The 59,452-nt window shown below is 41.5% G+C and overlaps 5 protein-coding genes and 1 non-coding gene across 8 annotated transcripts; 3 read left to right on the top strand and 3 right to left on the bottom strand.

The window, feature by feature from the left end:
- Positions 1 to 6,753: 6,753 nt before the first annotated feature.
- LOC133886748 (uncharacterized) lies at positions 6,754 to 15,785 on the bottom strand. Of its 2 annotated transcripts, none has more exons than XM_062326561.1 (13): positions 15,049 to 15,785; positions 13,388 to 13,808; positions 12,635 to 13,259; positions 12,072 to 12,112; positions 11,920 to 11,988; positions 11,104 to 11,204; positions 9,235 to 9,313; positions 8,641 to 8,739; positions 8,508 to 8,576; positions 8,328 to 8,377; positions 8,152 to 8,233; positions 7,538 to 7,632; positions 6,754 to 7,388 (listed from the first exon to the last, which is right to left on the bottom strand). In XM_062326561.1, the coding sequence occupies exons 1-13, from the start codon at positions 15,336 to 15,338 to the stop codon at positions 7,238 to 7,240; spliced, it is 2,172 nt and encodes a 723-aa protein (XP_062182545.1). In that variant the 5' UTR covers positions 15,339 to 15,785; the 3' UTR covers positions 6,754 to 7,237. The 2 variants fall into 2 exon arrangements, 1 of the variants encoding a protein (XP_062182545.1); XR_009903417.1 differs by having other exon boundaries at positions 7,360 to 7,388; positions 8,110 to 8,233.
- An 8,778-nt stretch (positions 15,786 to 24,563) lies between these two features.
- Positions 24,564 to 29,641, top strand: LOC133887113 (ribonucleases P/MRP protein subunit POP1). 2 transcript variants are annotated; one of them, XM_062327034.1, is made up of 10 exons: positions 24,564 to 25,023; positions 25,517 to 25,613; positions 25,742 to 25,858; positions 25,937 to 26,140; positions 26,630 to 26,748; positions 26,825 to 27,373; positions 27,799 to 27,907; positions 28,300 to 28,877; positions 29,057 to 29,242; positions 29,325 to 29,641. In XM_062327034.1, the coding sequence occupies exons 1-10, from the start codon at positions 24,596 to 24,598 to the stop codon at positions 29,521 to 29,523; spliced, it is 2,586 nt and encodes an 861-aa protein (XP_062183018.1). In that variant the 5' UTR covers positions 24,564 to 24,595; the 3' UTR covers positions 29,524 to 29,641. The 2 variants fall into 2 exon arrangements, with proteins under 2 accessions (XP_062183018.1, XP_062183017.1); XM_062327033.1 differs by having other exon boundaries at positions 25,730 to 25,858.
- A 472-nt stretch (positions 29,642 to 30,113) lies between these two features.
- LOC133887359 (uncharacterized) lies at positions 30,114 to 31,738 on the top strand. The gene has a single exon (XM_062327291.1). It carries the CDS (start codon positions 30,114 to 30,116, stop codon positions 31,551 to 31,553), a length of 1,440 nt encoding a protein of 479 aa, XP_062183275.1. The 3' UTR covers positions 31,554 to 31,738.
- A 193-nt stretch (positions 31,739 to 31,931) lies between these two features.
- On the bottom strand, positions 31,932 to 32,003 carry TRNAP-AGG (transfer RNA proline (anticodon AGG)). The gene has a single exon. It is a non-coding gene; the product is annotated as a tRNA-Pro (tRNA).
- An 11,119-nt stretch (positions 32,004 to 43,122) lies between these two features.
- Positions 43,123 to 44,264, top strand: LOC133887499 (uncharacterized). Its single transcript, XM_062327478.1, has 3 exons — positions 43,123 to 43,370; positions 43,591 to 43,769; positions 43,897 to 44,264. Exons 1-3 carry the CDS (start codon positions 43,203 to 43,205, stop codon positions 43,997 to 43,999), a joined length of 450 nt encoding a protein of 149 aa, XP_062183462.1. The 5' UTR covers positions 43,123 to 43,202; the 3' UTR covers positions 44,000 to 44,264.
- Positions 44,265 to 48,440: 4,176 nt separating this feature from the next.
- Positions 48,441 to 55,626, bottom strand: LOC133887004 (putative disease resistance protein RGA4). Its single transcript, XM_062326915.1, has 5 exons — positions 55,427 to 55,626; positions 55,211 to 55,353; positions 54,844 to 55,065; positions 49,760 to 52,896; positions 48,441 to 48,903 (listed from the first exon to the last, which is right to left on the bottom strand). The coding sequence occupies exon 4, from the start codon at positions 52,852 to 52,854 to the stop codon at positions 49,777 to 49,779; it is 3,078 nt and encodes a 1,025-aa protein (XP_062182899.1). The 5' UTR covers positions 52,855 to 52,896; positions 54,844 to 55,065; positions 55,211 to 55,353; positions 55,427 to 55,626; the 3' UTR covers positions 48,441 to 48,903; positions 49,760 to 49,776.
- Positions 55,627 to 59,452: the final 3,826 nt, after the last annotated feature.

Below are 59,452 nucleotides of genomic sequence, written 5' to 3'. Positions count from 1 at the left end.
AAAGTCCTAGTCGGATGGAATTAGTTATGGCTTAAATCTACTGTAGATCTTAATTGATTATTTCTGTTTTTATCTGACTAGTTTTAAGGTCTGTTTGTTTGAGCTTATGCTAATTTCTGCTTCTTAGAAGTCAGAAGTATGAACAAATAGGGTTACTGAAAAATAGTTTTTAGATAAATAAAAAACCTACTTCTGAGGAAATGAACTAAAAACTGAGAAACGATGCTTTTCTAACTTTTGGTGTACTGAGAAGTTAAAAATTTGTTATAAACACCGTCAGCTAAATTTAAAAACAGCTTTTCAACTAAAAGCCGAAAACAGAAAACCAAACAGACAATTAGTCTGACTGTCTTTTAACTTCGGTCGTATTGTTTAGCTTGTTTGGTCATGCCTTTGACCAGCCTAGCTGCTTATTTCAGATTATGCCTTGACATAACTCGATGTATCGAGAGGGCAGATAGAAAGTTACACTGGAAAAATAAGCAGGGAAGCACTACCCTGCCTCACCCAGGAAAGGGAAAAAAAAGAGAGAAACAATTTCAACACAGTAGATCATAGGGATGATAACAGGTTAGGTCAGAGCCGATGGAGTAAAACCACTCTCGACTCAAAACCCATCAATCTCAGTCTCAGTCTCAGCCCAACCTGAACCCAAAATGTGAAAACTGACATCCAAACCTATACCATCAGGTGTTTATTGGGTTTCAGGTACCGTTGGGTTTTGGATTTATCTCTCTTGCTGACCACTGCCTCCTCCCTTCCTCTACCTTCCAACCCACTAACTTCAACAGACAATCTAAGAACTTGGAGTGGGGACCATGGAGAAGCAGCTATCAGGCAGTCAATTAGATACCTCTGAAGTCCTCCTTGGATCTACAGTGGCATCTCCATATATCAACGCCATCTTGTCAACGATAGCAGCTAGCATCGGGAACTATCTCAACTGCGTGTTGCTAACTCGTTGGGCACTGAAGAAAGATGACGGTCAAGTGCAGCCAGTGGGGGAGGAACAGGTCACACTGCCCCGTCCTTATCCTCCCAGGTCGCCACACCGCCCTATCCCTGGTCTCCTAGGCCGCTGCGCCGCACAAGGCTCCGCGGACGGTGAGGCCAGATCTGCGGCGACGTGTGGGCATTCCGGTCGAGGTTTGGACTGAGGAACGGTCGGGCTCGGAGCATCCACTCTTCATTGGTGATTGGGGGCACGGTTACAAATATTGTTGGTAACCACTCGTTTATCGTGGTTACCGGACAATTCGGGCTGCACCGTTTTTACAAACCGAGCGGTTACCCACCAAACTTAAATTTAAAATTCAAAAATTTGACAACAGTCGGTTGCTACCGAATTCCACCGAATTACTGTGCGGTTATCGCGGTAACCGTGGTTACTGCCGAGGACCGGTAACCGTTTGCAAAACGGTAACTAAAAGTCTGATTAGGGGTGTGGCCGATTGGGCGACTAGGCTATTGGAACTTGAAAGTGGGCCAGCTATCTACTGTTTGAGCAACCCGATGAGTGACTACATGTAGAAGGAGATGGGCAGAGAGAAAAGGCATGGTGGAAAATGAGCCTTCTCTTCTGAAGACATGGCAATGTTGGGCTCATGCATGGGTGGAATCAAAGGACGCATGGGTGGCATCAAAGACACACTGAGCGAAATCACAAAGATGCTGAAGGGCATCACCGATTTCAAGGCGGAATCCACGTCATACCAGCCACAAATCGAAGAGTAGTTGGCGCGCTTACAGTCTGAGATTGCCGGTCTATAGCACACAGTGTTGACGACTACACCAACCGCTTTTCCATCATCACCAACATTCGTTCCACCGGCGATGACACCCACAAGCCCGGCGTTCCTAGCAGCATCCACACCTAACGGAGTTCACCCATCTTGCGTTCATTCCCAAGTGAATGCATTATCTGGAGATGGATTACTCGGCCAATTTGGGCACCGCGACAATATGGATCACCAGAGGGGTGCACATGGAGTGGTTACCACCTATGTGCGGAAATTCCCAACAATTCCATATTGCGTCCTGATGCCGTGTTTCGTACAGAGTCAAATGGGTTTTCTACTTCCACAAATTTGGGGTTTCCTCGGCCTAAGCTAGATTTTCTCTAATTTGGTTGCTCTCACCCTAAGATTTGGCAAACAAAATGCAAAACCTATTTTGAGGTTTGCGGTATCCATTCTAACCTTTGGGTTCGCATGGCCACAATGCATTTTGTGGGCAACGCTGCTTTCTGGGCTCAGTCTGCTGAGCACAAAATTCATAAAGCTACCTGGGCACAGCTATGCCAATGGGTGTGTGACAGGTTTGGACAAGACCAATATTAGTCTCTTATTAGGCAGTTGTTCAATTTGAGGTAGACCAGTACCATAGCTAATTATGCAGAGCAATTTGAGGCATTAGTTGAGCAATTGCTAGCGTACAGTGAATCCATTGATACCATGTATTTTATTACTCATTTCATAGATGGCTTGCGCGATGATATTCATTCTGTTGTACTTGTTCATTGTCCCAAAGATCTAGATACTGCTATCGCTCTTGCTGCTTTATAAGAGGAGGTAAATGGTGGCTCTTGTCGCCGTGACAATAGGCGGTTCAAGCAGCCAGGATCCTCCAAAACCTGGACTCACCCCACTGGAGCATTACCACTTCCAACACCACCAAGTAAGATCAAGCCACTAGAGGTATTTGATGACCACCAGTGTACTGAAGCTGCAAGAGTCAAGACAACAAAAGAGAAATTGGAGGGTATGCGTGCTTATTGTTGTGCACGAGGTCTCTGCTTCAAATGCCGTGAGAAATGGAGAAAGGATTATCGCTGTGCAGCTACTGTTCAACTTCATGTCTTAGAAGAACTGTTAGAAGTTCTGCAAATTGAGGAGGTATTTATGTGTTCTGGTGAAGACGATGTTGAAGAAACGCTACTGGCAATCTGTAAGCAATCTATTAATGGATCTAAACCTCCACACACTATGCAAGTACAAGGTTGGATACAACACAGGCAAGTGCTCATGCTCATAGATTCTGGTAGCTCACACAGTTTCATTGCAACTTCATGCAGCAGATTTAGCCGAAGTCACTGAATTACCCAAATCAATGAGAGTGAAAGTTGCTGAGGGGGGCATGGTTATGTGTACTCATGAAATCAAGCAATGTGAATGGTGGGTTCATGGGACAACTTTTCACACTGACATAAAAGTGTTTCCTCTAACCTATTATGATGTTATTCTTGAGATGGACTGGCTGGAAGAGCATAGTCCCATGAATGTCCATTGGAAATTGAAGACTATGCAATTTGTGTACAAGCAAGATCATGTTATGATCAGAGGAGTCCTGCCCAATTTGGAAGCCTGCTATACTATATCTAGTCAGTTGAAGGGGTTGTGTAAGACAAGAGCATTGTCACATTTGATACAATTGTGTGCTATCCTTGAAGATGACAAGGAGCAATCTATTCCCTCAGAAGTGGCTGCAGTGTTGGCTCAATTTTCTGTTGTCTTTGATCCTCCTCAAGGTCTACCACCTAGAAGGGAGTATGATCATCAAATTCCATTGGTTCCAGGGCCTCGACCAGTCAATTTGCGTCCATATAGGTACTCCCCAGCTCAGAAGGATGAAATTGAGAGGCAAGTAAAGGAGATGTTAACTAAGGGAATCATTCAGTTCAGCACCAGTCCCTTCTCTTCTCCCGTCTTACTTGTGAAGAAAAAGAATGGAACATGGCAATTTTGTATGGACTACAGACACTTAAATGCCATGACAGTGAAGAACAAGTTTCCCCTACCTATCATTGATGAATTACTGGATGAGCTTGCTGGTGCTAGTTGGTTTACAAAGCTTTATCTCAGCTCAGGGTATCATCAATTTAGGATGGCAGAAGGACATGGGCATCTCACATCATTCCAAACCCACCATGAGCACTATGAGTTCCTTATCATGCCTTTCGGGTTATCAGGAGCTCCTGGGACATTTCAAAGCAATATGAACACAATGTTGGCCCCTTTCTTGTGCAAGTTCGTGTTGGTCTTCATGGATGATATATTGATCTACATCTCTTCTTTAGAAGCCCACATCCACCACTTGCAGTAAGTTTTCATTATTTTGCAGACTCATCAGTTACAAGTAAAACAGTCCAAATGCTCCTTTGCTCAAAGAAGGTTGATTTACCTTGGTCATGTCATTAGTGAATTTGGAGTAGCCACTGATGAAGACAAAATAAAAGCAGTCAAAGAATGGGCAACTCCACAAAATGCCAAAGAACTCTGAAGCTTCTTGGGTTAGCAGGATACTACAGGAAGTTTGTAAGGCATTTTGGGCTAATCAGTAAACCATTAATTGACATGTTAAAGAAGAATTCTATCTTTGTGTGGACATCTAAGAAGGAGACAGTATAAACTGCTTTGGTAGATTCACCAGTGTTAGCCTTACAAATTTCAAGAAGCCTTTTGTTATTGAAACCGATGCCTGTGATAAGGGGATTGGAGCTATCCTACTTCAGGATGAGCACCCTGTTGACTACATGAGTAAAGCTTTGGGCCCCAGAACCAAAGGATTGTCAACATATGAGAAAGAATGTATGGCAATATTGTTGGCAATTGAACATTAGAGAGCCTATTTACAACAATCTGAATTTATCATTAGGACAGATCAAAGGAGCTTGACTCACTTAGATTATCAAAGGCTCACCACTCCTTAGCAACAGAAAGCATTGACCAAATCACTTGGGCTTCAATATAGGATTGTGTATAAGAAGGGACAGGACAATAGCACTACAGATTCTTTATCTAGATGTCCTCATCATGAACAATCTGAATTGTCAGTTGTATCTACATGTACACCAGCATAGTTGGTTGAGGTGGTGAAAGGATATGACAAGGATACTAAAGCACAGAAGCTGTTAACTAGTACTTACTGGGAACAATGAAGAAGGATTTGCTCTGAAAAATAGAGTTATATATTACAAGTGCAGAATTTGGATTGGAGACAATGTTGACATGCACCAAAAGTTAATTGATGCCCTGCATGGTCATTCAGGTTCCCTGTCACCTATAGGAAGATCAAACAGCTATTCATTTGGCCCCACATGAAGCAACAAATCAAGGAATATGTGTAGGGTTGTTCTACCTGCCGACAAGCCAAGCCTAACCAACCTAAGTATCCTAGTTTACTCCAACCTTTACCTGTCCCAACTCAAGTATGGCAAATTGTCTCTTTAGATTTCATTGAAGGATTACCTCGATCAGCTTCTTATAATTGCATATTAGTGGTAGTTGACAAACTGTCGAAATATGCTCATTTTCCGCAATTGAGCCACCCCTTCACTACATTTCAAGTGGCCTTGGTGTACATGAACAATGTTTTTAAGCTGCCGGTCTGCCACAGTCCATCATTTCAGATAGACATGATTTTCACCAGTCGGATCTGGTAGGAGCTGTTCAAGCTTACAGGCACTCAATTGCGCATAAGCTCCGCATATCATCCTTAGACCAACGTGCAAACAGAGAGAGTAAGGGCTTGTTTGTTTCAGGCTACTTGTAGCTTCTGCTTCTGTCAGAAGCCTAGAAGGCAGAAGCCCAAACAAACAGATTTGCTGAAAAGTGATTTCTGGAGAAGCCAGAAGCCCGCTTCTGAGGAAATGAACTAGAAACTGAGAAGCTAGCTGAGAGTAACTTTTCTGAGAAGTAGTATGCTGAGAAGCCAAAAAATTATTATAAAATTCAACAGCTAAAATCCAAAAGCAGCTTTTCAAAAAAACCAAAAGCACAATTTTTCAAAGAAACCAGAAGCAGAAGCCCAAACAAACAGGCCCTAAATCAATGTCTTAAGACATATCTTCGTTGCTTTGTGCACTCCTGTCCGAGTAAGTGGGTTCATTGGCTTCCTCTCGTGGAATTTTGGTATAACACTTGTTTTCATTCTGCGTTGAACAAGTCTCCATTTGAGATATTGTACAGGCATGCACCAAGGCATCTGGGCATCGATACTATGGACACATGCCAGGTACCAGACCTCCAAAGCCGGCTCAAAGATGTGAACTGATGATTCAGCTATTACAGCAACACTTGCACCGTGCACAGCAACGAATGAAGAGGTAGGCTGACAAGAAACGCTCAGAGCGTGAGTTCCTGGTGGGTGATTTAGTCTATGTGAAGCTCCAGCCCTGCGTCCAGTCTTCAGTAGCAAACAGAGCCAGCCAGAAATTGGCATTCCGATACTTTGGGCCATATGCAGTGCTTCAGCGCATTGGTGCTGTAGCCGGAGTCAAGCTCAGTTCATCATGTGTTCCATGTGTCCCAACTGAAGAAAGCTCTTGGAAGGACTGACAAATGTGTACCAGGACAACCGGAGTTGGATATTCATTTCAGTATCCTGAACAAATTCTGGATACTGGAGTGCACAGGCGAGGTACAGGCCTGGTTAATAAGGGGCTGATTAAGTGGTCCGGGCTGTCGAGCGAATTGGCTACTTGGGAGAACCTGGAAGATCTGCACCAGCGAGTTGGATACATGTAGAAGGAGATGGGCAGAGAGAAAAGGCATGGTGGAAAATGAGCCTTCTCTTCTGAACCTCTCTCTCTCTCTCGCGCTCTCAACTCTTCTGAACATGTATCCCTGCTACTGCTAATCCCATCTATATTCTAATTTGGATTCCTGTGTGATTATCTCGTGTGCTAACAGATTGGACCCTCTGGGGATTACATACTAGATTAATTCAGATCAATTATCACTGGTGGAATCAAAATTTGATGGTGTCTCTGAAATTTTAGCATGTAAATCAAACATATATGGACAACCACCAGTTCTTGTTCTACATATTTGCCTAAAGTTATCGAATTTTCACGTCCAGACTATTGATGCATGACCTAACACATTAGGAAAGACTAAAAAAATCAAGAAACTACACGAAGTATGACGAATTGGGTGTTAATCGAATTGGGTGTTAAACTGTTAATACAAAAACAATACCACAAACCACTGCCAGTCGCATCTCAGAAGTGTCTCGCCTTCTTTGTCTGAAGATCACTGAATTTTGAAGCTTCAGGCTTGAGATCCGGGAAGCCATGCACCACCTTTCTGGTACAACTCAACTCCGGCATAGCTCAACTTCTGGCTGAGAAAGATGCGCTGAGCCTTTTAGATTCAGGTCCTACACTGTGGATCAACCATCCTGGCTGCTCTTCTCTGGTTGCCGACAATGGCAGCTGCCTTTTTCCTAGGATTTGGAGCTAGCAATCTTCAACGCTAATCTTCACAGCACCTTTCAGTAGAGCATTCCCAGATGTGTTTCGCTGCATCTGAGCCTGCAGGGTGTATTGCTTTTGCAGCTCTCTAAGCCTGCCCATGATCTCTAAGAATGAAGGGCGTTGTCGTGGGTCGCTGCTCAAAGAAGGGACACTTGTTAGAGGGGCTGCATCTTTCCTAATTATCCGAATGAAACTACGATTTTCTTGAAAAAAAATCGGGGCATCCATGGTATTCAAACATAACTACAATAGTTGTTTAAAAAGAAAAAATAGTATGCATACCTGTCCCAACAATTCTCAATCAACGATGCCCATTGAGGATCTACGTCGCTCGGAATGTCCAACCTGTGATCCATGAAACCCACCGCTCCAACAACCTGCCGCATGGGGGTCACAGTATTAAACATTGTTTGTATGAGCAAGGCACAGGGCTGTCTGTAAAACTGTGATGATTTCAGTTCTTGGAAAAAGATAGGTTTTCCCGGTAGGCTAGTGTGTCCAAAGGACACCCTTGACATGAGGCAAAATTTTGAGAATGTGGAGAAAGTGAAAAATTAAAGAGGCCAACTATTAATAAAAACCTTTTTTCTTAGAAATCATAATCAAGCAAGTATACTCTGAAACAGCAAAACTGAGCACTGAAAAAAGCATCTTGGTGTTAATCTTGCCATCTGACTGAATAAACAATGGATATAAGAAGCAAACATTAAACTTTATTATCAATGTTTGTTCCTAAGTTGATTGTAGTTCCAAATAAAGTTTGCTACCTTTTTCTACCCATGGAAGCAAACAATGCACCAAATTCACAATCACATAGTTGTAACCAACAATATGATAGAAAATCGGATGCGTACCTAACCAAAAGATTAACAGACAGATACATAGCAAAAATGTACCTGCACTGTATTGAAATTATCCCAGGGTATCTTATAGGTAGCAAGTTCCCATAGAATAACCCCATAGCTATAGACATCAGACCTATATTTAACAAGAACAAAAAGATTAGAAACCGACAATCCTAAAATGGGACAGCAAGCACACCCGTGTTCAAGAGTGCCTTGTAATAAGTTACTTTTCGTCTGAAGGTTCATTACGTAACACCTCCGGCGCCATCCACTGTGGCTGGATACAAAAGCTAAAATATCAGCTATTTAGTGAATAAGTGGAAAAGACTATAACAGGTAAGTTTGTGACAATCTCATTCTACTGGTGAGTGCATACATGTTCATCAAGAAAAGTTTGTTGTACTTACAGTTCCTTTTCCAGTTTTCGTTGTCAGAAATGTTTCGAGTTTGAGACGTGAAAGACCAAAGTCTGCGACCTAATTGAACCAAATAAATGAGAAGAGAAAACACAGAAATTGGAAAAAAATAAATTCCAGATACCTTCACAGTCCAGTTCTTATCAACCAACAAATTTGATGATTTTAAATCACGATGAACAATAGGTGGGCTGGAATGGTGAAGATAATTCATGCCCCTTGCCTACAAAATCATAAACAATGTGTTTTAAAACAAGCATGACAATCAAAGATTGTATACAGCCAAGATATGTGCTCATATGTACAAAATACCAAGTGATTTGTGTATCCAGTGGTTCTGAGCCCCAACAGAAGCATGGATAAAAAATTGGTTGGACTTGGACCAACAATGTTTCACAGAAAAATCATTTTAATTGAATTACTAGCTTTTGAAAAAGGAGTACCACAATGCAAAGTATAACACAAGATACCATGTTACATGCTTTCATATCTCATACTTTCATACACAGAAGCTAACTGTTGTGGCTAGTTTACATGCAATTTGGCTTCTCAGCTACACAATTGTCAAAAAATATTTTTGTTTATTCAATATGCCCCTGGATACTTACTATTGAAGAATTCTTATCCAGTTCTCTGCTAATTTAATCTGTCCATGCCTAAAAGATTTAGTAGAATTTGCAATTTCCTAGAACTTGCAGATAAGATAAAATGAGCTCACAATGTCTATAGCCATGTGAACTCGCCGTCTTGGATCCAGCTTGCCGGTGTTCTTTTGAAGTAAGCGGAACAAACTCCCTCTGTGTAATGAAATACAGTAAAGTGTAATACAGAGTAAGGGAAAAAGAAAAGCTTTGAGCTGTTTTGTGTTTCCTGAAAGTGTAGGAAATTGGGAGAATACTCGGCTTGACTATTCTCTGAGAGCCTGTAGGCTTATATAGTACATACATGCATGTGTTTAAACTAGAGTTAGAATCTATCTCTAAGAGTTAATCTCTATCTTCAATAACAACATGAGTTAATCTCTAGAGTTAGGCTCTATCTCTGAGGAGGCCTGCTGCCGGATGGCAAACACGATCGGCCGGGTGGCTCCCGTGCGAATGCAGGACTCCTGCACGGTTAGTCGGATAGGATATTCCAACACTTCCAAACAATTATAAAAGATTGTCAAAACTAATACTACCTCCATTCTCTTTTAGATGTCGTTTTAGCCTTCGGCCCGCATAATAAGATAGCAATAAATTCTTTCATGCATGACATGTTTACCCCCTCTCAATTTCTCCAACATTCAATCAACGCCACATAAACCACCAATTCTTTCTCCAACATTCAATCAACGACACATAAACCACCAATTCACTATGCTCATTGAATTGAAACTCCACTTTCCAATAGCCTTTAATATAGGTACTCTAGTAAAACACCACCTTGAAAACCTAAAACGACATCTATTTAAGAACAAAATCAAGTTCCTAAAACAACATCTATTTGAGAACGGAGGTAGTATTATAGTAGCAAAGAATAGTTCAAGTTCATGGAAAAACTAGTTCAGTTAGTGCAAAAATAATACACTACACAATAAGTCGGCAACCATCCAGAAGTGGTGTAGGAATAACATGACACCGGTCAAAGTCTAGCAGTATCAATATAACACTGAAAAGGACTGTTGTAAATAACTTTTACTGAATAACAACGTCAATTATGCACCAATCTTCTCAAAAAACTACAAGCAACTGCCTGAAGCTCATATGCTCCTTCTAACATTCCTATTTATACTTCTCCGGTCATTGAGTGGCACTTGACCAACCAGGGTTACAGTCCTAAAGTTAGTGAATGTGGAAAGACCAACAAAATTACCAGTGGAATGAGCCAAGATGTTTTTTTTTCTTTTGTGTGTGTGCATGAATCCTCTCAATGAAGGATTTTCCCGAAGCACAGATACCAACATTACAAGCATTACATGGATTACATAAGCACAACTTAGATCCAAGGGCAGTGGGATAATGGCAATGCAAGTCAAGGATCTAAAATTAGGCCAAGGTATATGGCCCATTGGTTTGTGACTGAAGTTTGGATAGTGGATTTCTGCAGACTTATCCTTTCGACATACAAGGGACTAGAAGATGCAGCCATGTAAAGTTGAAGTGAAGGACAATGGAACCATCAGCTTCACAAAGCATTTCTGTCATCCTTAATCGGCTACATCTGCTGCCTCCACTTCAACCTCGTAGTTAAATAATCTATGGTTTGGAACTTCCAGTTCTTTTCTAAGAGAGGTCCATATGTGAATTTTTATGCATAACATTATTAAACAGAATATGTCCTTACAATCCCAGACCAGTTAAGAAAACCAGGTGATCACTGCTCAGATTCCTCACATCGTATTGGCCCACGTCATAAGCTTTATATCTAGATCATAATAGACAGGTTACTCCTTGTCTTAGACCAACAGAGGAGAAAGTAACAACCACAGAAAAAGATGCACATGGTTCCAAGTTCTAAGCAATCAACTGGGTGGAAAAAAAAATAGTAAATTCCCCGTTCTAACTTGGTGTTTCAATTCTTTCAGTTGTAGGAGATTAAAACACACCTTGGGAGAAATTCCGTGACAATACAAAGTCGTTCTGAAGATGCAACTGCACCCATGAAGAGTATTATATTGGGATGCCGTAGTTTCTTCATCAGTGATACCTGCACGTTTGAAGGATATGGATTTAGTCAACAACATGTTGCTAATTGCTACAGCCTATAACCTACAGAAAGGCAAACTGCAAAAGACAAAGTGAAGAATTGTCAACATTGCACCTTATATTTTCCTTTCCTTTTCATATTTTTGAAATCAACGTACAATAGCAAAAACATTATTTATGGTTTTTACGAGTATTAGCGCGTCCAACCAGTATTTACCCTTCAGAAGCTTACAAATCATAATGGAAGCAAAATGTTACACTTATGACACAAATCAGTATGAGCATCTGGAAAACTTTGGCATTCAAGATATGACATAAAGAAGGCAAATTCTAGCTATGCTGCTGAAACAAAGGAAATTAGTTTGCCTACAATATGCTTGCTGAAATGGATGAGGAGCTACTTTGTTTATTTGAATATCTCATGGTACGCACTATGTGAATGCAGAGCGGATTGGCAACCATGGTCCAATGATACTGCATGTGACCTTAAAAATTTGAAGTGTCTTGAGGAAAAATCATCAACAGTGTGTAACAATTATTTGTTAGTTAGTTTATGATAGTGTATCAAGAAATGCTTGCCATGACATATACCATAGCTTCAGTACTGAAGTATCTAACTCGATAATACAATATATACAGTAGAGTTCTCCCACAAAAAACTCAACTTCATATGAAGTTGAAAGTCAACAGGAATGTACTTAGACATAGATGTTTACCTCTTGTCTGAAGGTGTTTATCATTTCTTCTGAATATTCCTGCTTGGAGAATACTTTAACTGCCACATCCTACAGGGGCATAAAATAGACATTTAGAATCAGTTGCTAAGAATTAAAGTTCCATTCAGATTCACACAACAAAACGTACATACCGAGCCATACCACTGGGCGTGATACACTGTTCCACAAGAACCTGCCAAACATGACAATAGCACAAATGAACTATACTATTAGAAAATAGGACAATACCTGTCTGCACATAGCAGGTAAACAAAAGATGATTTTTTACTAATTTTGTCTGATTATCTGCATGATCATACAGACGCAAAATGCCATCACTGTCATAATATGCAAGACCTTGAAATGTAACATTATCATGATATGGGGTACAAATTCATGCCACCAAGATTTTTTGTAAATCATGAAACTAACTAAAAGTTCTCTGAAGATAAGAAGAAGCACAACCGGTTTGGATTCTGCCAAAGATAAGCACATGAGCTATTATTATTAAGAAGCATGTTGAGTGAATACTGCAGCAAAAGGACCAATTTCTTAAGTAGTGCTTAAATTTTTTTTTAGGGCAAGTAGTTCTTAAAATTAACAAGCCATACGTATGCATAAATCTGTTGAAGCACATGTCAACAAGAGGAGTGTGTGTTTCCACATTTGAAGACAAAAAGAGCATTTGCGAAGTGCCGAAGTTAGAAGCAAATACCTTGACCTACTTGTTCTCCAATTGCAAGGTCTTCCCACAGAATCTCATAATCTAGGCAATCCGCTTCATAATCTACTCTCTCAATAGAACTGCTATTAGTACTTACACTACTGCTCACACTACTTGTGCTGTTATTGTTGAACGACCACCAGGAACCTGAGACCTCATATTTACTTTCTTGGGCACACTCAATATCTTGGCAGTCTGGAATTATAATTGGTTCTGGAACCCCCTTATGTGTTTGGTCATTCTCTTGCGTATCATGAAACTGCGGAGAGATTATGTGACTCTTTCCAGGACCATAATGTTCAAGCCCTCTCCAAGACCATGATATCCCCTTCTTGGTCAATAATGCTTCCACCTTTGAACTAAGAATTTTTTGAAGTCCTTCTTTTCCTTCTCCTGAGTCATGACTACTTGTTTTGCTCGACTTCCCAGGGGAATCCTCTCTTGTAACAAAGCCACCATGCAGTACATCCCCACTTGGGGTGCTTGCTCCACTAGATGCCATTTCTTCCTTGGTATCATGTTCAGGGTACTGGACCTCACAGCCGCCGCCGTACCATTCACTGCTGTTCTCGCCTGTCTTGATCCGAGAGAGAACTCTACTTGTAACCTTGGTAGCCTGTGTTGTTATTCTAAAAATCAAGTGTACACTAGGGCATAAATTAAGAAGAAATACGGGCAGAGAAACTTTGTACTGCAACTGAATAGTATAGTCATTTCTGCTGTTTACTCAGAAGTATAACATACCAAAGTTGTTATCTTGGAGGTGATAGAAGTTTGCTGGGAGTCAAATGAACTTTTGTTCAGCAAACTACTTTTGGGCCGATTGTTGACTTGAAAAAGGGGCTTTGCTGAATTTGTATAGGGTTTCACTGAGGTTGAAGGGCCAATTATCTCCTCCAATGTCCGAATATCAACTGAAAGACAGATGAGGCCCACCAAGCTACCATCGTCATCATACAAAGGAGTGTTATTGGCGACAATCAAAAAGCGCTCTCCTGACTTGTTTTTAACTGGAAACTTCCCTCTCCAGCATTTCCCCATAAATATATTTCCAATGATACTGTTTGCTGCTGCAGCGTCATCAGGATGAACCAATAATTCAATGGCAACCTGACCAACTGCTTCTGATGCAGAATAGCCATACATATGCTCGGCATACCGGTTCCTAGGTTACAACAAAGATTGGGAGCGTTTAGTACAACAGGTTATAGCCATAGGGTCAAACGGTGAACGAGTAATGACTGTATGTAACATTGCAGATTACATTAATAATTTAACATGCTTAAGGAACAATATGAATGCATGGGATATACAGTAATTAAATACATCAAACTACACTATGTGTTTAGATCTAGATGTACTATGACAAGAGTGACCAAAATTTTTGCTACGTGTTCCTTTGTTAGTCCCATACCATACACTCTAGCTGTTGCCAGAAAACCTGTGCAATTTTGCATACAATCTTGTAAATAATTTTTTGAATATATATTGCATGTTTATATATCAGAATACAGGAAATTAGAGATTTTAATTAATATCCATAGCAAAGTCATAAAGCCACCTAATAAGCCTTCACCGTTATTACCCAGGTTGACCAATTAAGCAGCACAGAACTTTCACTTTTACTCTTCCAATTAATCTGAAACTTATAAGCTGTAATTAGCCGAATATAAAACAACCTACGCAATTAGCCAAATATAAGCTGTAAGCAATACATGAAATATCTTTGACAAGCTAAACAGCTAAATGTACTTGAACAACCAATAGCCAAAAAGAATTGTAGTGGTACACCAAATATGTTTTACAAGGCCACTACCCTAAATTTGTCACCTAGATATTAAGTTACCCTGACTTACTCTACTTCCGTACACATGGTGAACTGATGATAAGCAGCAGAGTCCAAATACTCCCATTAATTTTATTCCGAAGTCACAGGTAAATATAATAAAACACTGCAGCGTGATCACTGAAACCAGCTAAGAGACATAACATCCATTCCAATATTTAACCATTCCAAATGCCGCAACAGATTTCCTCCCACTACAACTCCAGTTCCCTCTACGTCATACAACTAGTTGATAAAACCAAAGGGAAAAATAGAAGAACAAAATAACAAAATTCATGCATGTTAAGACCGGCTAAGCAACAAGGGAGCATCCTAACATGTTTCAATCCCTACATTGGTGCCTCCACCATTTGTTCACGCAGTAAGCAAGATGCATTACCGGAGGGCACAGACCCCATGATCTAAATTATTTTCTAGCTTTCAATACAAGGACTGCTCCTTTTGTCTGAAATTGTTGCAATATTTTACACTTGAAACCTCTGCATAACTCTTGTCTAGCATTTCGTCAAACATTTGGTGCGCAGCCACAACCAAACCAAAGAAATGCAAGGAATCTCACCAGTACAGGAGCTTCCCCCCGGGGCCAATGACATGCACGGCCTGCCCCAGCGCGTGCAGGGCCCTGATGTGTTGCCTGTCGGACAGCCCGACGCGACCCACGCGCTGCATCCGCGATGACAACTGCGGGAGCGCGGCAAGAGCACGCTGCGCAGGCGACGGGCGGCGCGAGGAGGAGGAGGAGGGGGACTGCGCGCGGCGCTCCGGCGCGAGCTTGGATATCTCCCGCTTGAGCTCGGCCTGGCCCTCCTCCAGCTCCCTTATCTTACTCGCGAGCTCCTCCGCTGCCATCGCCCGCGGAGAGGTCACTGCCAGATCAAATGGCAGCAAAGCTCGCAAGGTGGCCAAAAATGGCGCCTTTGATTGGTTTCTCGGAGGCTTCTCCAATCCAGGAGCCTAAAAAAGGCACCTTTATCGATTTCTTGAAGATTCCTGTGATCCAGGAGCTCACAGGCGGCGCATTTTATCTGCCTCCGGACAATCTGGGCAGAAAATTTGGCTCAATTCTGTCTCCTGGAGGTTCCTGGGAGGGGTTTGAGAGCTACGCCTTGCTAAGAAATGGATCAAAGAATCAGAAATGGGAGAAGGCTCCACGAGTTCTTGGTCCCCTAATGTTTTTGGTTTCTGCCTTTCATTCTGGTGCCTTCTTGCTTAGAGATGCAGCAATGAGGAGGGAGGGAATTTGTCAATCGCAACCTCTCTTGGTTTTTGCTTTGGGTTTGGCGGTTTTGCCTTTGGGCTTTCTTTTCTCTTTATTCCCACAGCCACAACTTATTTATATTTTATTTTTATCTGAATTGGATTCTGATGCTGTGGATGATCTCTACAGAGACCGCCTCTGCCCCTGCCGACCCAACTGTTCGATAATGCAACTCTCCCTCATCATCTCGAGCTTAAATCTAGACAGTGATGGTGCTCGATGACATCTTGTCCTAACCGTTAGAAGTAGGAAAGAAGAAAAGATCTTGGCAAAGGCCAAAAGCTTCACTCATGGAGCATGGATTCTCTGAAGATGAGAGGACATAGGAGGCAATGCAAGTGGGGTGAGGAGAGGTGCTTGCCCTGCCTTGCCTCTGCCTGTCTCATCTCATGCCGTGCAATAGTGCAGTGGCAAGTTGCCTTCTCTTCGGTAACCCAGTCAAAACCGCTCATCTGGTTCGAGTTCACACATAGCATTGGTCTGTCTGTCTCTCATCGGCAGCTAGCTTCTCGATGGCGCGATCCCGACGAGATTTAGGGTTTGGAATGAGGTTTTTACTTTTTTATTTATAGTGGATGGCTTTTTTATTAGATTTTATAATAAATGTTTATTTTTTCAGTATATTAAAAAGCAAAAAAAGCTCATCTTAATAAACTTTCTGGCTAAGGTTTTGACTTTTTTTTAACTTATAGATGATGGTTTTTTATTGGTTTTTACAATATATATTTAGTTTGTCATTACATTAAAAAATAGAAAAACTCATCTTAATGAACTTTTCACTTTTTAGTTTATTTATAGTTCATGGATTTTTACTATTAGAACTTATAATAGATGTTTAGTTTTTCAGCATATTAAAAGGCAAAAAAGCTCATCTTAATAAACTTTCTAGGTTGAGGTTTTGACTTTTTTTAACTGGTTTTTTATTGGCTTTTACAATATATATTTAGTTTCTCATCACATTAAAAGATAGAAAAACTCATCTTAATGAACTTTTCACTTTTTAGTTTATTTTCTCATAAACTAACTTTTTAGTTTTTAAAAACCAACTCATAGCTACACTATTTAATTCGACTTCAAATTTTTAAGAAGTAAAAAAAAAATAACCAAACACGCCGTCCAAACGGCGATCCTACCTTTTGTTTCTTCCGCCGCTGTTTCGCGTCTCTGCTGTGCTAGGCTCTGTGTTGCCACTTGTTCTGATTCCACTTCTGGTAGACCAGGGAGAGTAGAAAAGAAATCTTGGGGATGCATAAACATGATGAAAATCAATCTTGTCAAAGCGCAACTAAGATAGTGCAGAACCAACTTTGTCCACTTGCGATTTTTGGGTAGAACCCAACTTGGCTTATATGGGAGGGACCACTTCCTATCTCTTCACCCACTTGCTTGTGGCATATTTGACCCTGCTCCAAAATGGCCACAAAGTTCGTCAGATACGTACTGTGCAAGTTAAGTTGAACGACTCTTTCGTTTTGGAGAAGTTCGTTCCACGTTATTTTCTCCACCGTTTTTTCCTCTGATGAAAAAAAAATAGCTATATAACTAAACACGTCACTCTCTCCGTTTTTCAATACTCGTCACTTTTAACTAAACACGCATATCAAGATATACCAAAGATAGTATAAATTTTAAATGTGAAATGATAAAAATACTCTTAGAAACTAACTAAAATATTCTAAAATCTACCGTAAATAAGTGGATAAGATATATTTTATAGAGATAAAATTGAAAACTACGTCTTAAAAAACATGAAGTGACAAGTATGAAAACAAATAAAATAGTCAAAAGTGATAAGTATTGAAAAACGGAGGAAGTATATATATACATATATATATATATACACATTTATTTATTGTATATCTATTATGTGTCTAGGCGTATTGTAGTTCACTGTTGTGTCACTCTTTAGTTACGATACTAAAAATAGTATAGTTGCGATCTACAATATAGGTCAATTACTACAGATATATGGTCATAACTTTGTATAGTAGTAATTATGTGATATTTGTCATGTGATCGTAATTTTTTCATGTCTGCGCTCACCCTTAGTTACGATTCTAAAAATAATATAATTATGATCCACAAGATAAGTTATTTACTATAAATATATATGATTGTAACTATACTATTTTGGGATCATAGCTATACTGATTTTGAGATCGTAACTGACCTATTTACGATCTCAAAAGCAGTATAGTTGCGATCTATAAGATGGATCAATTACTACAAAAAGCAGTATCATATTGTAGCTGTATCACGATCCTAAAATTTCATCAAAATATAGTCTTTATGGATCTTATTTTGTTAAGCGTATTTGTCCAACAATATATTTCAAACGGATCAAAAATCGGATCTGTAGTTCTAAAGATATTGTATTTTAACAATTCGAATAAAAAAATCTCTGTTGCATGCTATGGTGGGTGGAGTTTAATGTGTATGTGGCATCAATAGATTTACTCTTTTGGTTTGTTGACTCACGAAAGGCTCAACTGGCTCGATCGGGCGTAGTGCCGCAATTCAAGTCTGTTCTACAATTAGGTGTAGAATAGATTTATCGTGTGTGTATATATATACATATATATATATATGAGAATAAAAACTAGTCCATACTTTTAAGTACATACTTCTGGTTTTATTCATAGTTGATTTTGATATAACTGAAGTATGTATTATTTTCTGAGATGTATATATTATTTTCTGATATATAATTGATCCATAGTCGATCCCCGTTATGATTTTGGGTCGTTTCTGTGGTGTTCTATGTCTAATTTAGCTATGTAGTTTGCCCGCTATCTTTTGTGATTTTTGTTTGATTTTCTCTCAATTAATCAAGCAACTTAGATCGTCGATTTTTTTCTTTTCTTTTTAACACAATCGGTAGCTCTCCCGCGGGTGGAATTGGAGAAAAGATATGTATATATGCGCCGCTAATCTTTTCGCTTTTGCGGCGAAAAAGTGCAAATGATCCACACGTGAGGTGGAGACGATAGCAACGCCGAGGAGCAGTCCGCATCCATGGCTGCGAAATTCAGCTGCTTCCAGTTACGCAAAGGAGACTAGGACACACAAGTTGCAGCAGCTGGTTGCGTGTCTGAACTCTGAAGGCAAGTGTGAGTTAGCAGGGAGACGAACACATCGCTGGCTCTCTCACCACACTTTTTTTGTCTCCTGCAAGGGCTCCAAAGTCGTGAGCAAGTTACCCAACCATTTATGAATTATGATCAGTACTTCTGATCATAAACTATTGCACATCTGTTTGAGCTAGATGCTTTGGATTAAGAGCGACGTCGTTGCCATTTGCATGGCCACATCTTTCCCAGTAGGAAACGAAAAAAATATTTCCACTGTCACATCAGGTCAGGTCTTCACGGCAGCCAAATCAAAAGGGGCCGGGACAAAAATAGAAAGCAACTGAATGGATGAAGTGGACGAAAGAAGAAAATGGAAGAAGAAAAAGGTTAGCAGCAGCTAGAGCTACTCTCTGAATTTTCAGAGGATGTCGGCAGCTACATGAGATGTCAGCATCTTCGTCAGCAGCCAGATATGCATGGAACTATATTGTCAAAATGAACAGTTTGTTAGATACTCTCGTTATAAATATTTATTATTTTTTACTTTTTTATGATATTTGATATTCAACTTTGATCATTATCTTATATTAAAATATGTGTACGGTGTAATTTTATCATATAACTGCACCCGTGTACATGCACATAAAAGAAAAAAAGAAAAAGAAAAAGAAAAAGGCTCTGGCCGAGCCCATCGTAACACCTTCCTCATCCCTCTCCCCAGTCCCTCTCTATCCTGATTTGATTTTGAGTTTCGGCTAGTTTTATCTTTCCGCGAATCCCTCGGATCCCAAACCACTGAGCTCGATCCTTATCTCTTCGTCCTTGAGCTATATAAAGGAGAGATCGATCTGTGGGAGAGGGGGGAGAGATCGGAGAGAGAGAGAAGGAGAGAGAGAGAGAGAAGGGGGAGAGATCGGCGAGAGAGAGAAGGCGAGAGAGAGAGAGAGCTTCCACCCCTTGCTGTCGTCGCCATCCTTTGCCTCGCTGGAGCAACATGGCCACCACACTTCTCAATGGTGGGTCTTTGTCTAGTCGTGCCTTCCCCTCCTTCTTGCTGATGTAGGGGTCGCCGGCTGGGCCTCGTGCCCGTGCCGTGCCGTGCAAAGAAGGTTCGCCGACCAGGCCTCCCCCCCCCCCCCATGCCGTGCAAAGTAGGTTGGTCGGCCGGCGTTCTCGCGTCGCGTCCGTGCGCATACAGGTGATTTCCGGCGGTTTTCGTGCTCATGCCAGGCTCATAGGTTTGGCCGGTGCGTGGTGTGTTTTTTTTATTTGGTTGTTCCATCTCTTTGATTCAGCCGGTGCCCTCGTGCCCGTGTCCATGCAAGCTATGACGATGGACATATGGCTCTTTGTGATGGTGGCCGGTTTCTTCTTTGTGCTGGTGGTCGGATGCTCTTTGTGGTGATGATCCGGCTGGACTCCATGCCTTGGCCGTGATGGTGGAGGTGGGAAGGTGTTGTGCTCTGGTCGGCCATATATTGTGATCAGCGATATGTATTTGATCTCTATCTTCTGGCCTCGGTTACCCTTTTGCTGTGGAGACATATTTGTGCTTGGCTTGTTTCTTCTCCTCTTTCTGACCTTTGTTTTTTTGTCATCGGCTGGGAGTTGGTGCCACCGTGTATGCCACCGGCTGGGGACCGAGCGCCATCGTACTATTGTTGGACGCTGTTATGACCATTCTGTGATGATGGTTGTCGCTTAGCCTCCCCTGTTGCTAGTAGATGCATATGGTGGCTTATGAGTTGATGCGGCTCGGGTGAATTGAGGATTGATCTCTCTATCTTCTATTGTCGCTATGATGAGTTCTGAATGTGGGCACTGTCAGTTTGCCCCATTGATCAATCTAATGGGCGCTGCTCTCTCTGCTATCTGGGGTGATAGCTTTGTGTGATGGTGCTGTTGGTTTTCCTTCTATTACTAATATAGGGTTGTGCATTATGTTATTGCCCTTTCATATTATATATTGAGTTGAGGGCCGGCTGTTGAGGCTTGTTCTCGCTTGGCTAGTGCTGTTCAGGGTCTGTGGTTGTTAGCCCTGGTGTGGGATGCTGGAGCAATATTCCTGATCTGTAGATGTGTTGCCTGCTGTTACCAATCTGATAGAGGGCTCCCTTGCAATTCTGATATTTTCTGTGGCTTGATTTAGTTTTACTGTTGGTCTTGCCCAGCTGTAAGCAGTCTTGCATCCCTATGGCTGATTGCTGTCCTGTTATGACTTGTTGGCACATCATTGTGTTGAATGGCCATGCTCCCTGGTACTTGTTTCAGTTAGAGATGAGCTATGTTAGGTGGTGTGGTTGCTGGCTGTACAGTGCCGTTGGCTGTTCCTCTGATTAGTGAGGTGGTCTAAAATATAGCTTACCCTCTGTTAGCAGTCGAGGCTGGTGATGACCATTTGGGCCTACTGTTCGCCCTCTGTTGTTATTTTGCCATGTGTGGCTGATTCCCCCCCTCCTTGCTGGCTGTCACTGTTACCTTGTGGTTGTTACCTTTGGGGGTATGATGCCTTTGCAGCTTGTTATCACCTTTCGTCTTTGTGGTATTCGCTTGTGTGCTCTGTTACTGTGGGATAGGTTGAGATCAGAGGTTGTAGATAGGAGTCTAGAGACTCGCATTGTTTACCGTGTTACCGAGAGGTTGTAGCTGGTAAACGTACATGTAACTAGACTCTCTCTTCCTCTATCTCGTTGTAGTACCTGAGGCTATGGCCGATGATGAGAGGCTACAGCTTCTGAGGCCTGTGTGGCCGATGATGGTCTGGGATATATAGACAGTCCATAAAGCTCACGTTAGATTGTTTGTCCCGTCTCTTCTACTTTTTTTTTTCTAATACTTACTTTGCTTGGTCTGTAATGTACGTGACTACAGTCTTGTAGACTCAGAGATAACATAGCGACAACCAGTGATGCAACTTAATCAGAGGTTATTCGGGAGGCCGGACGTAATTAACCGGTAGCTTTACGAGGCCCCGGGAACCAGGACGAAGCAATCGTTGAAGAAATAGTCAGATAGCGTGTGAGTTTGTATATGTGTGGAACAATTGTAATAGATAAAACTATATTTTATGATTTCGATAATGAATGAATAAAGTTACATGTTTTAATTACAATTTATCTCCTGTTCTTTTGTATACTTTGTGTATACTGGCATGCCCACGATATATATTCAGTTATACAATATTCAACAATTCGAATTCGAATCCACGTGTTTGGAATCCGCGAAACAATATAATTATAATATCTAATAAAAATATAATATTATGAAAATATTTTTCAAAACAAATCTACACATATGGATTTTTATGTTTTTAAATTAAATATTTTAGAAGTCAAAATTTAAAAATTTTAATCGAATCTTGATCAAAACAATAATTATTTATAATCGGAGGTAGTACTAGCTAGCGCAGCGCGATTGATTTAGTATTTTAGTGTTCGTTCAGAGGAGGAATTCATTATTCTTTTTCTTCCCTCCTCCTCCTCCTTAGTGGGCCGCTCGCTATTTGGGCGTGAGAGGTGCGGCCTTTCTTGAGTGGTTACGGCCTGGGTCGCTCTCTGGGCCACTGCCATCACTCTTGACTTCTTCTCTCTTACAAGTGGGGTCATCGTGCACACACTGTTTTGATTTTTTGTTCAAAGAGACCTTGGGAGGTGGGGCCCGCATGTCACGGGACAACCTCTATAGAGGTAGGGCCTTCTTCAAGCTACTATATTACTCAGTAAAAATCTAAAATTAGATATTATACATAAGCGTATTTACCGAAATAGATAACATATTGTCGTATTAACAAATTTAGTATCTGTACTCGGCGCATCATTTACCGAAAATAGATTTTCGGTACACCATATGCCCCAAAACCCATATTCGACACACCATTTGGCGAATACGGTACTGTAGCCCGTATTCAGCACACTGTATGCCAAATATCAACTGTATTCGGTACACGATGTGCCGAATACAAGCTATAATGCTGTATTTACCATACGGTGTGCGAAATATGATCGTGTGTCGAATTAGTGACCGCACAACAGGCAAAGGCCATATTCGGCACACCGTGTGCCCAGTATGATCGGGCTCACAGTTTTTCGACGTACAGTGTACCAAAATTTTATTTTCGGTAAATGATGTGCCGAATACGAATACTAAGATTGTAAATACGATAACATGTTGTCTATTTCAGCAAATACGCTCATGTATGTTGTCTAATTTTGGATTTTTGCCTATTACCTCGGGCACCGGCACGAGCTTTGTTCATGGAGTTGGCCAGAAGGGGTGAAAACGGGTTAGATTTTTTTTTGGCTGTGCGATCGTCTGAACTAATTTATATGCTAATTATATATTAGATATTTTTTAAAAAATCTCGAATATCAGATCGGATCTCAAATAATTATATCGGATTCAGATGTAAGGAGACATGCATTCGTCGAATATCAAATATTGGAGAATAAAATCGGATATATCCGAGTCTATCTTCCGGATCTTGTAATTTTTTCATATAGAATCGGATAGAGACGATCTTTATATGAAAATTGTAGCACTTAATGAGATCTACAAATTTGTATTTTATACTTTATATGAAAATTATAGCATTCAATGAGATCTTTATATGAAAATTGTTTATACTTTTTATGTTCTTTATATGTCATTGATGGGTTAATAACATATGTGTTCGGATCTCATATGGCATCGTCACAATAGATGACATTAGGGATTTGACAGTTATGCAATAGCTTTATCGTGGATTTATCCTATTTATTTCTACCTTTAGTTGTAATTATTAGTTGAGAGCATCTTTTATTGAGCTATAACACTAATATCATGTTAGAGCTCGTATGTTTTCTCTCAAGATAACCAGTAGTATATTTGATATCACAACATGACAAATCAGCTATAAGTCTAATGGTTAATTATAGTTAAGCACTTGGGGGCTACTTTATGTTGGTTTCTTCCTCACAATAACCTCAAGTGTAAGCTTGTTCTTTATTTCGGTTCTATTCCACCGTCGTCATTGCACCTGAAGCTATTGACAAGCTATCGACGCCATCGCCTTTCTTTCCACCACCCGCGACTGGCAACGTCCTCACCATGCCACCCATCGTCCCCCCACTATCACACCCGTCACCACGGTCGGACCGGCCTACCTCCCAACTTTCTATAGCCGAGGAGAGGAGATTTCCCAACTCTGAACCATAACAACCATCTCTGGTCACCGCAGAGGAGGACATGAGAGGAGGAGACGAGGCAAAGCTGTCAGAATCTTGGGAGAGCTTGAGAGGAGGAAGATGCAATTGTGATCATCGACTGCTCCCTCGCACGAATCTTACAGCTTACCGGGGTTCAGTCCGTTGATGTATAGGAATTGTATAAGTCGTTAGGATCATTAAAAAGAAAATAACAGAATATAGAAGGCATATATATTTTCTTTCCATATATATGCACATCATGTACAACATGTCAAATCACAGACTTATAAAAAAATTGCAAAAGTTATATTCATTTGTGCACTGCACAGGGCAAAATACAAACAAGATCGGGTTATCTTTCGTTCGAATGCAGTCTTATCTCTTTTTTGGCACAATTCAAAATTGAACACATTTCTTTACAAATTGTTACAGGCGTGAACGATTTGCATGATGCACATGTACAGTTCTTTTTTGAGATTTTTTTGAAAATATAGAAATTTATCTACACGGAGTGGGTGTTGATGAATATCGCATATAGAGGGGGGGCCAATCGCAAAAGAACTACACCTAAGCCCTCACAAACCCTCCTTCCCAATGGCCGGCGTGCCCCCGCCGCCGCGGCAGCTCGAGGTGAGGCGCTTCGCGGCCGCCCGCGCCGGCGAGCTCCGCTCCCTCCACGCCGCCGTGTCCGGCCGTCTCGATGGAAGCGGCCGCTCCCAGCAGCCCCGCTCCTCGCGCCGCCGCACCACGGGGCACCTCCCCTCCAAGCGCCGGCGGCGGAGCGGACACTCCGCCGGTACCCGCGAGGGCGGGCGGGCGGAGGAGGAGGAGGAGAGGAGTACCTCGGCGCGGAAACAGTCGAGGAGGGTGAGGCGGCGGCGGGAACTCGCGGGCAACCCCGCGGAGGGGTTCTCGGTCGCTGGCGACGGCGCGCGGCGTTTGCGCACGCACCTGTGGCACGCCAAGAGGTTCTCCATGGAGAGGCGATGGGGCTTCGTCCTGCCCGACGGTGCCCAGGGGAGGTGAGCAAGAGTGCTAATTGGGAGGTTGCCGTGCGCTACAGCTACAAGCTGAAAAACAGTTTTTTTTAGTTGTTTGCTTTCTAAATTTGTAGTGGCATTCTTGCAGAAAAGAAATGCTTATAATTACAATGCGCCTTGGTTTTCAATTTGGATCTTTGCGGGAGTTTCTACTTTCTATTCTGAAATAGCATTGCCGAATAGCAAAAATCCCAGACTGCTAGCTTATCTGTAGTTATAATTGACAAAGGCAAAGGTTGTGTTGCTATTCTGGTGTTTCATGGAGTAAAATTGGCTTCACTCCTTATTTGTTTACACATAAGCAGTCATAGTAGAGCAAGCTAGACTAACTGGAAATCCTTGCTAATTAGTTTCATCATTCTGTGGAGTATAATGTGTTATCTGGAGGTTGGTGGTGTAACTGAAGATTCTTCGCATCAGGATTGATCATAGATGCGAATTCAAATGAGTAACACAGTTAAAATTCATCGTACAGAGGGAGGGGTTCAAGGAGTGTCCTCAAGCGGCTGAAGAATGCTACCGTTGTCCATGATGCGAGCTACTTCGTTCCAATTCAGCTAGATGGTCCAGAGGTAGAAATTTCTTTCCTTTTTCCTTCACTGTCTTGTGTTTTTTCCATCCCCTGTTAGTTATTCTTTATTAGTGATTGTTATCTTCTGATGATTCAACAATCTTACATGGGTGCTAGCTAACTTTCCAGGACTCCCTGTTATCCATTCTTCGAATGGTTTTGCATCCATCTCCTGCAGACAAAACACCTGATTTGAAGCATAAGCAAGATCAAATTATGCGAGGTGTTTGCTATGAGAGTGCTATGGTATTTACATATTCACTACAGATATTATGGGTAGAAGAGTGTTTGGAATAACAGCTGTGACTTAATTGTTCTTTCCAGCTTTGGGGTGTCGGGAGTCCTCATTCTCAAATTGTTGGACCAGTAACATACATGTGGCGCCCATTCTCAAGAGAGAATGACAAATTGGAGCCTGAAGAACAAGATCTCTCCAATAGCTCTTTACAACGTCAATTGTGGATATGGATACATCCTGCTGCTCTTGATGAAGGGCTTAATGCAATAAGATTTGCATGTGAGAGACAGGTGCTTCCTCTATTTCTTTCCCTAGGGCTGTAACTCCCTATCACTCTTGCTTATCTTAACCACCAAGTTCATTTGACTTCAAGTAAAACTGTATGTGTACTTCCTCTTCAGATATTAAAAATGTGCACAACTCATAGCAAACTCAAGGATGCATCAAGATTTGGTTCATGAAGAACAACAAAAGAACACCTCTTGCCATTTCCTTTTGTTGTTTCTTTCATTTAAAGCATATAATTGAGTTGAGCACTGTGTTTTGAACAGAAAATACTGGTCAGTTTTGTTGTTTCATGATTAACAGACATTAGAATTTAGCTTTTTTAATATGACTTTTATGATCTGAAAGGAGCAATTTAGCTCCTATTGGTTAGCTTAATTTCTGTTATGCAACTTGTTACTGCCACATAACAATTACAATGAACGCATTTTCTTTATGCAGTAACATCATTCTTACTCTTCTACCACCATTCAATATGTGGCCTCACATTGCAGATGCACGATTCTGGTGGTGTGGTCAAATGTTGCTCACTTGAGGGAAAAATTGCAAGATTAGAAGTCATGGGCTGCAAGGCTATGCAATCTCTTAAGAGTATGTTGCACCCACTTATCAAGTAAGTTCATTTTTCCTCAGTGATAACAAAAAAGATGTCAAGGCTTTTTAATTAGTTTATTTTTTAACGAATGCAGTTCAAGTATGATGAACAAGGTACTTAGTACTAGTATTATGTCTACATCAACTGATGCTCCTCTGGATTCCTCTGCTGGCTCTGTTCTTTCAAAAGTATCTATTATTGATCATGCTGAGATTCTTCAGCCTGGTGCTATACTATCCATGATGGTTCATGACCCCAGGGAAGTTTCAGTACAGAGAACAGATTCTTCATCTAAAGCAGTCTCACTGAACAAGGAGAACAGACTCTCGGAGGAAGATCTAGTTCCAAATGCTGATGAGACATCATCGGAGGTGGGAAACATATTGTCATCGATGTGGATGCACCCTGGGAGGCACGATTTATTACTTTCAGACTGCAGAGAACTCTGGGGTTCTAGCCATAACATAAATCCTCCTGTGGCAGAGGAGATTCTTTGTATGGAGAAGCACCATGAACGTATTATGTTTTTCTGCCTGGATTCTGGAAATGATCAAGGACAAACAACCCAAGAGAAGGATAGCTCCAACCGATCCTGCCCAGTTATTCTTCTGAAACATGGCAAAGAAGGAATGCTCACTCCAGGGTAAAATATAGCTTTCATCCTTGAGAATGTGACATCAGCTGTCCTGCTTGCAAGGCATATGACTAAAATGTTGACTTATATGGTACTTTTTATACGGTTCCATGATAATGAAAACTTTAGAATTTGTAGCCTGCCTAACATGATTACCTGGATCTCTCCCATGGTCATATCAGATTTAAGTTATTTGTGTTTTTGAAGCCTAGAAGAACTATAATTCAAAATCAAATTGTCATGAATTTTTTTGGCTCTTATTTTAAGATTGGCTGAAAATGTCATGTTTGTCTATCTTGCATTCCTGTATAATGGTGTGACTAGCTATGGTCTGTCCAATGACTTGGTGCAGTAATCTTCCTGAAATGTTAAGGTCGTCATGTAAAAGTTAAATGAGAAATTATCTTATTGTTCCACATTCAATGAATATATAGGTGGTCTATTATTCTACCATTGAGTTGGGTGAAGCCTTTCTGGCTCTTTCTAGTATCTCATGGTGCGCATGCGATTGGCTTAAGAGAGAGACGATGGATTGCAACAAAGGTATTGTATGTGTTATTACAATAAGGACAAGATAATTATCAGGCGTTAGCTTTCTTCCAACTGGCATTGCTTTTGTTGAATTAGTATCCTATACTGCATGTGTTCTGTGAATAAACTAATGATCAAGCCTTAGTTTATTCAGTGTTCTGCGACTAAACTAATGATCAAGCCTTAGTTTATTCCGACTGTTATTGCTTTTGTTGAACTTGCAATAAAGCTATCATATTGCAATACAATGAGAACAAACTAATGGTGATGCTTTAGCTTTTGTTTAACAAAAGGTAGTAAGATAGTGAAATTTCTTCCCTAAAGAGCATACTGAACCCTGAATAGTTGTGATTGTTGGAAATTATCTTCAGTACTACTAATACACTGACATCTTCGTTTTGCAGTTCAAATTGCCATGCTTTCCTTATGATTATCCAGATAGCAAAGCGTATTCATCATTTATGGCCAAAGAAGCTGCTATTTTTGATAAATCTGTTGAGTGCCGCCCTGCTTCCAAGAGACCTTCAAGAGTTCCTGTACCACCTTTATGGCATTGTATAATGGCTTGTTTTAATGAAGGTGATGGCATAGTGAGAGGTCTTCAAATAGATGACTTAATTTTGGATACTATGGTATTCGTATTACCCAATTTTTCAACAGTAAGTTCCAAATCTGGAGAAGCAGAACCATCACAGGCAAATGTTGCTGCATCCTTGCCACTTTTTGTTCCAAGAACCATCCGAGTGTTGCGACAATATGTGAAAGAAATTGATATGAAGTATTTGACTTCATCGTCTGACACGGAAATGGATACTGACAGACCGAACTTAGAAGCTTCTAACGGCACTGTCAAGATGACTTGTTCCATGAATGAATTATGCCTTACAAGGGTTCTGATAAGAGCATTCAAGGAAGGTTCTTTTGAAGAGGGTGCTGTTGTTTGTGCTCCATGTCCTTCAGATCTTTCAGCTTGGAAAATCAGGTGAGTACTCCATGTGACCAGCAGTGCTCTGTTATGTTTGTTGATTGTCTGATGGCATCTTGTAAGAATGTACATGCAATTTTAATTCACATATACCTGAAGCAATATAAACATTACTAGGTGGTAATAGGAAACAAAAATCTGTTGAAGAAACTTATATAATTTCATGCATGAAACAGATCAAATGAAGAAGAGGAAGAATGTGTCGAAAAATGGGAACTCCAGCTCCCTCAGTCCCATGTTAGTTCTTATTTCTCTTGGTTGGATCCTAGCACCAGCAACCTTCAGTTGCCCAAAGATGAGAATGCACGGGAAGCATTCAGGTGGCCGATAGGCTTTGTCACTACAGGTTTCGTCCATGGAAGGTAACATTCTGTCTCCTGATTCATGCTCATACCACCATGTTGTCTGATAGCTCTGAACCACACTTTGTTTCACTTGTCACAGTAATGGGCAAGATGCTGTTGCGGTTGCATTCTGTGAGGTGAAGCTGCTTGCGATGTTGAGGCGACAGCAATGGACGCATGAAAATTTGCAGACTCGAGAGATCTGTGTCCTTGTCAGGAATGCAAGATCAGCGGCGTACCGACGAGCACTGGCCACAATCGTCCTGGAGCAACAGGAGGCAGACCTAGAGTTTCTATAGCCTGGAACCTGTATGACGTTTCCTCATCCACTGCCAAAATTTGTTGCATGCACTGAAGCACTTTCAGTTAACTGTAACATTACAATTTTGATATATGCGTGCTTTTCTTCTGTCGATACATCTGACTTCAGATTCAGTTTATGTGATTTACGGATACTGATCATAGAACGGTCCGACTTGTGTACGGCTGAATGCTGTCCAGCATATACGCTTAATTGGGCCCACATGTCAGTTGGACAGCTCATTTGCCCCAAAATAAAATCTGCAACTACCGAGTGGAAGAATTAAAAAAAAATTGCCTGGAAAAACAGAGGATGAAATGGGACAAGGTGGTTTCTCCTCATTTCCTCTTCTGGCTCCTATCTTCACGGTAAACGCGTGATTTTTCAGGAGTGTGGTAGTTACAGGTTAGAGGCTACCATTGCTCCCTGCTTTCCCGGGAAAAATTTAAGAGCAGCACGGCCTCCCATCTCCCGCCAAATACGGCCAATCACGTCGGCTCCCGCCGGATTCAAAAACCCCGGCTAGCTTCCGACCTCCCTTCCAAACTTTTGGCCGCCACTTTCGCTGCCATGTCTCAGGGGATCACGATGAGGGCACACCTCCTCACCCTCGCGGTTCTCCTCGCCGTCGCGGCCGCGGTGCCCCTCGTGTCGGCGGTGTGTGTCCCGCGGTACGAGAAGAAGTCCGAAAGCGAGAGCGAAGCCGCCGTCGCCTCCAGCTCTAGCAAGACCATTCCCGTCGATGAATATAGATCTCCTGAGAAGGTCGTCAGCAAGCCCAAGATGGAGAAATCTGACGAGGAAGCCGTGCCGGCTAAGAACTCCACCACCGGCGAAGAATCCGACGAATCTGCATCTTCTAAGAAGGTAAAGGAGAAGAAATCCGATGAATCAGATGAATATGCATCTCCTAAGAAGGTAAAGGAGAAGAAATCCGACGAATCCGATGAAGATGCATCTGCTAAGAAGGAAAAGAAGGAGAAACCCGACGAATCCGATGAATATGCATCTACTAAGAAGGAAAAGAAGGAGAAATCCGACGATTCCGACGAATCTGCATCTCCGAAGAAGGAAAAGAAGGATAAATCCAATAATTCCGATGAATCTGCATCTCCTAAGAAAGAAAAGGAGAAATCTGACGATTCTGATGAATCTGCGTCTTCTAAGAAGGAAAATAAGTCCGACGAAGAGGCCACGCCGGTGGAGATCTCCACCACCGGCGAATATGTATCTTCTAACAAGGCCGACAGCAAGCACAAGAAGGTCACTAGCTATCCCAAGGAGGGGGCTCCCGACGAGCAGCCCGCGCCGGCCAAGAGTTCCACCGCCGACGAATCCGGCGAATCTGTTTCTCCCAAGAAGGTGATCAGCTATCCCAAGGAGGGGGCTCCCGACGAGCAACCTGCGGCGGCCAAGACCTCCACCAGCACCGATGGATATGTATCTCCTAAGCAGGTGGTCAGCCAGCCCAAGGAGGAGACACCCGAGGAGCCGGCCGCGCCGGTGAAGCCGAAGGTGACGGTGGAGTCTCTCCCGGAGATGATGAGGAAGCCGGTGATGGGCATGCTGAGCCCGGTGATCAAGGGCCTGTGCGCCAAGACGGACTATCCGGACGTGTGTGAGTCGTCGATAACGGGCCTCCCCGAGGCGCCGCCGGCGCAGCTGGACGGCATCGGCGTGCTGAAGCTGGCGATGGCGGCGGTGCGTCTCAAGGCCATCGAGGCGACGAACGCGGCGACGGACCGGATGTACGCGCCGGGCACGGACCCCGCGGCGCACAACGCGCTCGACGACTGCACCAACTCGTACAGCGACGTCAAATCGAGCCTGGACACGGCGGAGGACGCGCTCGCGCGCGGCGACATGGGCACGGCGCGCACCAACCTCGACTCGGTGTCCACCGACGTGGACACGTGCGAGACCGGCTTCTCGGAGCGCGGTGGCCCGTCGCTTATGGCCGACCACGACCAGGTGCTCGCCAAGCTCGCCAGCAACCTCCTCGCCATTGCCGCCGCCATCGATCACTAGACAAAACGCTGCTTTAATATGGGATATTCGGTTGTGATTAAGAAAGAAAAGTGCGTCGTCGATCGATCTGCAGCTTCAGTAATCAGTGATGTCGAATTGGCTTCATTTGCAGCTGCATTATGTGTACCAGTATATGATTGTGAATTGTGATGTTGTAACCTTCACCGCTTCCTAATGTTTGCTTCTTGGTGATTCATTGGTAACTCCTGATGCCAATCTTGATGCAATTATGAAATTTTACAAACAAGAAAAAAAAAGGTTGATTTCGAACTTTCAGACACGGTCTGGTTTGAGTTCATCATCCATCTCTCTCTTAGATCAAACTAGGCCTTAATATTTTTTGAGTGTTAGCACAAAAAAAAAGAAACCAAAATAATGGGGGCATTCCGAGAATTGAACTCGGGACCTCTCGCACCCTAAGCGAGAATCATACCACTAGACCAAATGCCCTTGTCTGAAATTTGTACGAAAAACCTAAACTTATAACTATCATGTTTGGTATCACACATTTTATGATGAACATACCAACGAATATTCCAGAATCGAATCCTTACCTATTTATTTTTTCTTTCTAATCTCCAGTCAGAACTTTTGATAACATTGTGCTCTTAGGATCCAGTACGGAGCACTGCCCCCATCCCGGGTGATCGCAGGGCCTATGCGTCTCGTTAGTTGCAAATCTGTAGTTTGATCTTGACCCACAGATTTAATTGAAATTCTCTGTGAATTTGTTCTTAGACAAGTTAGTTTGTGTCACTATTCTGAACCAGTATGGTTATTGATAACAGTGAACATACACAGACTAGTATCTCTTTTACCTGCACTCTGTCATGCATGTGGACGTAGCAGCCTCGTAATTAGAATTCGATTGTTTTGTAATTGGTTCCATGTAATCTTCTAACACATTGCTGCATTTTAGCTGCTGCTGCAAAGCGCAAAGCAGCAAGCACATTTTAGCCAGCTAGTTGCTGTTAACAGATTCGCCTTCTTCAGAGCAAGCGCTGAAAGCAAGAGTGGCAACCAATGCAAGTCTCCACATCTTTCAAAATACTGGAATTTTTTTTTATATTTTTATTTCCGGATTTTGCAAATATGTGCTCCTGTTTTGAAATTTCCAATCTCCAAAAATATTCAATCTCCAGAAAAATATGTGCTCCTGTTTTGAAATTTCCAATCTCCAAAAATATTCAATCTCCAGAAATTTCCTCATTCTTATCTAAAATCTAGATATTTTCTACCATGCAAAAATATCTATGTTACACATTTTTTACTTTGCCATGAAGCATGACAACTCTTGTTATCTCCAAACTATTTTAGAGAATTACAAGTATGCATTGTAATTTCAACACTTGGAGTTACTACAAGTACAGGTTGGTTAATCACAAAATAACCAGGACACTAGCATCAGCAGCCAAAAATCGTCTCCACAGCGGACGGATATGGAGTCCAGTGGCAAGATCGCTCAGTGGAGCTGAGTCCACCGTGGCTCGAACCCTAGGCGCCGCACATTCCCTGTCAAATAGCTTTCGTGAAGGCTCCGGGAAGGGGGCCCGGTTCTTAAAAAAAATCGTCTCCACAATCTACATGCTTCTCCTCACCATGTGGGAAAAATGTGCAAAAATAGTCTCACTAATCTATGCAACACTAGTAACTGAGATGGATTTTCAACTGCATAACAAGAACTTTCTCATGCAGCAGCACATGTCACATGCAACAAGATATTAGGCCTTAGAGCACATTAGAATCAACAGAAAGCAAACAATATCTATTAGAAATGCATCCTAAGCATCAACATATTAGTTATTGAAATCCAAGCCACAAGTCTGAACGAACACAACAATTCTGAAAAAACACAACAAGTCTGATTTATCACTTGCATACAATTTTTTTATAATTATGCATTAGCAGTCTGATTTATTGATACAACTATGAACTGCAATATAAGAGTTCACCTCGCTTACCTAAGCACCCTAACCGAAAAAACTCAGAAAGCTGAGAACCTTTGTGACATCATTGTTTCATAAAAAACGATCAGTTAATGTTTAAAATGGTAAAAAAACAAAAAACTTATCACAAAACTTAAAATTTACGACTGAAGAGAAGAAAACAGCCCCAATCAGATTTTTTGTTATGTGGGTGACAAAGCTTCAACAGTTTGTTCACCGACTCTCCTAGGGCCTCCTTCCTCTTCAAGAGAACATCAAGCTTAACTTCAAAGCGAGCTGCTAAATGATTATCCATGTATTCTTTTTCCAACTCTTGTCAAAATCGCAAGTCCTAAGATATGGTTTCAAAAAATTACATAAGTTTGCACGTAATCAGCAAAAATAACTTCAAAGGAAATAAAAAGAGAATACCCTTTGATTTGGAGATCCATTGCTTCCTTAAGAGGTCCTACTTTTTTTTTTAAACTACCTTCAAGATATACTGCCATTGATCATAACCATATTTTTTATACTCAAGATAGTCCCCTATAGCAACATCACTATAAACAAGAAACTATTAACATTAATTGTTGATTAAGGATTAACTGAATTTAGATGAAACTGAGAATTACCCTAAATATCTGAAATCTCTTATAGAAAGCTTCCTTAAATATCACCTCTTCATCTATGTTTATTTGATATGAGAATCATACCACTAGACCAAATGTCCTATCGTGGTAATATGTGCCAACAAGCATATTTGATATGAGAATTATGTTTGATATCACACATTTTCTGACAAACATGCCAACGAATCTTCCAAGATCGAATCCTAACCTAATTTTTTTCTTTCTGATCTCCAGTTAGAACTTTTGATAACTTGTGCTCTCAAGATCCATTACAGAGTATTAACCCCCATCCCAGGTTATCACATGGCCTATATATGTGTCTCGTTAGCTGCAAATATGTAGTTTGATCTTGAGCCGCAAATTTAATTGAAATTCTCTGTGAATTTGTTGTTAGACAAGTTATATAGTTTGTGTCACTAATCTGAACCAGTGTGGTGTGGTTATGATAATAGTGAACAGACACAGACTAGTCTCTCTTTTACATGCATGCATTCTGTCATGTCATGCATGTGGATGTAGCAGCCTCGTAATTAGAATTCGATGTTTTAGATTGGAGGGAAATGGTATACGTAATTGAATTAATTTTTACTAACTGTGTATTAATGGCTTGCCGCGAACGTAGGATGATAAGGCGCATTAACAGTTAGTCAGTTAGCATAAACGGCATCAATATGCTCGTGAGTCCTTCGTAAACGTTTTGTGAGCCCTCACTTTTTTGTTGTGAAAAAAGTTAAACCTAGTTTGTGAATGATTTTTACAATTGAAGATCTTTTAGTCGTGTACCGAAACATTCTGGTTTACAACGGATATATGGACTATTACGCTATATGTTTAATGCACCCTTAATACAATGCCAACAAATTCGACAAAAATGTTTTGGCAAATGTTCCTATATGTGTGCTATTTATACACCCTTAGTGCTACATACACCCTTAGAGATGGCTTGGCTGTTGATGCGTGTGGCTTGATAATATTGATGAAGCCGGATGCCGCTACTATGTTTGTCTGGTCCCTAATGAAGGTTGGCCGGCTGTTTGCATGTCTGCTGAGGCTGCTGGCCGCCAAGGTTTAGGTGCTTGTATACCTGTCATCGGTCAGTCTGCTACACTATTCCCCTTCATCTGTTGTCGCCTTTTTGGCACTGTTGCTCATCTGTGAGCCTTGTGCTGCTGGTGTTGGCGATGACTATGGTGTTCTGTGGCCTGTTATTTGGATGGTTGCAATGAGGGTTTTCTATCTTTCTGTTGTCGGTGGCCATATGATTATTTTGCCGTCTATGGGTGGGCTCTGTTGATGGTTGCCTCTTGTTGTTGAATGAGGCTAGCATGATGAGATTGAGGCTAAATGTGGTTGCCTGTCGCCTGTCATCTAAGGGTTTTTGCAGTATTTGTTGTTGTGACCGATGAAGATGAGGGCTGAGGGGGAAAGCACACTAGTGATGCTAAGAGAAATGCTAGGCTCCCGGTTGCAATTTTTTTTTTGGCACCGGTCGTAACTAAGCATTGTGTCGTGCTCCTAGTTTGTCGCTGTTGCCTTTCTTTTAGCTGAGGTCGAAGATATGAGACCGATGGTGCTCTACGTTGCCTACCGGTTGATGATGTTAAATTCTGAGACCACTATTATTATTTTCTATAATTCTGTCATATTATCGCTATGTTTGTCTCTTTACAACTATGCAGGCTCGAGAGATCGTCGATATGACCATCACATGCGGCTTAATCGGACGTAGTCCGTGAAGACAAACGTAATTAATCGGAGGGCTTTGCGACGCCTTGGGAACCAAGAAGACATAGTCGTCAGATGTAGTCAGATATGCTTGTATGTGGCGTATTCAATGTAATCATGGAAACTTGTACTTTATGATTCTATTGAATTAATAAAGATCAGTGTTTCCGTTACATTGTCTTTCAATTATTTGTATATTGTGCGTATACTGGCACGTCTGTGCTCTATATATTTCTAAGCGATATGCCGTGAAGAGCAAGTTTCTCCATCGCGAAACAGGAGTGATAGTTAGAATAACCAGAAAAAAAAAGTTTACATAAATCAAACCAAATAAGTGCTTGCTTACTTCTCATCATTTTTATTATTTTCTTTTATCTTAACCTCAAGTTACTGAAGTAAACGCGAGTTGTCATCCAAGCCATCTGAATCTTGTCAATTTTCATTGATAGTCTCTGATAAATGTCTTCCTTCTTCTCATTGATGTGCCTTTTGTGTTCTATCGTGTCTTGTGAATGAGTATCCAAGGAGGGAAAATATTTCTGTCTCTGTGCCAACTTCAAAAAGGGATTTGTGTTAGAATTTTGGTGCACAACGATGCCAAACGTTACAGTCAACGCGCTGATGAGGAGTTAGTGATGGGGTTTAGCTTTAGGATGAAGTTCATCATTGCCCGCCTTAGATGAAGGCCATGGGAGGTGGCCAGTCCAGTGGCAACGATGGACAGCGGGTGGAGAAGCGAGGTGGTAGGGATGCCGCCGGCCACGGTGGCAGAGGCATGCCGGTGAGCGGTGCCGGCGGCGGGAGAGGCAAGGAAGCAACCTGGCGACATCGAGTTAGTGTGAAGGGGGCAGTGGGAGCGCCGCCGGAGACAGTGGAAGCCGGCGGGGTGGGGGAGTCTCACGCTTTGTTGCGCGGAAGATGAAGCGTAGTGCATCTAGTTCCGAGGAAGAAGAAAGAAGATAGACCATGCAATGAACATCAGACGAACTTCGTTGACTGTAACGAACCTCACATTCAGTCAGTTGAAGGATAGAAGGTCCCATTTTACTATGCATATTAAGTCCCTCAGTTTCAAAATACACATTACTCTAGTCAATATGTTCACATTATAAGTCTTGTTAAGTTTCATAGATAGAAACATCAGTCACACTCTTCCTTTCATAACCATCTACCACTTGTACATTCCTGTTCCACGCTTGTGCCCGTTGAGGAATCAGGACCACCATTGGTTTTTCATTCGTGTCACATACTCTTAAAAATATACCTTCTTATAATAATTTCATCTTCCAAGTCTATTGCTTTAAACAAGAAGATAGTTTTACAAAATCTTTATTTAGTTTGCAATTAAACAAAGGTGGAGACCGGAGACCTAGTAAAATGAAGCATCCCTACCTCTGTAGCCAACCCCGGCAAACCTCATCCCAAACCCTACCACTACAATGTCAATGGTGGGGGTGGCCAGAGATTAAGGGGGTGTTTGGCAGAACTACAGATCCAGGATCCATGTTAGATTTGAGTGAAGTCCTGCCAAACAGGGTAGCTCCATGTTTTCTTAGAGTAGCCTGATTTGTGGAGATAGTTTCTTCGTAGTACAAATTTGTGGATCAGATAAAAGGATGCTCCAAAAAAGCCTGTTACCAATATCCTCATGGAGTTAGGGAAAAATCACTCACCAATGTCACTAGGGTAATACCCCTTCGGTCGTTCACCCCTCCCCCTCTCGATTCATCTCCCTCGCCATCCCCCTCTTGAGTGTTGCTTTGGCAACCCAAGCACCCTAGCTTGCCGCCGTCGTTGTTTGCAGGAGGCCAAAAACGGAGCCCGCTGCTGCCAACTTCAACTCGACACCCAACCGCCGCCCTCTGCCCGTCGCCTAGCCGTCACTCTCCGCCCGCCCCCAACCATTACCCGTCACCCGGCCGTCTAAGGTCCTCCTCACCGGCAAGGTGTGTTTCTTCCCATTTGATTGATGTAGATTGCTATGGCCTAGTGTTGTTGAAACTTGCATCTTTCCAATCCAAATACCAGTTTAATGCATAGCAACACTTTTGCCAAGTGTGTAAATTCGTAGGTGATGCTTGCGAACTGTTTATATTTTATTCTAATATGTGTTGTTCCTTGAGGATTTGACGCAGGTGAGCCAACTTGCTAGCCAAACACTCAAATTGACAATTACAGCTCCATTGTGGATCTATGAAGCTGATTCAGAGCTGAAGTTCTGCCAAACACCCTCTAAGTTGACAAGGAGCTGAGGTAATATTAAAACAACTGAATAATTTGACCGTTCGATTCGAATGGATCAGCAGCGCAACAACCATGGGATCGAGGGCAACACCCACGGCTGTATAAATCAGCCAGCTCGACCCTTTGTGCTTGGAGGCACAACCAAGTTGGGCCTTCCACTTTTGGCCCACCCCACTGGAAAGGAGGAGAATTAAAATTTTTCCATCGTCTCGTCCTGAATCAACAGCAATGGGTGGGGGTGTTGTTAGTGAAAACAAACTAAAATCTTATGCGGTACACTCTCTATTGCAATATTTGAGTTTGGCCTTGGATCGCAAATGTAATTTTGGGGTTTTGAATCAAATTTATTGTTCGGTAGTTTTGAATCAACAAGGTTGCGATTTGTGAAAGCAGACAGACTACTAGACTAGACTATTCTCCAATACAAACTTATACTGATGTATGTTCAGAACTGCAACAATAAATTAGTACCAACTTAGACTACTGAATTGTACCATTTGCTTTTTGAAATGAAAAATCGTATCATTTGCAATCAGTACTACGCTTTTGAAGCCTAAATCTAAGAAAGTACATGGAACCAAACTTTCAACAACCTACAACAAGTCAAGAATCGTGGAAATCGAGGAATCTAAAGATGGTGTGAGATACATCATGTCATACGCATCACATTTATCATGTACACTCATGCTTGTTGTACCTTACGAATGCTAAGATATAGAGGGAGCTCTTGTAAAATTCCTTTAAATATGTGCATTTGAGGTCAAAATTCAAATTTATTTAATGGACACATTTAGGGAGAGCTCAAAATATATCTTAGGATTCAAAATTTTTAATTTAAAATATCTTTGTAAGCTTTAATTGTATTGTTATGAATCACAAAAAAAGGGGAGATTGAAAGTGCATCTAGGCCCCTATGTGGGTTTTGGATAATTGATGTCAAACGATTAAGGGACTAATGAGTTTAACGAGGTTTTGGACAAATATTAGTCCTATTGAAAAAGTAAGATGATGTTGACGTCCCTCAAAAAGAAAAAAGAAGCGGCATATGATTACTCAATAGATTTAAATTTATTTTATTTTCGAATTTGAGTCTAGGAATGCCGTTCTATAAAGAGAGACGCGTATTAATAGTTTTGATGGTGTCTCAGTGCTCAAGTATCTTTTTAGACCAAAGATGAGAGACACACATCACCCCACGAACACCGGTTCATCTAAAAGTTTTGTCGGGACCCGGAGTCTCTGAGTCAAGCTCTGGCAGGAGGTCCTCGGCAAATAGTTGGAGTTCAACCCGGAGTCTCCGGGTTGACCCCGATACTCCGGGTGACTGGAGTCTCCGGACAGAGCTCCTGGTAGGGGTTCTCGGTTTGTGGTTGGAGTTCAACCCAGAGTCTCCGGGTTGGCCTGGATACTCTGGGTGACCGGATTCTCCGGACTATACTCCAACAGAGAGTCTCGGTTAGAGCCTAAAAGTCTAACCTAGAGTCTCCGGGTTGACCCAGATACTCCGAGTCAGTTTAAAACGCACATTAATGGTTAGTTTTTGAAGGGGAGGGTATAAATACCCTCTCACCCCCTCCTTCATTTGCTACTGAACAACTCATGGATAAACTATTTATAGCCATTCAATAGCCCTCCTAACTCCTCTAAAGCATTAAATCTTGCAAGTATTTGAGAGTTGGGATTGGGAAAGAGTGATTGATTGCTGGTAAGTCTAAATTCAATCTTGATCACTTGAGTTCATCGCCAAGCCGTCGATCCGTGTTCTTTACTCTTGGAGCCTTAAGCGCCTAGACAGTTAGGCATCGCCCGGAGAGCACCTAAGCTTGTGGAGTGCCTCGGAAAGTTTGTATTACCCCAACGATTTGAGTAAGCAACCCTAATTTGATCTTAGTGGTCGCTAGGTTGAGGATAGGGTTGAAAGAGATACAGCTCTTTGTGAACTCATCAACGGAGACATAGACACTTCTTTGTGGAGTGGTCGAACGTCGGGATACAAATTCTGGTCTCTTTTACTTTTTTGCATATTTACTTATTCTAGTTGATTTTGGGTGATTTATCCCTATCTACTTGATTGCAAGTGTGTGGTTGTAGGTTGTTGGTCAATAGGTCTTCATACATCTATTAGAACATGTGGTAACTCATAGACTAAAGTAGATTTTCTTAAAAGTGCTTAGTTTTTTATTTCCTGTTCAGGCTGGAGTATCTGGGTTCATCCGGAGTATCCAGATCTGTATGACCCGGAGTCTCCAGAATGACCCAGAGTATCCGGACACTATAATCCGCTGCGAAGTTTTATTTTTCAGGAAACGCCTATTCACTCCACCTCTAGGCAACATCAAGTACATTCACTAGCGCAGTGAGCTTGGCAATGATGACTCACGTCGGACTCCATCGGTTATGTATGTTCCGGTGTGTGGTAGTGCGTCATTTTGGTTTATGGTGGTTGTGACGTTTCCACAGTTGGGATCTTTGCCAGTTTCCCCTAATTAATCGTGCGGTTGTATGATTTTTGGATCGGGTTTACCTCTCTTCTTGATGATAAAATCGACAGATCTTGTGCCGTCGTTTCGAAGAAAAAAGATGCCTAGCCGTTGGCTGGTGCAAGCACTACTGCACAGCCCCTTATCAACGCCAGTTCTTGAACCAACATTGGGCAATCGACAGTCATTATTTGAGATTATCACTATCTGTGGTCTGTGGAAGAAGTTGGGATATATATGCATGAATGCGTGCATCAGGATCACAATGGGTTAGAAGCAGAGCGAAATAATCAGTTAAAACTTGAAGAAGGGTCGGCAATCAGAGTGTTCGGTATTTTCATTTGAAACAGTGAGCATGCCTCTTTGCATATACTTGTAAAGCCACAGCTGCTGCAAGTTGTTCAACTACTGTAATACTGAATTTTGAGAAAAAAAAGAGAGAGAAGATGTTGACCAAATTTTGATTTTTTAATCCGTTGCTCGAATGGTCGATCGGAGACTGCGGTTGTGTTCCCTATTTTGCTATTCATATGTCCGTTCTGGGTACTTTGAGACCCGCAGCGAGCCCAATAAATTTAGACCGTTCGTTTTTTTTTAAAAAAAGATAAAGCCGGATGGATCGGTCGTCACCCCGACCCATCCAGAGCTTTTGAGCTGCCGTGTGCTTCTCTCTCTCTCGTGACTCTCTCTCTCTCTTGCTGCACGCCGCCGCCGCTGCGCCGCCGCAACCCCCGCCGCCGCGCCGGACCAGCGCGCGTCGCCGCCGCCGGCCACCGCGCCCCTGTTGCCGCCGTGCTGCTGCTGCTGCTGCTGCGCGCGCTGCTGCGCCGCGTTCGCCGGCCGCCGCCGCTGCCCGCCCGCCGGCCGCCGCCGCTGCCTGCTGCTGCACCCTCCCTCTCTCTCTCTGTGTTCTGTCGAGTCAGCAGCCAGCCGGCCGAAACAAGCAAGCGGCGCGGGAGAAGGAAGCCAGGAAGAAGAAGGAAGAAAGAGAAGAAAAGAAAAAAAAGAAAAAAAAGAAAAGGGGAAAAAGGTGGAAATTTTGGAATTTCGTCGGATTCGTCGTCAATCTTTCGAAGGCGAATTCTCGGAAATTTTCTGGATGTTTGTGGTTGGATTAAATCAAATCAGTTAATTCGTGTCGTATCATTTCATGTGATCAATAGTTTGATTCGTTTTGATAATCGTGGTTGACTCGAAGATACGACATCCGAGTTGAAGTATTCAATTCATCGAAGTGAAGTCTAAGTAATGAGCATTTTAGTTCGACCCTGAATTGGAAATAGTGTATCATTTCATGCGATACAGTTCTCTGTTCAGTTGTCCGAAATGTCGGCGTAGACGCGACGTTTTCCGACGTAGGGTTGACGCTTCGTATTTTATGTGTTTTAAATGTGTTTTAATGCTAATAACATACCTGTACAGGTGGTACCACTTTTGGGTGTCCGTGATTGTTTTTGCTTCGTCGCTTTTGGTAAAAGGCAAGTAACGTGGGGGTGTGGTTCTATGCTATGTTTATATTCATGTCTTACTTCTTTTGCAAACAAAATTAAAGTATATGGTTTTCTTTTCTAATCCATTTAAATCATGGATGTCGTTGCATTTGATTATTTAAATCAATGCTTTTCTTATTAATCTGGACTGTACCTTTATCTTCATGAAATCAGTTTGTCTTCATGAATCAGTTGTGGTTTTTATCATGAGCTATTAAAAAAGAAATAAAGAATTGACGTCAATTCACATGCATACATATGCATTTATGCACTTCATATGGTGATAAAGGCCGATCACTGCCATCACGCGTGATTCGTACCGGTACATGGAGTTGCATGAGATGTTGGCATCATCCAGCTCTCAAATGGAGTTGCATCATGGCATTCATACATTTCTTTTTTACGAAATCTGGAGAATACAGAATTCTGGGGTTTGAATACCATTTTGTGTGGAAGAACGGGTTGGAGTTTGTCGTTGTTTCCTCGACAAATATTCTGAAATGATAACCTCTTTAAAACTATGTGTTTTGCTTGTTGATGTGAGAAGGATGTTTATTCCCAAATACTTTTAAAACTGAGTGAGATGTGTTTATATACATAGCTGTTACTTGCTGAGCTCGTCTCACCCCCTGTTAAATCTTTTACAGGTATGTTTAGCTGCTGACGTGCATCATTTTGGGGATGGATATTGGTAGTTGCACACACGCCCTCATCACAATGCCGATAGTCTCCCGGTGTTTGAGTTGTGCTTTGTTGATGGGTTGCCGTTTGTTTTGTTATATGTTGTGGTGAGACGCTGCTAGCGTCGTGAAGGTTATATATATGCTGGTTATATCTGTTTTTGGCTGTCTGAGATCTTATCTTGTGGTCAGTTGTACCTCCATACAGAGGAAATACTGTCAAAATTTTCTATTTTCTTATGATTAGGCTTAGTTGTGAAGTAGGGTGTTACAACTACTCAACACACCTCAAATTTGGACAGCACTGCACATGCAACTGTGTCACTTGGGGAAGATTCGAGACCCTCAATAGAGCGAGAACGCCACTGCATTTAGAATATATAGAAGATATGTAGCACAAAAGCATCATTTCAATCATTAGTATACGTATACAAAATATTACGAACGCCCTAACCAGTCTAGTGGCAGTAAAAAGCATGTCGTCGTCGGCGGTGCTCCGGTCCGCCTGCCGCGCGCTCCGCCGGTCTTCTTCGTTCCCGCGAGCCCTCTTCGCCAAGGAGCAGCGGTTCTTGCCCCGCTCGCCGATGCCTACGCGCCGGCTCTACAGATCCGACGACTGCGTCAGGAAGGCCGAGCTGAGCAAGGTAACCGATCCAACTCTTCGTGCTCCCCCTTCTTCTTTGTTGATCGATCTGGAGTTAGTTTCATGCATCCATCTTCGAATTATCCATCTCTGAAATAACTCTTGTTTCTCGCTTTATTACGTTTTTTGGCACCTATTTCTTAACTTTGCCTAATTTACGCTATATGTTGTGCACTAAAACATTCTAAATTATAATAAACAACCCATTCCATGTCGCACAGTATTCCCAACTAGATACTCAAGCAAAACTTCAAAATTCGGGACACGAAACCTCTATCGTGCCACGCAAGAAGACGAAGGTGCCCCTGACACTCGACCAAGTATACCGTATCTTTGATGAGCGGGAGATTATGTTAAAACAACTCGAAGTAGCGATAATAGAGAAGATCAAGCGTGACAGGTATGTATGTATATATACATTAATTAGGCACTTTTTTTGCTTTGGAATATATATGCATCGTTTTTGATATATCCTAACCATTTTCTCTTTTAGTTATACTGATTATGCATGCATGATTTGCTTGTAGGCGTAGACGAGTGTTGTTGGGTGCTTCCATCTTCAGCGGCCTTGCCATTTACGTGAAGCAACGTTTCTTTGGTGGGAGTCAAGAGGTCGAGGGGAGCAATTAAACCCTTGGTTCAGTGGGCATATCTACATGTGTACAACTTGAGTATATATTGCAAAAAAGCTTATCGTTTGTGTTTCATTAGACTTGCTGTCATATTTGCGAAAAGAGTAAAAAGTCAACCTGGTCCTTCAAGTTTCATCAGATGACCAATTTGGTCCCTCATCTTTAAGTAAACCAATTGGATGGAGCAAAGCAGCCATTTGGATGACTTGTCGTGACACCTAAATACCTAATCATTCTTGTTGTAGTAGAATTGTAGACAAAGAGAGAGCACATAGAGTAGACAATTGATTCAATAAAATATTTACATATATATACATAATGAAGGGTTGTTATTGAGAGACATGTCTCTCTTCACTAAAGCACATGTTCATTTGGTGAAGACACCTATTTGCTAATTGATCACTAGCTGTAATCAAACTCTAACACTCCTCCTTAATCAATTGTCCATAATGTAAACATGTTGTTAAAAACTCCTCTAAAACCCTGTAGGAAAAATATGAGTAGAAAATAGTATGTTGATATGTCATTAAAACTCCTTTAAAACCCAATGAGAAAATATAAGTAGAAAATGATATAGCATATATTGATTATTTCCTTATTGTAAGCTCATATGAGAAACCTAAATAGGAAAAACTTATTTTAGTGAGTTTAGAGAACAATAATTATGATATATGGATCATATTAAAACCTCCAAAAACGTCTTGGAAAAATAGGAGGAATAACAGTGATATGTTGTTAAAACTCCTTTTAAAATTTAGTGAGAAAATAAGGAGAAAATAGTACAGCATATATTGATTATTATCTCTTTGTAAACTCATATGAGAAAAAACTTAAAGGGAAAAACTCATATACGAGTTTAGAGAACAATAGATATGTCTTTGATACATCCTTTAAAAACCCTATAGGGAAAATAGGAGATATGATATATGTTCTTGTGTAGATATTGCTTCATTAAGGATGTGTTTGGTTGCTTCGCTTCGCTTGTGCAAGCATCCGTCGGTGCAGTCGCTCGTGCTAAGCCGCGTGTTTGGTTGCCCGGACCGACCCTCTCGCCTGCACCCTCTTGCCGGAATCGGGCGTACGCGCCGGGCCTGGCTTGCCCGGTGTAAAAACACTGTACGTGATATTTTTTATTTAACTTTAGATTTTATTTGGGGGTATAAGAGTGATCCAAAAATTATAAATATTTTCGTGAGCAAACTAGAGCTCACTAGCAACCTATTTTAATTAGTTTGATCCAAAAAGCCTAAGTTAATATTTAATTAAAATTCTCCAAAATAAAAAATTCACTAATATTCTTATCCTGTGATTTACTAATTTATAAAAATATTTTCAACCCTATGTTATTTGGTAAAAAAGTGAGTTCCTTTGTAATGCAATATATACTCATGCGGGCAACCAAACACAATCTCTTCTCAGCCATGCTGAGCATATGCAGCCAATCAAACAGACCCTATTGCATCTCTCCAGCCTGTCTTAACTCAACCTGCATGACTCATACTCGTTAAGCTGAAGGCATGCGGGCAACCAAACAGGCCCTAAAACCTTTTATGAGAAATCTCGTGAGTAAAACTCATATAGGGAAAAGAGTACAATATGATATATGAACATGTTGAAATTCAAGAGGAGACTCTATCTGAACCTTGCAAATCTCGGAGTCGCCGCATACTAATTCCATGAATATGGAATGTGAAAGTTGGTAAGGACTTAGTGAATAAATCAGTGATATTATCACATGATTTAGTTTACAAGATTTCTATCTCCCTATTACGAGGATAGAACATATAGGGGAAATATGTTTGGTTATATTATTCTTTATGTAACCTGTTTGCATTCGAGTAATGCATACCAAATTATCATTATAGATGATGGTTGATGATTCAATGGAACCAATATCACATAATAGTTGTATGTGATTTATCATTTTGTGAAGCTATATACATGTATGTGATGTTTCAGAATGATAGGTGGAAGTAACCTCTGGAATCTGTTTTGATGATTCGAATGAGAAGGCTATATTACCATGAAATCAGTTTGTGATCTGGTGTTATAGGGATTAGTTATATAGCCAAAATCTGGATATCCCACTATGATCATATCTTGACTTTTTTGATAGAAAAACTTAGATCTTTAATGCCATAAACATGCCTTGATCACACACCCATACCGCAACGAGGCAAACATATAATAGATGACTAAGAGTCCAAACTGTCAACACAATATAACTAAACCAAAAGTAGAGGTGTTCATGCAAGACGTGCTACTACCCATCATGCATGCTCGCTATCGCTCCAAAGCGCACCTGGAAAGATAGCAAGGGTGAGATTTAAAAATCTCAGCAAGTAAATTGCTTTAACAAGATAATTCTATTTAGCTACAGTTGATTAAACATTCATCTTTGAAAATTTTATAAGCTAAACAGGTTAACATTATATGAAAAGCATAATTAAGCCTGACGATACAACATCCACATGCTATCATCGGCTAGTTAAGATTTCACCATAACATCATCAAAACAATATTAAAGACTTTATTGCAATATAAGAGTGCCATCGAAGCAGTTAAAGTAAAGATATCATATGAATGCAAATGTATGCATAAGTCATGCTCTTCCTCACCCTTACCCCTCCACAAGCAACGTACATCGTTGTATCGGTACAGTCACGGTCATAAGACGACGATAAAACTTTCAATGGATGAGATGCATATGTATGTCATGCTTCATGCATATTTAATAACATAACTTCTCAAGATATGCATTATACTTCAAGAATTTCATACTATGATAAAGAACGACTACAAAGCGACGTATCTCGCTTCCTTCGCTTCTTAATTCAAGATTCAAGTAAATTTCAAAAAAGTAAATATTAAGGCAACAAACTCATGCATAATTGAAAGACAACTTCCAACATAGGTATATACTCCATGCCTCGCATACAATGAATATGAACAAGGACAAGAAAAAAGACATACCCACTTCCTTTACCTCATAATCCAGAGGAAATATTCAATCTTCAGAAGGCGGAAAGTAAGTAACATGCTCATATTTAATTTAATAAATTATTAGTAAGTGCGGCAACTAAAAGATGAAGGTAACCAAATAACAAGTTAAAAGCGTAGCCATCCGCTGCATTCACGTGCCTTCACCGATGATGATGGCGGGAACTAGCTACGTCCCAAAGCGGCACCACCTGAACATGTGCATAGATAAGCACCAAAAGGCCACAACAACAAAAACAAAAGGAGACACACTCCTACACCTAAAAACCCCACAAACACGACAACCGAGATCTACGGAAAGACTTCTACCATGTAGCTTGCATGACGCCAAGCGAGACTTCCTCTCACGAGGTCGAAGATTGAAGAACAAAAACACCACGCAAACTAACTTTTGACGGACGACGACATCCTTTTATTAATTACTCCTAAACCACTCATCCGAATTGAACAAGACCAACGCCATCGGAAAGATACCGACAAGACCTACGACCATCATTTTTGGCTTATGGTTGAATTCGACACCGGTCAAACCTCAATTTTCAAATTATATCACTGCACGCAACTGATCGACCAGAACACTAATCTGATGACGGAATCGACCGTTCCCAACTATCCACAAGCATCTAAGGACTAATTAGAAATTACCTTCATGACGAAGAACTTGAATCGACGACGGATTTGACAAAACTCCCAAAAACCACCTTCTCCCTTTCATCTTCTTCTTCCTCCTCCTTCTCCTTTCTTCATCGTTTTCCTTGTCCTTTCTTCCTCTTCCTTTCTTCCTTTCTTCTTTATTCTTTCTCTCTTGGCCAGCCGGCTGGCCCTCTCCTCTCTGCACCCCCTTCCCGTCCCTTCCTCTAGCCACAATTGGCGGTGGCCGGAGGCGGCAACTGCAGGCTGGGCTGGCAGCCGGAGGCGACGGTCAGGCGGTGGCTAGGGTTGGAAGGCATGGGGGCGAGTTGGGCTGAATGCGAGTAGGATCGGGTGGTGATGATCCCACTCGACCTTATCTCTTCTTTTTAAATTTTTTTTCTCTCTCATCCAATGGTTTAGACTTATTGAACTCACTATGGCTTCATCGATTGACCAAACGAGACGTTTGATAGCAAAACGGAATTGTCTCAATGAGATCTACACATCTGCGGTCTAAAGGTCATATTTCGCACCCCTCGTGGGTCCCACGGTCAAATTTTTGAATTTCACATTTTCGGGTATTACATAACAATTGCACATGCTAGTCTCAACAGGCTGAGTGTGGTACCGTGATGCAAATGACATGAGGCTTACTGCTGGTGGTCCAAGGTTCTGAGGAAGATGCATGACTACATGACTAGAGCAAGCAGAGGAAGATTGTGAACGTGTCCGGCCAAAAGTATTTTGGTCAGATCTTGTGAATTAAGTGCCTTGTCTAGTTATCCCATCACAAAATCACAGCTAACTAAAACAAAAGTCCAGTAGCTTTCATGAAATGTGTGGACAATATGTAGTACAAAGCATCATTGTAATTTTCAATAAACATATCCATGTATAAAAGATAGTTCCCTCCTCCTTTTTCCGGGCTTGGGACCAGCTACACCATCAAGTTTTACACCCAAGATGACATAGGCGGAGTTACCTACCTAAAAAAAATCAAAATAAAAGGACAAACACTAGACACCAAAGGAAACTAGAAACACGGTATTACACACTATTAATGACAAACTCAACTAAGTAGAACATACATGGATTAAAGCTTAAGTTCTCTCTTTTTTTGGCTTTTCATTTTTGCTTTTTTTTTAATTTTTATGATTTTTCTTTTTTTTGGATTTTTTTGTATTTTTGCATGCATGGAGAAAAAGGTCACGAGCGGGTAATAGAATAATACAGAGAATAACAACTGTATGAGTCCCTAGGATTGATAACCTGCAAAATAAATAAGCACAGAAAAATAAACATGTCTATATAAATAAGAGAATTTATAATTTAAGAACTCTAAAAGAGAAAGCAGCAACCATCGAGGAGTTAGACCTGAGCAAATGTCCAAAACGCCGATGTTAGCTTAGACCCCATTTGGACACATATAGGGGATAATTAGTAACCATACAGGAGGAGAAAGAACAAGGTTATATATTGAGTTGGTCCAAGACTCAATAAGCAATATCCTCTTTCTTTTCTTCTAATAAAATTTCGAGTTGAAGTTAAAATTTTGAAAGGTGTTAAAACCTATATCAAAAAAGGTTTTCAAGTTTCCATTTAACTATTCGTTTCCGGTACAAATTGACAACAGGAGGAAAAAGAGAAGCTCGACAATTTCATAAGGTAAGGATGGTGACAGTTTCATCAAATGCTAGTCATAACTGCACACTACAGATTAGTCTAAAGTATACAGGTTTGCAACATGCTTCCGATGAAAAACAAGTCCATGCTGAACCTATTTAATCTAAAGTAATCCGCTAATTTAAAGTATAAAACCTCGTTAATCTAAAGTATACAGGTTGATTGATAACCCTAATGAACTTATTTAATCTAAAGTATTAATTGGACAGTCCGAGCATTAAATGGAGATTCAAACAAGGTAGTAATGAAAGACCCAAAACTAAATTTATGTCCAAACAAGTGCGAAATTCAAACAAGATAGCATTAATTAATCAAATAATGGATTCTAGAATGCATTAATTAATCAGAGTGCAGATTTCAAATAAGGGATTCCAGAATGCATTAATTAAATGGACAACCAACAAAATACGCAAAACTTAATTAATGCTCTGTTTGTTCATACCAGGGTGTCTCTCAGCCTCAAGCCCATGTGTAGACGTCCAGGTCTTCTCCATGGAGTTGGTGGCGTTGTTGTCGAAGCCCAGTCACCCACAGTGAGGAGACCTGCTGCATATCCACGCCCAGCCACAGCTGCTCCAATCTTTCCAGCTGCTCAACACACCTCAAATTCGGACAATAGTTTAATCGCAGCTGTCGCACTTGGGGAAGATTCGAGACCCTCTCCAGGCCTTCACATCCGTCAATTAGAAGGACCTCTGAGAGGAACGGGAGGCTCTCCACCACCTTAAGGCTGCCCAAACCTCTTAATTGGAGCACCTTCAAGCTGGTGGCCTCCTGTCCAAGCTGCCGTGGGAGACCTCTCAGCTTGGGACAGAGCTCAAGCTGCAACTCCTTCAACCGAGGGAATAGCTGCATCCTCGGTGGTGGGTCTTTCCACCTTTGCTTCGTAGCAGCTCCATCCTCTGCCCCTTCCTTACATGCTGTCGTTGTTGCTTCTTCTTCTTCAACAACAATAGCAAAGGTCCACTCCTCCCAGTTGGGCATATCCTCAATGACCAATGTTTCAAGCTTGGGGAAAGCCACTTCCTCTACAGATCCGGGATTACCCACCCCACAGCCAACAAATTCGGGTCCAATTTTGGTAATTGCAGTTGCTCCCTCGATTCTCAAATATTTCAAGTTGGGGAGCTGCCCGATTGGAGGAATATGCAGACACGATTTGCAGTCTATGAGGTTCAAGTATATTACTGAAGACAAATGGGTATTAGTACCTAGCCAGGTGGGATACCTCCGACCAAAGAAATTCACAATAACTAGATGTTCCAGGTTGTGTGGAGGTATTAGCTGCTCAAAGGTCCTCTCAATATTGATTACATCCTCCTCAGAATATGGCTCATCTGTATGTTCTGTGCACCATAGATTTAATACTTTGAGATATCTTTTGTCTATTAGCAGTGAATCTGCAGTACAAGGAGTTACTCTTTCCAATTTATTCATTTTAAGGTTCCTCAGTTGCAAAAGAGGACCCAACTCTTCCAGGTTCCATCCATCTTGCATTCGAGTATTATTATCATTGCCACCACCAATTGGAAATCCTTCTAAATCATTGAGAAACTTCAACCCGCATATCCCTTTTGGAACCTGATCTATTGGTGTCCCAAAAAGACCAAGACGTCTTAAGTTGCATAATCGAGTGATTCCTGAAGGAAGACTGTGCAAAGCATCACAACGATCCAAATTCAATATCTGAAGGTTTATGAGAGAACCGATGGACTCCGGAAGATAAGATATGCCAGTGTCATCAAGATCAAGGTATCGTAGATGTATCAAACTTCCAATACAAGATGGAATACTTTGTATAAGTGTGCCATTCAAATTCAAAACTCGAATGTAAGGAAGTCTTCTGAATATTGTATTTTCAACTCTTGGTGACTTGGTACGACGAATAATGAAAGTCCTTGCTCTAGTATGCTCCTTGTCCACATTGGGGAGCAGTATAGAATCCCTATCAGTAACAATTGAAACACGTCGTAGTCTAGACAAAGATTTAGCCTCCAATGATTGTGGTTCTCCACAGAAACATTCATCTTGTGATAAATGTTGAGCAAGCTGCCTTAGAAGATCATGCATTTTGCACCAAGAATAGTCAACATATCCCGGGACTGGTTGAAGGAGATTCCTGGATATCAATTCAACGTAATATTCTTCAGCTGTGTCCTCCATAAGTTGTTCTTCTTGCTCTTGTACAAAACCTTCAGCAACCCAATACCTTATAAGATCATCACGGTATATGTTAAAATCTTCTGGGTATAAGGCACAATAGAGGAAGCATTGCTTCAAATATCGTGGTAGGTCATCATAACTCAAATACAAAGCTCCTCTCAGCTCAATAGGAACCTTGCTCATGGACCAAGCACTTTTATTTATAAACTTTCTCCATTGGTTCTCAGTTTTCTCTTTAGTTGCTAGAACACTAGCAGTAACCTTGATTGCGAGGGGAAGGCCTCCACACATACGAACAATTTCCATCCCTATACCACGTAGGTTTTGCACTTCAGTCTCTTTATTAATGTTCATACTCTTCCACAACAGCTCCCATCCTACATCTTCTGACATCAATTCAACTCGATGCACATCTTCCACCCCAATTGCCCGTGCAATTGTATCACTTCTTGTTGTCACCAGAATTACTGCAGCTACTGCTTCGTCTAACGGAGTTCTCAATAGGTTAGTCCATACCTCATGCTGCCAAATGTCATCCAACACAAGAAAAATATTCTTCTCTTTAATGGATGACTCTAGCTTGCTTTGGAGCTCTTCAGTTGATTCATCTGGCATGTACTGTACGTCAATTTTTCGAAGAATCTCCCGTAAAATTGCAACTTCAGAATAGTCTTTGGAAACACAAACCCATGCATGTTTGTTGAAGATCCCTTTTATTTTTTGGTCATTGTATATTTTCTGAGCTAGTGTCGTCTTACCGACTCCTCCTGTCCCAACAATAGCGAGCTTGTAAGACTTCTTTTCCTTATGCGCCAGCACCAAATCTACTACTTTTCTGCAAGCATGTACGACCTCCTTACCCACAAGGTTGGGTTCAACAAGGTTGGTACTTTTTCTCAGTTTTGGTGCTGAAACTTGTTCAGTAGATTGTGTATCCCTGAGTGATAAAAATACTTTGTCCTTTACAATACTCTCTATTCTTTTGTTCAGGTTTCTAATCTTGACAGCAACCTCATGACGTGTTCGGAAATTAGAAAGGCAAGAGGAAAGGGAAAGGCCGCTGCATGTACTTGAGTTGCTTGATGATGGCGAAGAATCATCCGGCAATAGCTTGCGTCCTTTCGATCTAGCCAAGTCAATAATAATATCGGCGTCATACATAGCATCTCTTAGTTGACCAAGCCAATTGTTAACAGCTGATTCTTCTACGCTCCTTCGCTCTGCATCATTAAGAAAGTGTCGGATTTGGTCCATTCTTCGCTGCAGTTCTATGAGCTCTTCTTTCACACCTAAAATTAGTATGGCCTCCTCTGTAATGAGATCTTGCAACATCTTGGTGCATGATCCAACCAAAGAATATAGTATGGTTGCCATCAAATGAAGACATAAGGGAGATTCACCAAAAAAAACTGTGGGCTGGCAATGAATGCACAAATGTGTTAACACGATATCAAATTGGACAAGCCGACAAGGTTCAAAAATTCAATCGTTCTAATAGAGATTATCACTACTGATTATCACTACCGACAAGGTTCAAAAAAGTAGTTGGCTAGCAATGAATGCACAAATGTGTTAACATGATCTCAAAATTGGACAAGGTTCATAAATTCAATCGTTTTAAAAGGGATTAGCAGAGTTCGCTACTGATTTGCACCATAGGTTTTACACGGCATGTAGGTTACTGGACATCCAGAACACGGGGCTCCATGTTACTAAGTTATATAACACTAAAATCTTCTTACAGGAGTACATATTAACTTCAGTAAATATTCTTACACGGGGCTCCATGTTTTACAATTTTTTTTCTTCACTGGCGAAAAGAATAAAATTCATGAAATTTTACCGAAAGTTTAGTTACTTTTAGTCCTTTGCTTTGTGGGTCCCACATATCAGTTAAAATAAAATTAGATATTTTGTTCTCCTCCGAAATTCCTGAAATTCGTGAAATTTTGATGAAATTTTACTACCTGATGGGGCTTTACTAGTTATATAACACTAAAATCTTCTTACAGGAGTAGGTTTTAACTTTAGTAAGCATCCGTTTTATTTTCATTTACTGAGTAGTATGGTGAGGTGTCGAAGTATCAACTCGTGAGTTAGCATGCTATCCTGTAGGATCGAAAGTGGCAACTAGAGAGGAGTGAATAGGCGCATCAACAATTTTTTACGAAATAGATGATTTTCTTCTATTTTTAATCACCCAACACATCTCAAATCTTGAGCGGAAGCAAAATACTCAGAGAGACAAAGCAAGATGGAAAATTTTAAGGTAATATGACTCCATGGATAGAATATGAACCATATGTTCCATTCAAAACTATTCCATGTGTCTTTGTGCCCAAAAGCTCGCAACTTTGAAGATGAATGAAACAGAGACGAGATAACCGGGCAAGTAAACTCTCTAAGATGATGGTCTAGAGGCAAGAGAATTCAAGACCCCATCACATATATATATGTGTATGTGAATTCTATTCTATGCCTCTAGCATCAAGAAAAATAACTTCCGGTGAATAATTTTTTCTCTGCCTCTGCACTGAACGGTGCTCACATCTACCACACATCGGACTATCCGGTGAAGTCAAAAACCCTCACACAGGACTATCCGGTGAGTGTAAGTTTCCTGCACCGAGACAACGATACAAACTCCAATTCTTTTCAACTTTGGTTAGACAAAATCAACATTGCAGTACATTGCTAAGGGCCTGTTTGGTAGAGCTCTCCCTGATTCAAATTCTCTACGGAGAGTGATTCTCTAGGGGATGTGATTCTGTGGCTGAAAGAGATTCTCTAGAATAAACTATATGGAGGAAATGATTCTGTACAAGAAGTGAATCAGGAGAAACTATTTTTTTTTTCAGCTTCCCGGCTTCTAGTTCATTTCAGAGAATCACTTCCACGGATTCCACTCAGGGAGCTAAAAGTTGAAAGCTGCTATTTGGCAGAGCTCCTCCTGATTTCAGCCGAAAAAAGCTGCTTTAGGAGCTCTGCCAAACAGACCTTAAGCATATGCTAACCAACAAAAACTATACAAGCGTCGATCACTCATCACACAAGATAAACCAAGGCACATCTCAACTTAGTTTCTCATATCTTTTTATTTTGTACTTTCAAATACTGTAAGCTCACATGGCCTTGATTGGAGGGTTATCAACTAGAAAATTACTTACCATCCTGCATACGGAACCTCTAGTAATACACTCGTTTGTTACATTTTGATCTGCTACAGCCCATCATTGTATGATCCATCTTTACATCACTAACAGTAACTAATATAGCAATATCTACACGCTAGCATAGAAGTCACAAATTGCAACAACCTATGGAAACAAAGATACGATATCAAAGTAACATTGGAAGTCTTACCTTACGAACCTAGCTTCCGGCAAGAGAAAATTGTTGATAATAAGATCCAATAGTAATCATCTCCACGGAAACAGTTTCCTCAGATGATCAACCCATCACTACTTTATCATGCAGCAGAATGAGCCCAAGGGAGATGAAAAGTAACTGATAAACCAATTTATAAAATGAATAACAGAAGTTATCAGCCAATCACCAATGGAAAACCAGATAACGCTGCTACACCTGCAAAAATTGGAGAAAGAATGAAAAGGCGAAGTTCTTGCTCGTTGGAAAAAAGGGTGTTCAATCACTGGCTATAAATAGAATGATTCAGCAGAAAACAAGAAGAGTTATCACTGAATTAGAGCTATGGTGATAAAGAAAGTACCTAATTATGGATCGATTGATAAAACACTGATTAGAGTGCTGCAGAAGGAGATCAGAATGTGTCAATGCGAATTTTTTGCTCCCAACAAGATCTCTTCAGTGAGAGGTCCAACAGAAACGGGTGCATCAAACCTTCTGATACCTCTGCGTGGTTAGCACGTGTAAATCAGACATAAATTAAAAGAAGAAAAGGGAAGACTTTCTTGATTAAACGGACCATGTTAACACGGAAGAAAAAGGATGCAACAGCGGAGGAATGGTTGAATTGATCATTTTTCTGACGAAGCCTTCTCTTCTTGCAGATGCGGTTTGTTCAGATGTGTAAACCAGGCGTGTGTTATGAGAAGAAAAAGGAGGAAATCAGAATTCTCTCTTGCTTAACTGGAGCCCATGGAGCTTTCCACAGCCAGCGACACACAATGAGCAGAGCAGAGCGAAAGGATGCAACAGCAGAGTGATGCAGAAGGAGATCAGTATGTGTCAATGCGAATTTAATTTGCTCCGAACAGGATCTCTTCAGTCAGAGGTGCACTGTCAACTCATACAAATCGGGCGTGACTTAAGAGAAGAAAGAGGAGAGAAATCTGAACCTTCATGCACCGATTGATGAAAGGATAAAGAAGCAGAGGAGCCGGTTGAAAACCCAAAGGGCAGTCCCTACTTCCTACTGAAGCATTCCCTCTATTCCTGCTCTCATTGGCATCACTTCAGAATTTAGAAGATCTTGCAGAAAATATGCAACAGTGTTTGCTCTTTCTTGATTGATCAGCAAGCTTGTAATCTCAGTGAAGTCGCCAGTGCTCCCCTCCAAGCTCCAACACAACCGTGAGCATATATGGAGAGGATCCTTTCAATCTTCGAATGGGCCGTGCAGTGCAGCATTATCTCGGTGATAGCACCTCGCCGGCATCTTCCTGGATATATCATTGATGCCATGTAGGTCACAGCTGGCACATGGACCATGCCCTTTGCTTCGTCGCCAATGAGATCAAGGTGACGGATCGTAATCGTGACCCGTCACCTATGATCGTCTCCCATGTACTAAGGAGAAAGACATAAGTGACGGGTAACCTCTTCACCTGTCACTTATGTCTTAATATGAGTGACGGGTAACTAATATCTTTCACCCAAGTGCTGGGAAGAAAGACACAAGTGATCTGGTTACCTGTCACTTATATGAACACATAAGTGATTGGTAACAAGGTTACTCGTCACTTATGTGTAGCTTACTCGGCATGATTGTATTATTTCCTGGCTGTATTCTGGAGCATAGCCAGGATCTAGCAGCCGTCTTCTCCCTGCAAACAACAACAACACATCCAAATCTATATAGACAAATACACTTATATAAGAACTCATTTCATCACAGAATCACAAAGTTTACAAAGTTTCGATCAACTCATATTACATAAGACCTCACAACCTAAAGATTCTATAGTGGAACTCGCCGTGTGTGCTGATGACTTCAGACACCATGAACTCGGTGATCCATCATCGAATATCCGGGAGTGCACCGTTGTCCAAAAAAGAAGCTAAAAATTCCTGCATAATTTGACGCGTAACCAATGTCATGTTGTCATGGAATTAAACTAATTACTAAAATTAGTTATGAATAATCTCGTATTGAACTTACATCGAGGGATTTGATATCCTTCATGCGGAGCGTGAGGAGCATGTTCCGCACAACATAGAATTCGCAGACGTTGCTTGGTGGTTGTCGGTAACATTGCTAAAAAGAAAATATATTGTTAGATCAAACGGAAAAAAAAGCAAAAGAGAGCATTTGGTAATCTATTTGGTAGTACTTACAGCGAACCCGGTCTTGTGTGTCAGTTTGCGGTCGTCTTTCGCGTTATAGTTAGGTTGAGCTCGAAGGTACTAGTCAAAAGCTCTGCATAAAGAGGGACCGATTAGGGAGCATTTGAATGTTAAAAAAGTTAAATATGTAAACCAAGTCAGGAAGAACTTACGCATCGAGGAGTCCTTTTATAGCGCTATAATCACACTGTCTAAGTTTGCCTTTTGGTACTACTGGTCTTGACGAGTTGAGGTACCACACCAAGTTTCACTTGAGGCAAATGACCAGTAAGATCCAATGGCCACCTGTGTTGTGGGCGCCTAGCAGGTAGTTCATTTTGGAATATTATTGCATTGTCTTGGCTACATGGTACACAGCATAGTCGGGATGAAGTTGGATGACCAATATTGTAATAGCCTCAGGGTCAAAAAATACGATGGGATCCTTGTTCTTCTTTGTTTCTTTCATCAAGTGTCTACATATAAGAACACAGTTAGATTCAAGACTTAGTGGTATAATCAATGAATATCCAGTTTCAAGGGACTTACAATGTGAAGATCCGTAATAACGATACGTCCAGGGCATCAAGGTTGAAGATGTCGTATAAGTCATTGAAACCCACAATGAAGTAGATTAGTTAAGAAGTGGCGTTGTTTGTATTCTACAACTATGGATTGAGTATTGCTGTCTCTAACAGTCTGCATGTAGTAATTATGTAGGTCGACACATGCTTTTCCCGCCCTTAATAGGTCATCTACCCTTATCAAGGGCTTCCCATATTGGAATTTCGTGTTGGTACTAGTCCACGCTGCTCCAATGTCTGTGGACTTCTTCACCAGTACAACGGCCTTCGACATCTTCAGCAGGTGCTTCTTAGACCCTTTCTTCTTGGCTTTCTTTTCCTTCTTCTTTGGACTCTTTGGGGGAGACGGAATTGGATCTGGAAGCGAGGCTCCCAGATGCGGAGGAGAGGGCAGTGAAGCCAGCTTCTCTGAAGAAGGAGAAGGTAGTGAAGCTACCTTCTCTAGAAGTGAGGGGCGCGGCGGCGGTGCACTTGAAGCTCGTCCAGACTAGGATGTACTGGAGACCACGATGTCACCCCTCTTCCGCTGGATCCTTTGATGAAGAGCTTCACCCAGAGTTGTAACTTCATCATGGGGGGGGGGAGCTCCAACACGTGATCGGTGGCATTGATATGTACCATGTCCATTGTAACCATGGTGTAGCCATCACGTATCGGTATCATATATAAGATACGGACGTCTGGAAGCACCTAGCCCCTTGTAACCTTGATGAGATACCCACTAGGCCTGATTACGAGGCTGCAGGGCATGGGCTCTTCTAGCAGGTCAATCGTATCTGGCTCAGTCACAACAACAGCTACTTGTTGATCGACCTCCTTAGAGGCGTAGCTACTCTTCCCTGCAGCTATGGGGCTAGCTTCCTGTGACGTGGAAATCTCTATTCCCTATGATGCAAGTTGCCCCATGATGCTTGCATAAACTTTCCGGGTGATGTCCCATGTAATTGCATCCATGCCCACTGCACCTGACATCTTCCTCTTCTTGTATTTCCAGCCCTGGAAACTTGATACACCTCGCACTCGACTTGGCTCTCCAGGTTTCCCAGCACCGCTGAGAGAACATCATGTTCCCTAATCCCAGTGATAGAACCTTGGCTAGCTTTGGCTGCCTTTTCTTTTACTTTTTCTGCAACTGACTGGGTTTCACTGTTTCTGAATGTGATTTCGCCACTTTCGAACAGCTCACCCCTTGCACGCAAATACAACCGCGATCGTCCCGTGAATTGCAACCAAGGATTTTTGCGGCCTTCTCTGGCTAACTTATCGTCCTCTGCCTACCATTTCTCCCTTTTCTAAGCATACCTGGTTGCACCGGTCCTGTGGTTGTGCTTGTTCCTAGACCAAAACTGCTTCTTCTCCCCACTCTCCTTTTTGAACTGTTCTAAGTTCTTCATCTTCACAAAAGCATCCCAATATTCCTCTTTCAAGTGCTTGTAGCTCTCGAAGGGCGTCACCCATTTAGCCAAGAACCGATTAACAAGTTTGCTCTTAAAGCTTCGGTGAAGTTTCACGATCGTTTTCATTGCTTCATTGACCGCGGTGATTGTTTGATGCTCGCTCATGTTTCTAGGGTACTCCAGATATTCCTTGACGACATTATCGAACAAGTCCCTCTTCTCTTCATCACTGAGGTCATCGAACTTAGTCGTTATCAGCACCCTCTCCCAAGCAATGAGCCATGCGACCCTTCGAAATCTATTCAAGGACTTTTCATCCATAGGTTGCTTGTCAACGTTGATTCCCGTGACGGTAACCTTGTCCACCAGCCACTGTGTTTGTGACCTTGGCTTTCGAGCTCGTGCATCACTACCAGCTGTCTGGCTTGGAGACCGCGCTTCCTCTATCTAGAGAGAAAACAAGAG

Source organism: Phragmites australis, chromosome 12 (genome assembly GCF_958298935.1).
Source record: "Phragmites australis chromosome 12, lpPhrAust1.1, whole genome shotgun sequence".
NCBI classification, from domain to species: domain Eukaryota; kingdom Viridiplantae; phylum Streptophyta; class Magnoliopsida; order Poales; family Poaceae; genus Phragmites; species Phragmites australis.
This window is presented reverse-complemented; position numbering and strand designations above follow the sequence as displayed.

Bases quoted from the DNA above. Each gene is read 5' to 3' on its own strand.
- LOC133886748 (XM_062326561.1), bottom strand. From the start codon at position 15,338: ATGGCAGCGGAGGAGCTCGCGAGTAAGATAAGGGAGCTGGAGGAGGGC. The intron at 13,809-15,048 runs GTGAGATTCCTT...GTTGTAACCTAG, and splicing joins GGGGGGAAGCTCCTGTACTG to GAACCGGTATGCCGAGCATA. The intron at 12,113-12,634 runs GTATTTGCTTCT...CATGTTTGGCAG, and splicing joins TGGAGAACAAGTAGGTCAAG to GTTCTTGTGGAACAGTGTAT.
- LOC133887113 (XM_062327033.1), top strand. From the start codon at position 24,596: ATGGCCGGCGTGCCCCCGCCGCCGCGGCAGCTCGAGGTGAGGCGCTTC. The intron at 27,374-27,798 runs GTAAAATATAGC...ATGAATATATAG, and splicing joins GAAGGAATGCTCACTCCAGG to GTGGTCTATTATTCTACCAT. The intron at 28,878-29,056 runs GTGAGTACTCCA...TGCATGAAACAG, and splicing joins CTTTCAGCTTGGAAAATCAG to ATCAAATGAAGAAGAGGAAG.
- LOC133887359 (XM_062327291.1), top strand. From the start codon at position 30,114: ATGAGGGCACACCTCCTCACCCTCGCGGTTCTCCTCGCCGTCGCGGCC.
- LOC133887499 (XM_062327478.1), top strand. From the start codon at position 43,203: ATGTCGTCGTCGGCGGTGCTCCGGTCCGCCTGCCGCGCGCTCCGCCGG. The intron at 43,371-43,590 runs GTAACCGATCCA...CATGTCGCACAG, and splicing joins GGAAGGCCGAGCTGAGCAAG to TATTCCCAACTAGATACTCA. The intron at 43,770-43,896 runs GTATGTATGTAT...ATTTGCTTGTAG, and splicing joins GAGAAGATCAAGCGTGACAG to GCGTAGACGAGTGTTGTTGG.
- LOC133887004 (XM_062326915.1), bottom strand. From the start codon at position 52,854: ATGGCAACCATACTATATTCTTTGGTTGGATCATGCACCAAGATGTTG.